At 39.0% G+C, this 57,609-nt stretch overlaps 10 protein-coding genes across 16 annotated transcripts; 6 read left to right on the top strand and 4 right to left on the bottom strand.

The window, feature by feature from the left end:
* Positions 1-7,093: 7,093 nt before the first annotated feature.
* On the top strand, positions 7,094-8,180 carry LOC135626724 (ethylene-responsive transcription factor 2-like). The gene has a single exon (XM_065132280.1). It carries the CDS (start codon positions 7,165-7,167, stop codon positions 8,065-8,067), a length of 903 nt encoding a protein of 300 aa, XP_064988352.1. The 5' UTR covers positions 7,094-7,164; the 3' UTR covers positions 8,068-8,180.
* Positions 8,181-10,764: 2,584 nt separating this feature from the next.
* On the top strand, positions 10,765-14,257 carry LOC103971999 (CBL-interacting protein kinase 1). Of its 2 annotated transcripts, XM_009386182.3 has the most exons (13): positions 10,765-11,097; positions 11,190-11,252; positions 11,982-12,053; positions 12,152-12,259; positions 12,343-12,423; positions 12,492-12,545; positions 12,641-12,766; positions 12,863-13,075; positions 13,155-13,253; positions 13,465-13,581; positions 13,665-13,721; positions 13,821-13,895; positions 13,996-14,257. In XM_009386182.3, exons 1-13 carry the CDS (start codon positions 10,918-10,920, stop codon positions 14,038-14,040), a joined length of 1,290 nt encoding a protein of 429 aa, XP_009384457.2. In that variant the 5' UTR covers positions 10,765-10,917; the 3' UTR covers positions 14,041-14,257. The 2 variants fall into 2 exon arrangements, with proteins under 2 accessions (XP_009384457.2, XP_009384456.2); XM_009386181.3 differs by having other exon boundaries at positions 10,773-11,097; positions 13,821-14,085.
* Positions 14,258-14,350: 93 nt separating this feature from the next.
* On the bottom strand, positions 14,351-18,310 carry LOC103971998 (pyruvate dehydrogenase (acetyl-transferring) kinase, mitochondrial). The gene is made up of 6 exons (XM_009386180.3): positions 17,923-18,310; positions 17,168-17,423; positions 16,852-17,032; positions 16,180-16,327; positions 15,657-15,867; positions 14,351-14,741 (listed from the first exon to the last, which is right to left on the bottom strand). Exons 1-6 carry the CDS (start codon positions 18,169-18,171, stop codon positions 14,683-14,685), a joined length of 1,104 nt encoding a protein of 367 aa, XP_009384455.2. The 5' UTR covers positions 18,172-18,310; the 3' UTR covers positions 14,351-14,682.
* A 913-nt stretch (positions 18,311-19,223) lies between these two features.
* On the top strand, positions 19,224-26,703 carry LOC103971997 (novel plant SNARE 13). Of its 2 annotated transcripts, XM_009386178.3 has the most exons (11): positions 19,224-19,373; positions 19,453-19,606; positions 22,083-22,175; positions 22,364-22,457; positions 22,542-22,579; positions 24,044-24,141; positions 25,262-25,341; positions 25,417-25,473; positions 25,624-25,716; positions 25,818-25,892; positions 26,330-26,703. In XM_009386178.3, exons 2-11 carry the CDS (start codon positions 19,530-19,532, stop codon positions 26,423-26,425), a joined length of 801 nt encoding a protein of 266 aa, XP_009384453.1. In that variant the 5' UTR covers positions 19,224-19,373; positions 19,453-19,529; the 3' UTR covers positions 26,426-26,703. The 2 variants fall into 2 exon arrangements, with proteins under 2 accessions (XP_009384453.1, XP_064988350.1); XM_065132278.1 differs by having other exon boundaries at positions 19,243-19,606.
* Positions 26,704-26,711: 8 nt separating this feature from the next.
* On the top strand, positions 26,712-28,470 carry LOC103971996 (1-Cys peroxiredoxin). Its single transcript, XM_065132279.1, has 6 exons — positions 26,712-26,850; positions 26,947-27,035; positions 27,176-27,488; positions 27,555-27,703; positions 27,783-27,929; positions 28,012-28,470. The coding sequence occupies exons 3-6, from the start codon at positions 27,371-27,373 to the stop codon at positions 28,255-28,257; spliced, it is 660 nt and encodes a 219-aa protein (XP_064988351.1). The 5' UTR covers positions 26,712-26,850; positions 26,947-27,035; positions 27,176-27,370; the 3' UTR covers positions 28,258-28,470.
* A 223-nt stretch (positions 28,471-28,693) lies between these two features.
* Positions 28,694-37,470, bottom strand: LOC103971995 (glycerol-3-phosphate acyltransferase 9). The gene is made up of 12 exons (XM_009386175.3): positions 37,278-37,470; positions 37,114-37,171; positions 36,382-36,500; positions 33,769-33,868; positions 33,384-33,479; positions 33,211-33,307; positions 33,024-33,111; positions 32,846-32,942; positions 31,833-31,918; positions 30,662-30,781; positions 30,474-30,572; positions 28,694-29,022 (listed from the first exon to the last, which is right to left on the bottom strand). The coding sequence occupies exons 1-12, from the start codon at positions 37,382-37,384 to the stop codon at positions 28,974-28,976; spliced, it is 1,116 nt and encodes a 371-aa protein (XP_009384450.2). The 5' UTR covers positions 37,385-37,470; the 3' UTR covers positions 28,694-28,973.
* Positions 37,471-38,652: 1,182 nt separating this feature from the next.
* Positions 38,653-43,562, top strand: LOC103971994 (shaggy-related protein kinase alpha). 4 transcript variants are annotated; one of them, XM_018820686.2, is made up of 13 exons: positions 38,653-38,954; positions 39,090-39,164; positions 40,399-40,589; positions 40,725-40,817; positions 41,053-41,112; positions 41,280-41,552; positions 41,811-41,885; positions 42,133-42,189; positions 42,278-42,418; positions 42,512-42,562; positions 42,648-42,743; positions 42,837-43,101; positions 43,202-43,562. In XM_018820686.2, exons 3-13 carry the CDS (start codon positions 40,476-40,478, stop codon positions 43,282-43,284), a joined length of 1,308 nt encoding a protein of 435 aa, XP_018676231.2. In that variant the 5' UTR covers positions 38,653-38,954; positions 39,090-39,164; positions 40,399-40,475; the 3' UTR covers positions 43,285-43,562. The 4 variants fall into 4 exon arrangements, with proteins under 4 accessions (XP_018676231.2, XP_018676233.2, XP_018676230.2 ...); XM_009386171.3 differs by lacking the exon at positions 39,090-39,164 and having other exon boundaries at positions 38,659-38,954; positions 42,837-42,920; positions 42,999-43,101; XM_018820688.2 differs by lacking the exon at positions 39,090-39,164 and having other exon boundaries at positions 38,654-38,915.
* A 553-nt stretch (positions 43,563-44,115) lies between these two features.
* LOC103971993 (uncharacterized) lies at positions 44,116-49,274 on the bottom strand. The gene is made up of 5 exons (XM_009386170.3): positions 49,020-49,274; positions 47,793-48,147; positions 47,107-47,211; positions 46,983-47,030; positions 44,116-44,617 (listed from the first exon to the last, which is right to left on the bottom strand). The coding sequence occupies exons 2-5, from the start codon at positions 48,057-48,059 to the stop codon at positions 44,378-44,380; spliced, it is 660 nt and encodes a 219-aa protein (XP_009384445.2). The 5' UTR covers positions 48,060-48,147; positions 49,020-49,274; the 3' UTR covers positions 44,116-44,377.
* A 1,019-nt stretch (positions 49,275-50,293) lies between these two features.
* Positions 50,294-50,716, bottom strand: LOC135627593 (galactinol synthase 1-like). Its single transcript, XM_065133718.1, has 2 exons — positions 50,552-50,716; positions 50,294-50,473 (listed from the first exon to the last, which is right to left on the bottom strand). Exons 1-2 carry the CDS (start codon positions 50,714-50,716, stop codon positions 50,294-50,296), a joined length of 345 nt encoding a protein of 114 aa, XP_064989790.1.
* Positions 50,717-51,371: 655 nt separating this feature from the next.
* On the top strand, positions 51,372-56,119 carry LOC135586511 (small ribosomal subunit protein bS1c-like). Of its 2 annotated transcripts, none has more exons than XM_065132277.1 (8): positions 51,372-51,753; positions 52,058-52,333; positions 53,108-53,188; positions 54,333-54,614; positions 54,689-54,799; positions 54,882-54,968; positions 55,303-55,409; positions 55,855-56,119. In XM_065132277.1, the coding sequence occupies exons 1-7, from the start codon at positions 51,439-51,441 to the stop codon at positions 55,402-55,404; spliced, it is 1,254 nt and encodes a 417-aa protein (XP_064988349.1). In that variant the 5' UTR covers positions 51,372-51,438; the 3' UTR covers positions 55,405-55,409; positions 55,855-56,119. The 2 variants fall into 2 exon arrangements, with proteins under 2 accessions (XP_064988349.1, XP_064988348.1); XM_065132276.1 differs by having other exon boundaries at positions 55,798-56,119.
* Positions 56,120-57,609: the final 1,490 nt, after the last annotated feature.

Below are 57,609 nucleotides of genomic sequence, written 5' to 3'. Positions count from 1 at the left end.
AACACTTCAGGGGCCCAATTGCCCTAGGATTAAGCTAATGGGATCACCTCCCATTCCTAACTTAATCAACGTGCTAACTATGATTAAATCTAAGATAATTTCTGCAGCTTTGCTTCGGTACGTCAATCGCTTCTTCCGGCGAGTTTCCGGCGAACTTCCGTCGATCATCCGATAAACCCTCGGTGATCCTTCTGCGCACATCCGGCATACTCCTGGACTTTGCGACGATCCACTTGGCGAGTTCCGACGAGCTTCGCTTGGCAAGCTTCTGGACTTCTCGGATCTGTTCTCGCTGAACCTCCGACGACCGTCCGAACTTCCGTCGAACTCTCGAACTCCCAACGTGATCATGATCTTGACTCCGGCGCAACACCTGCTGCTTGTCTTACTCTCATCGTAGTTAATCCTGCACACCAAAACTTCGATCGAGACAATTAATCCTAAGCAATTTAACCAAGTTGTCCGGCATGTCATTGGTCCCTCGACGCTTCGTCCGATTCTTCGGCGCATCGTCCTCTCCTGCAGCATATTGCCCAATCGGCCAGTTGACTCCGCAACTCCGATATCCTTGGCACAATACCCGCTCTTCTTGGCCCGATGCCCGAGTCCACGACCCGAAGCCTTCTGTCGATACGTCGACCGATCCACCGGCCCGACGTCCAATCTTCTGACATGTTCCTCCGGCACAACATGATGTTCCTGCTTTAATTGTCTCATCCTGATCGAAGCATCCTGCGTCACTCCAAACGCAGATTAAATCATAAACATATATCAAGTAGTTTCATCATCAAAATACGAGATTCAACAGAGGTAACTTCGACAACTCAACACCAAAGACCCTCTCTGCCTCGCAGACTAGATCTGAGCACTCCTCTCCGAGGAACTAACTTGATCGTCAGAGGGGTCGGGCCGAGCGACCGACCCGACCTGTGTGCAGGTCCTTGACTGAAGTTGACCAGACGGTGGTGATCCTCTCCGGCCAAATCCCCTGTAGTCGGCCGCCGCAAGAAGGTTGAGAGGAACTTCGTTTGATCCCCGCCATCCGGACCCCTAGACCAGCCGCGTCAACCCCAAGGTCACGGCTAAAGAAGTTGCTTACCGTAACAGTATCAGTGATTAAATCATTCAGTATAAGAACAACGATAGTTTAAGAGGCACTATCCGGTAAAAAAATTAATAATGAGAATTTTTTTTTGTAAAGTATCTTATACATAACTAAAACGATATAAATCACCAAATCCTTATATTTTAAAAAAGAAATTTTTTTGAGTAAAATATTTTTCAAACATGAAATTATTACATTTAAATCAACTTTATCCATGTAATTACTCAGTTAATATAGCTATTATCGATTAAGACTTTCTTAAAATACATGTCAAAACTAGAGGTCACCTAAAATGAATCCTTTACGCATACTTTTTCCCTTTAAATTATATCATATATTGTCACAAAATGTAATTATGTGTTCCTATTGGTTTTATTCTTTCCTAATATTTTATGAAATTTCACCTCGTGATCAAGTAATAGAAGCTACGGCGAAGGAGCCGTGAAGTCAAATCACACATCCTTATCCCCATTTGTCATCATTCGATATCATAATTCTAAAGCAATTGATTCAATAGTCAACGATCAACACCAAACTATACCATCAATAGTCAAGATGGACCTTCCCTTTTGACCCGCCACCCTCTCTCTCTCTCTTTTCTTTGAGATGAGCACTCGTTCTGATTCATTGGCAAGTATGACTTTGTATTTAATGGACATAAATGCATGCATGCATCACTAGAATTGTCTTCGATGACTACTAAATAGTCTTAGGATATTAGTGTTATGACTAGAGAAGGGCATCTCGTCTTGAATTGTCCATCGAAATGGACATTTAGGTGCGGGAGACTAAAATCTAAGATGCAATCTTTCACTAAATCTTGTCTTCTCTTTCACTAAAATATTCATTTAACTTTCTTAGATGTTGACATGCTAATTGACCACTCGATTCAAAGTTTTTATTTTTTGTCTTTATATATTTTCTTCTCAAAATGTGCTTGAGATTATCGTTGAGGCGAAGTCATTAATCCTATCAAATACATGATAAAATTTATGTTAAATGATATGATTACTATGAAACGAAGAAAGTTAACTAAGCGTATATCTTTCGCTAAATTTTGAAGAGAAAAAGATGCTTAAATTTATTTTAAAGATAAGTGATAGGTTTCGAGTTTTCAACACTTAATATATAAATTTGATATATTAATTTTTTTTAAAAAAATATTATTTAAAATTAAAAAATAATAAAATTAGTCTAATTCAAACTACACGCGACTAATATGATCGAAAAAGGAGAAAACCCTTAGGTTGTCATTCAAATCCAACACACTTCATTTGATTTTTATAGTCATCATAATATTTTATGTGATCAAATTAGGGGAAGGGGCCCACTTGCCATTGGTTGGGATTAGGGCAACCTCACCTTCACCCTCTAAGTAGGTGGCCAAATGGCCAAGCTAAGTTCCATCAACACCAACACTAATCCCTAAATATTGGGTTGTGACTTTTGAGCCTTACAATGACCACAAATACTTTTGATGTGTTCATATCATGACCTAATTCTACAACCTTTCGAATCGCTCGAGTGTAGGTAGGTTCATGAATCCGTTGACTTTTAGAGCACACACATGTATGATTTCAAACCCACCCAAGGTTGACCACCACGTGCAAATTAGGTCTTCAAACCTTTGACATATTCTCCTTGAGTGGATAACGTTGTGTTCTTGAGTCTTATCCCCTTTAAGTTTCTAGATCACTTGATTAAGTGGGATCGAGATCAATGACTTTTTATTTTTGGTCAATCGGAATGGAGAACGATCGATAGGATATATATCACGTCAGTTTTTATAGATCAATGCTACATCAACATTGTATGAAAAAGAAACATTTTTGTCATTAAACGATGATCATAACATACACTATACAAAACCAATATCTATAAATATATCCTTACTTTAAAGTTATAAAACAAATATAATTCTCTTTTTAGGTCTTTTTTCGTCTAGCGATTTGATTATGTTAATATTTTTTTATATCAACAGCTTGAGGTGAGATATAGATTACGAATATTTTTTTCTCTCAAATCATGACTCTTATATTTTTTATCTTTTAAATATAATATTTTTTATATTATATTATATTATAATATATATATATATATATATATATATATATATATATATATATATATATAAGAGAAAAAAACGGTTAGGAAACAAATCAAGATAAGCCACGTGGATCGATAAGAGGTGGGACCCACGATGCTGATGTGAATGCATGAAACATGCTTTGTCATCTGTAGATGACATGTCAGCTTTATAAATGATGATGAGATATGCTACATCTAATGAGAAAATATTTTCTTATTAAATGATGGTCATAAGATATATTCTCTAAATATATCCTTATTTTAAATTCATAAAATGAATATAATTCTCTTTGTGAGCATTTTATGCATGTAATGTATAGTGACTGGATTGGCAAAGGAATTTTTATATGAATAAATTGAAATTCCATATGAATTATGAATGTTTTCTGCATTGTATTCTCTAAATAATTTGGATTTCTTCTCACATCGGCTTGATGATCATAATCGATAATATCATGAATCTAATTTGACATGAGTATAAATTATTTTATTTAATTAAATATAAGTAGAATTATATATATATATATATATATATATATAGTAGAAATAGGAGGGGAGGGAGGAAAGAAGGAAAAGACGTCGCACGGACCACGGTTCCTAAACGAACCAAGCCAAGCCGCGTGGATCGGAGGAGGCGGGACCCACGACCACGACGGCGTCGACGCATGCACGAGACGAGGGGGCCCCACCGATTACGGGTGGGGAGGGTGGACCTTATCCTCGTCCAGGTACAACGCACGCCTCTTCCCTCGCCTTGCTCATCGCCGATTCCTCTGGTTCCACCCTTTCTGCTTTCTTGTTGCCTACACAAGTGCGGTGCACCTCCAAATGTGCAATACCTCCTCCTCTTCGTTCTTATATTCTTATTCCAAGCGATAAACTTCGTTCTTCCTCTTCTTCTTCTCCTTCGTCATCATCATCGTCATCCTCTGAATCTTCTATATTCGCTGGTTCCAGCGAAGCCTATTGAATTCACATTTCGTGCTTCACATGATACATCCTCTTTAGATAGGGTTGTCTATAAGATAAACAAAAAGAGTTTTGTTGTTTAAAGTATGTAATTTTTATATTTTAAAGTGATAAGAAAACTTAAAATTAGGGGTTTGAAATAAGTTGATGGCATGATGATAATTAATAGTTTTTAACTTTTTATAATATTTGATTGGAGAGTTGTTGGACAACCTTATAGTTACTGAATCAGCATAACTTGATACAATCTTAAGTGCATGGAATCGCGCATATGAATGTTTGAACTAGGATGGTCTGAGCTTCATCACCAGAATCGATTCAAAGTAGAGCAAGAAGTTTTTCTTTCTCTCATGTTGGGTTGTTGTTTTGTTATCGAGTTCCTACGCATAGGCCTAGATCAGAAAGAAGATTTCTAGACTCAACCCCTCTGAAGCTTAAGTCAATGTTGAGTGAAGTTAGAGGGAGTTGAGATATTCGAAATCCAACCCTTGATGCTGGTCAGAAGGTTGACTTTTATACCTACAAATGAAGGTTGGTTGTACATGATATGTTAATGGCTCTCGACTCCTCGAACGATCACTCATACATTATGTGTGGGCGTCGACCGACCTATATGGATCATCATCGTTTTGAGCTTTCCGGAGCGATCCTATACTATGCGGTATTATCTTGTATGAACGACACGGGAACAGGCGATCGTCCATCCATGTTCAAGATGTCATGTCGATGCAGTGCACCATGTCAATTCCGAGGCTCCGCATTAGTGTTGATGTGGCTGCTGATTGTTACTGTAAGGTAATACCAAAATATGTCCTATCAAAAAGATTTCTCATACGATTTTGAAAAAAAATGATGTGTAATATATTATAAAGAATGATATATGATGCTTAGAAAAGAGTACGGATTCTTGTAGATATGTGATAAATAATATCATGTTAAATTGTCAAAGTGTGATACATCATTTTCATTTACTGTTGGGTCACAGTGGATCTTTCTTTTTCTTGGACTAAAATTGTTGATTACGATATAAGAAATACCAATATGAATAAATATTATTATAAAATTAACATGATATATTTTCTCTCATATATAATAAATTATTTATTTATTATTAGGTCATAATGAATCATTCTCTTTTAATGGTTAGACATCAGAGATACTCGGCCGAAATTGTTAGACATCATAGATATCGAAATAAACAAATATTATTACAAAATTGACAAGATATATTTTCTCTCACACACACATATATATATATATATATATATATAATAAATTATTTATAAGCTAACTTGGATGTAGTAATGAGTTAGATATAGATAATCAATTAGCTTTTAATAGATTGAAAGTGCTAATTAGTAGTGTATTAATAACCAACCTACTAATGATCAACAACAACTCCTCCTTGTTAATTAGCTAAGTTCTTAGCCATTCACCACACTTCACATTGACATCAAGAAATGAAGTCTTTGTTTTGATCCATAGCTTCATGTTAGGATCAAAAATCTTTGTGAGTCACTTCATAAACGATCTACATCTTCATAGTCGTAGACAGCCACCAAAGTCCGTCACGTCATTCTCCTGCAAATCGATGAAACGTGTTCTTCACTCTATCTATGATGGCATGGCAATGCAACGCTCCCACCTCATGACAAACACAATATCTGGAAACAGGAATCATCCACAAAATGTGAACTTGGTGGGATCTTAGTTGCTCTATCGCATCAGCAAAATAGAACATGATAATACATTTCATGGACCCCAAAGTTTGGCGAGTGGGACTGTTCCGATCAGTATCGATAGCTTCAACTCTTTGATTGATGTCGATTTAGTGGAGAGAGAATGAGAGCCAAAGTGAGAATGAACGATACTTAATGATAGCAAACATGATTACGATCACTGCAACATTATTGCTGATTCCTTCATCATATGATAGATAACCTTTGGCCTCTCTTCACCAAAAGTGAAACACTTGGAATGCATGCTTTATATCAAATAATAATATGTACAAGTAATTTTTTTTTTTTTTTTGTTGTTGTGGAAAATATGTTCTATCAATTTAAAATAATATATACAAGTACATACTGATTTTTAAGATAATATAACAGTGAAATGGAAATTACAAGACCCCAAATAATTGGGAACAAATCATTCATTCTCTTGCATTATGTTAATATCATAAATAAATAAATAACAGTCGCATTACATTTGAAAATAAAAATCTGGATTTTTAATGGAAAATTTTGATTTTTTTTTTTGCTCAAATAAAAAATCTCTCACCTTTCGTATTTTAAATAAAAAAGCTTTGGAAGTACCTAAATCAAATCATCATCATTTTCTATTCTTATCAAATTAGACTAATTATATTTTTATCTCATATAATTAGTTACATTTAATATATTAAAATTTATATTTTTTTAAAAATTTTAATTTTATAAAACTATTTTTTAATAATATCTATAGATTTTAAAATTTTACTTTCATAAATATAATGATTTTAATATAATTTTTAAAAATATAAGGATGTTAAAGATAATTAATTACAGTGTTAATATGTAATTACACCGATCAAATTATAATAGCCGAAAACCATTAATGCAGCAGCGTATTCTTGCCAATCACCATCCGCACAATTAAATCGGCGAGTAATTGAGCGGCCCAGGATTCGCCAGGACCACCCGTGACGTCCGACCACCTCACCTGTGACGCCATCGCTCTTGACCTACCGGTTTTATGACGTCACCCGGTTCGAGTCGTAATTCTTTACATTTTATCGTGGCCTTCAAAAAACCAGATAATTCAAATAATAATAAAAAGAAAAAGGAAAGAGAAGGTTTCTGTCACGTGCTAAAACCCGGAAGCTTCAAGGAAGCACGAGGCCCTCTTTTCCTTCCACCCCGCTATATGAGCCTCCCACCTTCGCCTTCTTCCACTTCGCAAGCCGCTAAAGCTCACCGGTCGCCTCGTGATCAATCTCACTGAGCGGTCACCGCAAACGTAGCATGTCTCGCGCGGAGGAATTCGCCCTCCTCGAGGCGGTCCGCCACCACCTCCTCGTCGACGTCGACGACTCGAACCCCGACCCGAAGGTGTCCTCCTCGGCGAGGGCCTACTGCCGGAGTTCCAGCTTCGGGAGCCTCGTCGCCGACTTGTGGTCCGACGGGCTCCCCTTCCGCCTCGACGACTCCGACGACATGGTGGTCTACGGCGCCCTCCGCGACGCGTTCCACCACGGATGGCTCCCCTCCGGCGTCAAGCCGGAGCCCCCCGCCGAGGAGGAGGGGGTGCTGCCGCTGCCGCTGCCGCCGCCGCCGCCGCTGGCGGTCCAGGTGGGCCAGCAGCAGAAGCAGGCGCCGTTGAGGGCCGCGCCGGCGAAGGGGAAGCACTACCGGGGGGTGCGGCAGCGGCCGTGGGGGAAGTACGCGGCGGAGATCAGGGACCCGGCGAGGAACGGGGCGAGGGTGTGGCTGGGCACGTTCGAGACGGCGGAGGACGCGGCCCTCGCCTACGACCGCGCCGCCTACCGGATGCGGGGCTCCCGGGCCCTGCTCAACTTCCCGCTCCGGATCGGCTCCGAGGAGGCTGCGGCCAGGGCCACTTCCCCTGTGCCGTCCCCTTCGAAGCGAGCCTCTCCGGAGCCCAGCTCCTCCTACTCTTCCTCGACCTCGTCATCTTCCTACAGCTCCTCCGCCTCCTCCTCCTCCTCCTCCTCACCGAAGAGGAGGAAACGGGGGGAGGCCACGGACGCAGCCGCCCCCACTTCTCCTTCTACGGCGCCGGTTCTTTGTCCGGTTCCCGTGGCGGTTCAGGGACAGACCGGCCTGGGTTTCAGCAACAGGCCAGAAATCTTCCCGGCTGGTCCGGTCGCCCAACTGCCACATGCCGGTCAGCTCTTAGTTACCTGAAGGCACCACAGTAAAAGAAGACAGTGAGTGGGAGAAGTGCTCAAACCAGAGCTTTCAGTGCCTCAGAAGAAACTTTGGAGTGATCGATGCAAAATTTCTCGAGGTAAGAAAAATGCGATCATATGCACAAAGTTAGATGAGTAGGATAGAGAGACTAGTGGAAGAAGAGCTGCTTTTAAGCAGGCAGAGAGTCTAGTGGGTTGTGCGAGTGCGAATTGAGGGGTTTGTGGTGTGTGATTTGCTCTTCAATGTTGTCTACTGTGTATGTACAAAAGAATTCTAAGCAGTCAATCATCTTTATTCTTTCTAATGTTGTTTTTGCCTTGAATTGTAATGTCAAATGATCTGTCATCTGAGGATCTGATGTTTCTGAGTCTGAAAAGGAAAGCTGAACACAGATTAAGTTCTTTTGTATTTGGTGATCAACATATATTAAACAGAGGTAGTGCTTTATGCAGATCAAAAGCTATGGTGGAAGCCAACAGTATCAGCACTCATCCCACCTTGTCCTCGTTATCATCACCTCTACCTACTAATTCTTGGTTACAGATAATATATTGGCCTCATCCACTGACTCTCTGTTGGAGGAACAATAAATGCACCTCACATCCTTATCCTGCTAACCAAATCCAGTGTTAGAACACGTCTGCCACAGTCTAAGGGTGACCAGGTTCCATGTCCACAGATGGCATCGCAATTCTATAACACCAAGTTGGATGACACATCCATAGATCTTTAGAATCAGCAGAAGCCATCCTTCTGGAAGCACGGGAAGGATCAATGGCTTTCAACGGCACATTGACAGCACCACAGTCATGGCCACCTCTGTCAACAGATGGAAGTTTTGAGATATGAACACACGCAGCGACGAGAAGTCAACAACATTTCAGAAAAGAAAGATCAGTCGACGACAATTAACGCAGAACATAGTGTGACGCCAACGCCATGGGAGATGCTGTCAGACAAGTTCGTGCTCCATTGACGAAGACCACCTCAGGCGCACGAGGGAGAAAAGTATGAGACATACGTGAAGGTTCTTCTGACTTCTCGAACGAGCATTACGTCTCTGCACTAAAATATTCAAACAGAGATGACTGCTCTTTCACATCTGTCATGTTATGTCTGTTTGCCAACACCATGGACAGGGCAGGAGGAGGCAGGAAGCTTCCTCCTGAGACGAGGAATGGTTGCCGCTGCAACATCATTTGAGGTCAGCCATTGACCATCTAGAACAAGAGTTTCCTGAGTCAACAAGTCATGGTGGAACCTGCAAAGGTAGCTCGAAAGAAGCGTGCACCTGAAGTCAAAGAAGGTCTATTCTTCACCGGAAAGAAACTGAGCTCCATTCACACGAGACTTTTAGCTCGCTCACCAAGAAAAGAATCACAAACTATCTATTTATTCTTCCTTTTATAATTTCATCAAAAAAAAAATAAATAAAATAATTATGAGACTAATAATATATAATTTACATTATAGAGATGAAAATACTAAGATTTTAATTGATATGGATAGCAAAAAAAAAAATTTATTTATGAATAATTATATATTGCTTTGATATAGGATAAAACAAGAGAGAATCGTTTAGGATGAAATGGTATGAATACGTGCTTGTGCTTAGGATACGAAGACCTAAATTTTATTAATAAAAATAATTGATTTAAATTTAAATAATCTAAACTTAAATAAATATACGTAGCTAACCTCGAATAATTAAAAATTATGATTTTATTTTTATTATTGTATCAAAATAAAAAAAAGTTTGTGATTATAAATAGTAACCTGATTTAATTCTTACCCCATGTATTGCCTCATATAAGAGAAACTTCACTATCAACGCTTTGTTGTATCGTATCACTGAAATGAATGATAGGAAAGCTACTTGCAACTACAAACCATATGATCTCAGGGAACTTATAACCTGGAGATTTTAGATGGAGATATGAGATGGGTCAAGTTTTCTTTGTTGCCATCTATGTAGAGGAAGGTAAAATGACATTAACTGGTAAATATTTTGATCGAATTATAAATGATGATTATAAAATTATTTATATAGCTGTAGGGTTTCAATTATCTCATGTTGTATGAGAACGACATCCTCCTTGGAACACCATTTTTGGAACGAGAATCTTCCTCTTGCTAGCTAAGATTTGATCCACTTCCCAAATTAGGCCAATTCAATCATCCGTATCTTTGGAATTATTACAAATCTCTTCATATGTGCTTTCTATCTTTACATATAATCTACTTATATTACTTTCATGTTGATATGAATTCTACGTGTCAGATTTGATAGATACGACATGTACGTGAGAGGAAAGTTATTATTACGTGTATGTGAGAATATCCCATCTCCTTTCTCCTTCTCTCTTTGGTCCTCCTCGTCTCTACGTGCAAGCCGCAGCCAGTAACGAGCTCCACCCGAAGGACATGGTGGCAACACAGCCTTGCCAATAGTTACATGCTAAGTTTACATATATATGCCAAGATAAGAATAACGTTGACAGCAACACGCCCTTCTTCTTCTTCTTCTTCTTCTTCTTACATGCCTCGAGACAGGAGGCCATTGCGGTAAAAGCACACCCCCGTGATTGGTGCAACCTGCACCCTAATTACTCCATTTTTGCCTTCCTTGCAGGGTGAATAAATGCAGGTATTATTGAAGCTGCGAGGGGAAGGAAGGCCGTCTCCTCACCTCCCTTCCTCTCCTGTCCTCATGTATAACGAAGGGCCGCATCTCCAGCTCTGACCCCGTTCGCCTCCTTCTCCTCCGAGCTCCTTCTCCACAGCAAGAGAGGCACAAAGGAGGAGGGCCGCTGCCTGGGTGCGTGGAACAAGAAATATAAATAGATGGTGAGGGAAGGAGGAGAAGAGGGGGTGCGAGTGCTCGGGAAGTACGAGCTAGGGAGGACGCTGGGCGAGGGCAACTTCGGCAAGGTGAGGTACGCCAGGCACGTCGACTCCGGGCTGGCCTTCGCCGTCAAGATCCTCGACCGCAAGCGCATCCAGTCGCTCAAGATCGACGACCAGGTTGTTGCCTAAACATGCTTCTTCTGATGACCTCTCCTTCCGTTCTGTAGGCATACATGTGAAGTGAATTAACCATGCAAGAGATGCCACAGATCAAGAGGGAGATCGGCACGTTGAAGCTGTTGAAGCACCCCAACGTCGTCCGGTTACATGAGGTTGGTCGTCGTCGTCTTATTCTTCTTCTTCTTCCTCGCTCTCTCCTTCCATCTGACCATTGAGATTAATCCTCTCCGCGAGGAATTATTGCGCAAGATTATGTGATCCGTGCATTGGTTCGGCATTAGATGCCTCCATTCCTTCACAGACAATAACGCGCACGTCCTCATTCGTATCCATCCCGAGGTGGGTGGTCGACTCTCTTCCCGGAGCGGATTAACCGCGCGACGTGGGGCCCTTTTGGCCGACGGCTGACATGTCGTCCTGAACACCAGCCGCGCCCAATTATTTGTGGGTCTCACCGGCAGAGTGTTCCAATTTAATGAAATATTAAATTATATAATAATAGTATTTGTTCGTTATTTAACGTAATAAAAATTAGAAATAAGGAAAAAAGAACGATCGAGAATCCAATGCATGCCGATCATCCCCAGTGGGGCCCTCTCCAACTGACGACTCAACGCAAGATTCTGTCGGGTCCGTCCGTTCTGAACATGGAGTCCGGTGAGGCGACCTTCCTTCGGGAACTGCGACCACGTGAATCTTTGTCGTTAATGTTGTTGGATCGAATGACAGCAGTCTCAGTCTCCTTTCTTCAGAAAGAAGAAGGTGATGATGATGCAGAACAGGGCAATGGCACCTGGAAAAGGGATTGATATCTATGTCAAGATGAAGACTTCAAGTTGTTGATCGATGGTTCAACCCCTATGGATTGTGTTGTGTGGCAGGTATCAGCTAGCAAAACCAAGATTTACATGGTCCTCGAATACGTGAACGGCGGCGAACTGTTCGACAAAATTGTGAGGATCATGGACTTGACAAATCTTTTACATGTTGGTCGAATCGCTTTTGCATCAGCTCCTGTATGAGTTCTTGTTTTTGTTGTTTGATGTCGAAGGCATCAAAAGGTAAGCTTTCAGAAGGCGAAGGAAGGAAGCTCTTCCAGCAGTTGATCGATGGTGTTAGCCATTGTCATGATAAGGGAGTCTACCACAGAGATCTGAAGGTGATTAATCCCACTGTACTCGAGAAGTTTCATCGCTGATTCTTCTTTTGAGGTTTCTCGTTTCTTTTTTGCTTTGATTACAGCCGGAAAATGTGCTTGTGGATGCAAAAGGAAACATAAAGATATCTGATTTCGGCCTCAGTGCTCTACCTCAGCATCTCGGGGTATGTGATTCGAATCTCTCGATGACATCCTTCTTATTTTTGGCTCACCTGCGGATTCTGTGCATCAGAATGATGGATTGCTACACACAACATGTGGAAGCCCAAATTACATTGCTCCTGAGGTAACATAATGAATCTGCATCACTGTCTTCTACATACTCATGTTTCTTCTGCTGCTGGTTAGCTTGACAAGCTACTAATGGCAATGCTACCAAAGGTTCTCTGCAACCGAGGTTACGACGGTGCAAGGTCGGATATCTGGTCCTGCGGTGTCATTCTGTACGTGATTCTTACAGGGTGTCTTCCTTTCGATGACAGAAACTTCGCTGTTCTTTGCCAGAAGGTGCATAACTCTAATCTCGCAAGCATGGAATGAGATGCTATGATCAGTTCATGACCAGTTTGGTTCTTCACTGAGCTCGTCTCTGGTTTGGTGTAGATCTGTAGGGGAGATACCAAGATCCCCAGGTGGCTCTCTCCTGGAGCTCAAAACATGTTGAGGAGAATTCTTGATCCAAATCCTGTAACCCGGATCAATGTGGCTGGAATCAGAGCAGATGACTGGTTCAAGAAAGACTATTCTCCGGCTGTGCCATTCGACTACGACGACAACGATGATTCGAGCCTATATGGCTCTCTTCCGATTAAGGAGGTGGTGGTGAAGTTTGTGGGTACTTAAATTTGATGAATTCGGATATTAAAGATGGAACTGATCACTTGGTTTGTTGCAGCATAATGTGTTGGATGGAAATGGCACTTCACCTGTCAATGCATTTCAGCTGATTGGAATGTCTGCATCTCTTGATCTTTCTGGCTTCTTTGAGAACGAGGTAGAAGTGTCGGATGTTTTCCTCAGTCTCATACTCACTGCTCGACTAAATTTTACTCTGAGACTTGATGAACATGACAAGATCAACTTTCTGCATGCTAAAGTGGCCTTCATCTCATGTGTGATTGAAGTTCCACATATCAAACTTGTGCTCCATTGAGCTGTTATCATCTTGTGTAGAAGTGAGCACTGAAAAGATTTGGCATTTGCAGGATGTTTCCGAAAGGAAAATTAGGTTCACCTCGACGCATTCGCCAAAAGATTTGTCAGACAAGATTGTGGACATTGTCACAGAAATGGGGTTGGAGGCTCAGAAGGGACATGGCAAAGTGAGTAGACACAGATTTCTCTGATACATTCCATATCCAGATTGACACCCAAAAGATAAACCTACTTTGGTTTCTATTGACAGTTGAAAGTAGGAACAAAGTCCAAGGATTCAAAGAGTTCACTCTCTGCTGCTGCAGAGGTGATTTCCTTTTTCCTGTTCAATCTTTCTTTCCCATGTTCTTGATGAGTCTGTGCTAAGAATTCCTTCAGGCATTGATCTCATGTTTGTGGCATGCAGATCTTGAAGCTCAGCCCATCTCTGCATGTTGTGGAACTGAGAAGATTGGAAGGTGATTCTTCCTTGTATAGAAAGGTATCATGTCATGTCTCACTGAGGATTAAAGACCTCAAAGCTAAGCTGCTGTAGAATCCATCACTGGCATCTCAACATTTTTCTGCATTCATCCATGCAGATGTGTGCCAAGCTATCGGAAGAGCTGGGAGACGACTCTTGTTGAATTGTGGCACGGCATTAGGTGTAGGAATGATGTACAATGGGAATAAGGTGAAGTAATGTATAAATGGAATAAGGTTAAGTGTTGTACATAACGAGCATCCTTGGGAAAGAGCTGTTAAGCACATGTCGACAGGTTTTCCTGTTGATTTGGACCCCTTCTTGCAATGCCACAAATATAAATCATTTGAATGGAAATGAGAAGCTTCAGTTTCATTCAACTAGCACAGAATTCAAAGTGTTTTTCTTTTGCAATGATCAATGCTGACTTTGAGGTATGGAAATCATCTGCAATGCCACAAATATGAATCATCTGAATGCAAATGAGAAGCTTCAGTTTCATTCAACTAGCATAGAATTCACAGTTTTTTTCGTTTGCAATGTTCAATGCTGACTTTGAAGTACCGAAATAATCTGCAATGCCACAAATATGAATCATCTGAATGGATATGAGAAGCTTCAGTTTCATTCAACTAGCATAGATTTCAAAGTTTCTTTCCATATTTTTTTTTCTGCAATGATCGACGCTGACTTTGACGTGTGGAAATCATCTGCAAAATTCAAGCTTAAAGCACAGATCTACAGCCTTAGCTCTGCACAAGAGAGAATTGTAGCTTCTTATCAAGCATGAAAAATATTTAAGAACTTATGGCAGGGGTTCTTGTGAGTCGCCCAGTCGAGACAAATGAAGGTAGGCATCGGTTCCTGGAAACGCCAGTGCAAAAAATGACAAAAATGCATCAGAAAAATCCTAATTGTATTACAGGTTGTATGCGTCTAGCATATGAAGTGATACAGGGCTGAGAAAAATAGAAATGGTGCTATTGAATATGTTCGACAATGGAAAGGCTTCTTGCATCATTGATATTGGAAATTCCCAGCTCAATGTTCTATGTATAGGCAACACAAAAACCATCTCTTGAACATAAGAATAATATAATAAAAAGACAGGAGAAGAGAAAACAAAGAGGCTCAGTACATAAGACTATTCTAATCATTCGAGTATATCCACAACTTCCTTTTCCTTGCTTGATCAAGTGGCTATCAAATTGCAGAAAACCTATCAAATTGCAGCATAGCCTAAGTCACATTGGCTAAATTTCATAAAATTTCCCATTATTTTGTTCCTTGCATAAATCTTTTGTAACAAATACATCAAATATGTTTCCAGGTGATGCAATTAACTACACTAGTTTGACATTATTTTCAATTGTACAGTCTTATATTTTTCCAATCACATAGTTCAAGCTAACTGCCACAAACTCAATTTTGTTAGTTTTATCCAAATAATAAAGATGTAAAAAAGAAATCTGTATACTTTGATGGTTTTTATAGCAAAAAATGTGCATCATACATAAACCTACCAAATATGGTGCAGAAGTAACTTACTTTACAAGTCTCAAATAGAGAATCTTTTTTATGCAATACAATATCTGCTTAAGCTATATTTCTGTCATGAGGATTGATATAGTTTTGCATGAGATGACATGGAATTTGTGAGGTATATGCATGTATGCCAAGCAACATCTGGAAAAGAACATAGACATAATCATGGTGGACTACAAACAATGTCAAAGGAACTTGAATCAAGTATCAAGTCAAAACAAGAGTTGGACTTACCATATCCTTCCATGGAGATAATTTGCAGATCACCACCAAAATAACGAGCATAGAGACGACTAATTGGAAGTCCATAACCATAACCAGCCATGGTTACCCCATCTGAGATTCCTTCATAGTTCTCATCTAGTGGATTCTTTGCAGTACTATAGAGATATGTGAAGATCTTTGGAAGGCCACTTCTAGCTATACCACCCCCTTCATCTGATATCTGCCACAAATGATGAAAGATCATGATTCAAATTACAGTAGCGTTTATAGTTCAAACAATCCATTTCTTTAATCTAGGTAAACTCATATGACTACTTTCCTATATAAAAAATTCTGGAATCTGGAATACAGCTATATAAACATAGAATCATTACCTTGAAAAGAAAGAAAGACAAAGAATGTGGGGTAAGTAAATGAAAAATAATGGACAATTTTACTCAACTAGTTTTCTCCTGCCAGAAATTTCCTCGATATCAAGTTTGAACAAATAATCAACACTAATTACAGATATAAGCAACTATTAAAGGCAAACCTTTATTGTAACATCCTCTATCCCATCAGCAACAATAATTCTAACAGGAGGGACATCTTTGTCGGAATCCATGAAACGCTCTTGAACTGCACGCAAAGAGTTCTTTACCAGCTCAAAGACCATAAGGTGCAAATGTGATGGAACATACCTGTTTCAGAAAGAGAATCAGAAGAAAGAGAGCAATACTCGTAAGAACATAGAAAAGGTAAACATCACATGAAAAGAATATCAATTTTGCTTCATAAAACATAAAGATAAATGTGCTTCCACCTCTTTAAGGACAGTTCAAATGCTATTACAACACTGGGAATTGCACTTATGAAATTAGAACAACTTGCTTAGAAACTTCTGCAGCTTCTGTTTGTAGAAAGACAGAACAGGCAATTTAAGGATCCATATATCAAGGGAAGAGGCACGAAGATAGGAAGGAAAGAAGGGTGACAATGACAAGCAAAAGAAATGCAAGGGTAAGTAAAACAGGAAACAGGAAAACACCATTTAATTGTATAGATCTCTATCTTGATCCTGATCTTGGGGTCCTACATTCAACAGAAAATTCAAAAGCCAAGAATAAAAGAAGTCAATCATTTGAATTTGTTGCTTACCAATAAGCATATCACAAACAAGATACATTTATTGATCACATACAACAAATGTAAGAGAAACACTCACGGGAAGGTGAAATTTGGATCTCCATATATGTTAACGTCAGGAGCACTCCCATATTCTCGAAAGCAGAGACTGCGGGCGTCTTCACTAGCAGTTCGGGCAACTTGCATCGGAGAAAGTCTAGTGTTTATCTGACCAATACAACCTGGTTCTGGATCAGGATCATGCAAGGCCACATGCTGTCCTGAATTCCACAGAAATCAGAGGTATCATGCCACAAAACTTTGTCCTGAGTTTTTCTTTTGGCTGTATAAACAGAGCATAGTGGAATAATAAAGACTTGTGTCACTGAGAAAGTTAGAGAAGAATTTCCTCTGACCTATAAGCATGCGGATCCCAATTCTTGACATGTAAAAACGGCCAAGAAATCGATGGATCTCCTCCAGCTCTGACACGACCTTGCAGTTTATGTCTCTCTTTAGCTGCTGTACACCTAAAGCCATGGCTGGAACCACGTTGTTATGCCTCACCTTGATCATCTTTATCATTTGAGTGAAAGCTAATTCATCGTTGCTGTCCTTAACATCTGGAAAGGATCGGATATCGCGAAAAGATTCCAGATACCAATCTCTGACCTTTAAAAGGATAATTGAAATGTCAGCCTTCATGACTCTCCTACATCATGTTCAGTAGGAAACATACATTGTTGTTGATGGATTTGGTATTTGTATTATAGGAACTAAAAGGAAAAAAAAAAGAAAATATTAAATAAAAGATCAAATATTTACGATTGTGGAAATATTTTACTCCCAAAATCTATGAGAAGATAAATCTTGAGATGTCGAACCTAAAGAAAAAATGCGATGAAAATAGCCGAAAAAGGGGCAAAAGTCAAGATCAGGAGTGAGATTTTGGTTGATTTACTGTAAGTCTGCTACCTGCAAAAAAAAATCTGTCTTTTTAGGACCAAGTCTAAAGAAAGGGCAGATTCCCGACCACCGATACGTATTATGTCCGGAATTTCCATCAGAGATACCAGCTTTTTATTAGCCGATGGTGACACCAGATTGGGGATCGAGACCAGTAAACACATCTGCAGCCAGAATGGACACCGTACCAAGCACACGGAAGTACCTTCAAGACGGCGGGTTTCTGGGACAGGCCAAAGGGCAGTGACTCCAGCTCAATGGCCCTCCGGGCGATCCTCACGGGGAGCTCCTTGTGGAGGAACTGAGCGGAAAGGAGGAGGTTCTTCTCGGTGGGGCGAGCACCGAACTCCATCATGTACCGCAGGCTCACCCCGTTCTGCTTCATGGCTCCCCAGCGCTGCACCTCCTCGGCCAGCGCCTTGGAGGAGCACTCGGCCGCCTTCTTCACCGCCATGGCCACCAAGCTCAGGATCGACCCGAAGAGGAGGCGGCGGCAGGCGAAGCCATCGGCGAGTGGTACACAGGGAGAGCGAAAGCGAGAAAGCGATATTGGATTTATCTACGATATTGGCGCACGACTCCTAAACGGTCGCAACAACGCCCTCTCGGACGCGCTGAGTCATAACCATCATTCTGTGGACTCAATTGGTATTTCCTTTTCACACTCGATTCATTGAACCCTTCAGCTAATATTATTTATTATTATACGTCTCCTACATATAATACACATTATTTATCCCCACAAATAATCTGTCACGTTAACTGACAGTCAATTGGTCAACGCCAGACGGAAGAAGAGTTGTGTCGTCGTATTTACTTCTCTCCCACTCCAATTAGCATCAAATATATAAATATATAAATATATAAATAAATATATTTATATCTTCCTATAAATGTCCTTCAAAATATCTGATTTAATTAAAACAATATGTTGATATTTAATGTTTATTTAAAGCTGATAGGCGGTTGAGATAAAAAGGAGATGTAACGGAGGTAAGACGATGCTTTTAATCTCAACCGTTGGTCTTTCTTTCTTCCCTTCCTTTTTGCCGTGGAAGAAAAAGGTAGCCGCTCATTTCGAGCGACGGTAGGCAGCGGAGTCCCGTAATCGTGTCCAACTTCTCTAATCTCGACCGCCCACGTGTAGAAATATAAGGGCGGTCGAGATTTAAAGAACCTGTCAGATGGACGGTTTTAAAAGGTACTTTATAATTTCTATATACAATATATGTTTTACAGGATCTTCACTACTCGGGTCCCACTGCCATCACATGATCGTCCGGTGGAGCGGGGCCCATAGCGAACAGCGCATCCCACCTAAATCCACTCTGTCAACACAAACAAACTCGCTTTTCGTTCGTCCTGTTGTAGCCCTCGTAACAGCACCTTGATTACATACACTCAGCACATTTTAGAACGTCTGATTTCCATCAGACGATCCATCGCTGCTGGTAGGTTTCTTGGGTCGGATTATAAACGTCTGTCTTTAAAAACAAAAAGGGATGAGAAAGAGAGCGAGAGAGAGAGAGAGAGAGAGAGAGAGAGAGAACTATTCGTTGCCACGATGCGAAGAATTTGATTTGATTTGGGGGTTCGAAGACAGCGAGAGCCCTCGAAAACAGCCTTTCTCTCTGGTGGAGTAGGGATTTGGATCTGGTATGCTGAATTCGAACCCTTTCTTCTGATCCTTCTCTCGATGTGGGTGGTTCGGTGGGTTTGATCCCAGGAAGCGCAGCGCTCTGTGGTGGTGACTGGAGGAGTCGGAATCTAGGGGAAGTTTCTGCTGCTGAGTTTTGGTTTCTTGCGTGAGGAATGGCGAGCGATCTGCCCATCAGCCCGGAGCTGGAGGAGATCGATGGCAAGATCCAGGACATCTTCCGAGCCCTTCAGTAAGATCGTTCGCCTCTTCCATCCTTCAGTCGTTGTTTTGATAGCCCTGTTTCGCTTAGTTCATGCACGTGCTTCTTTAATCTGTACAGATTCATGTTTTGAGGGGCGTATGCAATCTTCATGGGGGAACCAGAATCCTGCTTTTTAGTTTTCTGAACTGCATAAGATTACAGAAATTTAGATGGATCTTTGTTGTCTAAAACTTATGTTGGTTGAAATGTAATGTGCATCGAGATATTAGTTGTATCTTTGCTGGACAGCAATCTTTCTTGAATATCTTGACTTTGACTGTCGGTGATTTTATATCATTTGACAAAAGAAAAAAGAGGAACAAGGGGAACTCGATAATCACTATGAACATACTGGTTTAGTTTATCTGAAGCTTCTGAGATCATAATCAGATTATAAATTAGGGAAAATGGAAACTAAGAGTATTTCCTGTCTGTAGTGTAGGATAGATCTACATGGTGTATGGGGAATATAAAGGTGAAGCTTTGAAACATAAAATAATAATAATAATAATAACAATAACTTGTGCTCGATTGCGACACTAGCTTTGTGAAGGAGATACTAGAACTGCAGTGGATTTTAGCACTGTGAAATCTCCAAATACGCTGCAAAAACTAGTAAGTTTATAAAAAAGTGTGTACGCTTTATGATTTTCCAATAGTTTGACATCATAATTTGAATTAGTGATTAGGAAAGTTTTTGGGTTTTTAGAAATTGTTAGAGGAAAATAAGCTTTTTTGTCATGAATGTTTATCATAGATAATATTTCTTAGAGAGAGTGACTTGAAAGAGAAATTGGAGAACACCTATAGGTATAGCTACAAGGAAACAATTCTAAATGCTTAGAAAGCATCAAAAAATAGGCAGAAAGCAAAATGCATAGCTTGGAAAAGTTTAGCTATCTATGACATGCAATGTAGTGGAGCTTATATTTAAAGCAACCTTTATAAGAATTTAAACTACAGGTAATTAGATTAAAAAAAAGGAAAAAAAGAAATAATGAACTTCATCTATCCATTTTTTAAATTTTCTATTCAGGTTATAATGGCTCTTCCAAGTCAGGAGGAGGAACTTATCACCTGTCATATTAAAGGAAAAGCTGATGTTGCATCTGTGGATCTTTTTTGGTGGCAAAGCAAAAATTGATTTTAATTGATTATATATTGGTATTGCTAATGAAGTGCATGACATGCGGAGAGATTAGGAGAGTTGTCTGCTAGTTGCAGTATTTTCCATGAAGGATCAGCATCAGTTTTCTAGATGTTTACATTAGCGAGGGCAAACATGAAATTAGCATGACAGAATATCTTTCGGAGTCTTCTTTTCTAAATGCCAGGAAAGAACTGTTTTCTTTTTTTCCATAGTTCTGTATGTCTTTTTATTTACGATTGAAGTTCAGATTCTCTAAATTCTGTTGGTCCTTTTGTCCTCAGTAGTTATTTTCTTGAAGTGACATAGTCCAACTTGCTTCTAATTACATGGTTAGAAATGTCATTCACTGGATGATGTCCCCTTACAACGATTATACATCTGATCTAATATATTTTTTATCATGTTGGTCAAAGCACTATCTGCCGGGGGATTGGATCTTTGGTACTTATCTCTTATAGTTGGTCTTTCAGATTGAGGCATGTCAGTATGTTCTAATTATTGTAGTATATCACTGAAAATGAAATTAATCTATCTAATAGGTAATGGCTGTATATCATTGATGACCTGTATGTAATTGTTGATAGTTCTGCATCATAGTGGAAGAATTTTGTTTCATAATATGAATCTAAAGAACAACTGATGAATTTTGTTCTCAGATGCTCAAGGACTTCCGTTTCTTACAGGATGTGCTTAGGGAAGTCATGATGCTATCTTTGATTTCTGACTATGTGTGTATCAGATCAGAATTTCAAATACAACGATAGCACAAGGAAATGAGACTTCCTTTTAGTTAGGAAATAGTTGAATATGGAATTGATATCATTAGAGGAGAGCTATATTCTATTTGCTCGGTAAGTTTTATAGTTAATTTTGTAAGAAGCCTTTCGGGTAATTCTATGATCCAAATTGAGATTTGCCATGCTTGGAAGTAGTAAATTTCTTGTATAAGTTATCTTTACATCTTGTATGTTATTGTGCATGTTTGTCAATCATTGGTTTAATGTTTAAAGTTTACAGGATGATGCTTTTAATTGTTATTGTATCTTTCTGTACTTTAAGAATTCTCTTTGTTAATCTTATTCATTTGGATTATATTATTTTGTTACATGATGCTTTAATCCACGTAATCGTCATTTTATTTGTTCATATTTTGGTATTTCTTCTTCAATTTTCATGCTTAATTCAATACAGGAAATTTGTTGAATTTATTGCCGTAATTGGTTTATCTAACCGTTCAATATTGCAGCAGAACCTTGGAAGCCAAATTGATTAATATTGACAATTGTTTTTCCTGTGATTATCTGCACTCTGCAGGAATGGATTCCAAAAATTAGATAAGATTAAAGACCCTAGTAGACAGACTAAACAGTTGGAGGAGCTTACAGGGAAGATGAGGGAATGTAAGCGGTAGGTGAATTGACCTTGCTTTTACTGTATAATATTATACAAAAAGATCCGCCTGGGTTTATACAAGTGGATACAAGTTATTCATGTTTATCACTTGCTTTTACAGTACAAAACATTAAGGTATTCTGTTTTTATCACCACAGTGAACCTTTTTTTTTTATATATTAGTGGCATGTTAATCTTTGCAGGTTGATTAAAGAGTTTGATCATGAACTTAAAGATCAGGAGAGTCGAATTCAACCAGAGCATAATAAGCAGCTCAATGAGAAGAAGCAATCGATGGTTGGTAATTTGTTCCCTAATTCTTGCCTTTTTTCTAATCTTCTTTTTGATAATTGTAACTAATCTCCTTTTCTGTTATTGCAGATTAAGGAGCTAAACTCATATGTGGCTTTGAGAAAGACGTATGTTTTAAACTGCTGTCAATCTTCCTCCTCCTAGTTCTGTCTTCTGCAATAGTATTTTACATCCTGTGACCAAGGCCACAAACATCTTTCTTAACTTTCATAAATTAGAACTTATCATTACTTGTTATTAGCGTAAAGTGTAATGCTCACTTTGTGGATTCTTTATGTGATATAGGTTGTGTCCCCACCATATATGTTTTGCTAACTAAGCTCTGACTCTATTTGACGATGAAATTCATGCAATTTATGTTCTTTCTCTTGGGACCAACTGAGCTACTTTATCATGTATGTACTATCACTTTAAGTTTTGGTTATCTAAAGACAATAATGGTTGTATGAGACCTTGCAAAAGATAAACGGACTGCTGAAACAATCAAAGCATGCATATATGTTTAAGGATTGTCCATTTTTATGCCTGTTAAAATACATGTATTTGCCTATATAATTCTCAATTTTGGTATTTGCTTCAATGTCGTTCAAAACAAGTTGTATTTGTGTCTATTCCCCTCTACAATTTATGTGAATAATCATCAAGCTATTCTTTGTTAAATTGCAGGAGGTTTATGTTCAATTAATTAGAGTTCTAGAATGATTAAAACACCCACGTTTAGTTCCTGAACTGCATTTGCAACAATCCCTCTCAAATCTTTTTGATTGTTTAGTTTATTGCTATGTAGACTTTAATCGGTTGCAAAAATGTTCAAGGATACATGTATTTTTCTTTTCTCTCTTCATTACTGATAACCTTTAGTGTCTACTCAGAAGATATAACAGGGGCATATGTGTAAATATTATGTATTATAAGCAGCATGCATTCTTCTGAAATAAAAGGGCAATATACTCGAATACTTTTATGTCGAGGGGTCTAGTTCTTATTTCCTGTATGACATCCATGTTTGAAGTTACGATTGCAGCATCATAGTGCAGGTGATGCAGCACTTGCTGTTCTTTTTGTTAGTGGTTGTTATTCCTCATCAACACAAATTGTTTTCTTTATGTTTTCTAATGTTTTACTATTTTTTATAATCTTTTAATCTTTAAGTTATTTCTCTGCTGATTTCAATTCCACCAATCCTTCTAATTATAACATTCATAAGTGAACTTTATTCTGATATCAATTCTGCAAACTGTCCAAAATATTTGTTGTTGTCTACAATTCCTGATGTTTGACTTCGAATTTACTGGTCCTAGGGTTTGTTGATCATTAGCTGCATCTATTATGTGGTTGAATTTTGTCTGTCTATTTATCTATATTCAACCAATCTATTTGTAGTATCCTCGGTATTTCTTCTTGTAACATGCATCTCTTTTTTATACAGTTTCTTTTCTTTGTGCAAGATCTAATGCAATTTTGCTTGCTAATTTCTAATGCATCTGTCCTCTGGTGAACAAATCCCACTATATCTTTGTGCATCTCTTTTGTTAGTTGATAAGATTGCCTTTTCAATTAATTGCTTTCAGGTACCAAAGTAACCTTGGAAATAAAAGAGTTGAGCTCTTTGATATGGGTGCTGGAACTAGTGATCCTGTAACCCAGGAGAATGTTAAGATGGCATCAGGTATTAATTGATCTCTTACACCAAAGTATCATTTACAATGGTACACTAACTTAGTATTTGTATATTTTGCTTTTCAATGTCTTGAAGTTCCTGAGTGGTTTCTCAAGAAAAGAAAATGGTTCAGTTACATTTAGGATTTTTGGGTCAGAAGATGGCCAGGACCACCTGAAGAAATGGAGGGGTTTTGGCTTGATATTCCTGAGAAATCTTGGATAGTGACAAGCATGGGAAAAATGCTATAATTAATAGAATATACAGTCCATGGTAGATGCTCTATTTTGCTTTTTAATGTTTTGAAATTCCTGAGTGCTTTTTGAAGACAAGAAAATGGTTCAGCTATAATTAGCATTTTTGGGTCAGAAGATGGCTAAGAGCACCTGAGGAAATTGAGGATTCTGGCTTGATGTTATTCATAAATATTGGATAGTGAAAAGCATAAGAAAAAAAAAGCTATAATTTATAGAATATTCAGTGCATGAGGAAATGGAAAAGGACTTGGATGGATCTAAGCAATTTTTTCAAGGACATGCGTAACTTCTAAGCAATTTTGTTGAGTTCTTTCATAAAACTATCATGTTTGGAGCCTTGGACTTCAAGCTAAATTTCAATCATTGCATGCAGATGATTCTATGCATCTACTTGTGAAAAACATGTGTATGAGAATATTGATAAGTTAGATCTTCTCTTCTTTGATTTAGGTGGAGTGAAAAATTTGTGATCCCCATTTACAGTGATAGGAAATAGTTGATAAATCAGAAATTTTGTTTTGTTTTTTTGTTAGTGAACAATGGGAGAGGATCACCCACCATGAGTTTTGAAATGGATTTTTATTTTTTCTCAGTCAAGTTTTGTCTAGAGAGGAACTTGCATAAGACCTAGTGTCTTAGTGTTTTGATAGGTGTTATTAGTCAGGGGCATGCAAACAACATACAATTTTAGCATGTGACACTCTTTGGATGAATGGACCAATATAGAGGTGCTATGAAACACATTGATTGAAAGTTTATTCATGCTCAAGCTTGCTGTCTGATTGTGATATCTCAACTGTTTTCTGAGAAACTTGCCATTTACCATTTAGTCTGCATGCTTATTATGTCGTTAATATTGTGTCATCTTGTAGATATGTCTAATCAAGAGCTGATAGACAATGGAAGGAAGCAGATGGATGAGACTGATCAAGCCATTGAGCGTTCAAAAATGGTGAATTCTTATCTTCATGGAACCTCTGGGTTATCGTTTGCTTTCGTATCTTCACATATAACTTTGAACTTATAGGTCGTTGAGCAAACCATTGAAGTAGGAACTCAAACTGCTGCAAATCTTAAAGGCCAAGTAAGTTACCAAGCACTTTCGTAAGCAGATCACAATTGACTGTGATTGACTTTTTTTAATTCCTCCTACTTATATTTTTCTTCTTCTTGTAAAATGTCTTCTTTACAAACAAATTTTCTGTTAAAAGAGTAAAATTCTGTGATTTTGCAGACAGAACAAATGGGTCGAATTGTTAATGAACTGGACACCATTCATTTTTCCATCAAGAAGGCTTCTCAGTTGGTGAAAGAGATTGGTAGGCAGGTTGTCCTTTGGTCTCTGTTCTCGATGTTCTTTCCTCTTTATTCCAGTCTTCCATGTATTCTCCACTTAATCTACTCTAATGACCAAAACTCTTCTTTCAGGTTGCCACCGACAAGTGCATCATGTTTTTCTTATTTCTTATAGTTTGTGGTGTCATTGCAATCATTATTGTGAAGGTACTCTCCCACTTCTTCTTGTGTCAATCACAGCCATTTCATCTCTTTCTTTTACTTCGAGACTGGAACTTCTGTAAGCATATTAGTATGTTTTTTCCAAATTAAGTCATCATACTTGCATGAAGTATTATTGTTATCTGCTAGTAGACTTGGCTACCAACTTTTAGGTTAACATCCAGCCATTGAGAACTTGCATATGGTAAGTTCTAATTGTCATGTAAGTTTTGTTGGTCAACAACACATTTTACTGAATAAATGGATCTACAAACAACTATTTCAATCCATTTAACTTTGACAATAACATCACAGAGTCGTAAATAGTTTTGTCGCATAGGCGTGTTCCTGCACATACAGAGCTTCCACAAAGTCACTGTATAACCCAGATGGCGATGATTCTAATTACTATCATCTAACCTTTTTTGTTTCCCAATTGGCAGATTGTGCACCCGAACGACAAGAACATCAGAGACATACCGGGGTTGGCGCCTCCAGCTGGAAGGAAATTGTTGTCATTAGAAGCTCTTGGAAATTGACAATTTGCTTTCATGTTTGACGGAGGAACTGCTCCAGTGCCGTGTGTGTGAGGAACATGTCAGAAGTCACAGAGTTTAAAGCGCCTCATTTGGGGATGAGTATGTCACTTGCTTCCCTTGGGCAGGATTTCCAACGCCCTTCCCGTGTACATTTGGCATAGAGTGAAAACATTACATGGATCAATCAATTTATGCTGTGGATATGTGAGAATGCCTTCGAAACATTTGTAATTTCGGACTTTCGTCTATTGTTTCTTTCCCAGATTGTGGATGCCAAACTTGTACCTTCTGTCTAGATTTGCAAGTCCTAGTGTTGATTAGTGTATAGAGACCCTCCAATTTTTCTTACTGGTGTAAGCGGTACTCGCGGATGGATCTACACCGTCAACTGCACGGTTGCATCAGAACCTTCAGGAAGACGTCCTGTAAGTATTCCCTAAGATTGAGAAGTATTTAAGTACATCATTCATCTTTAGTGAAATGTCTACACTAAAGCTCTTTTTTACCTGATGGATGAACAGGTCGCTCAGCGTCATGTCACCGAACGCCATCAACGCTACGAGCAGGGAAGGGAACGCCTACATCGGTTTCCTTCCGGGAGCCTCCAAGGGTAAGTCGTGTCTCATGGCTCGCTTCCCTTACGTTGCGCCCGTCGTCTCCTACCGACACGTGGAGCATCCTCTTCGCATCCGAAGACTAACAAGGTGTTTCTTCCCGCTGAACGAATTCGTGTTGACGTGACGTCGACAGCGCCGCTCCCGTTCGTCTCCGTCCGAACATTCACGAGGGAGGCAGGACACGTCGCCACGACTGCTGCCACGACCCCGACACGTGCGCTGCATGCGGCCGAGACGGGGTTCTTCTTAACCGAGGCTCGGCGGCTCGCCTTCAAGGCATCGCCGGTGGGAAGGGTTCGAATTCCGAGGAGAGCGTCACCATCGAAAGATGCCGGGGCTGACGATCGGAGACACCGTAGCTGACCTGGAGCTGGAGACCACCCAGGGGAAGATACGGATCCACGACTACGTCGGCGATGGCTATTGCATCGTCTTCTCCCACCCCGGTAAGCCATCTCAGCCCTCCCTCCCTCCCTAGGCGGTGTTTGACTGATTGCTTGCACGCGCTGCAGCTGACTTCACGCCGGTGTGCACCACGGAGCTGGGGATGATGGCGAAGTACGCGCCGGAGTTCGAGAAGAGAGGGGTGAAACTGCTCGGCTTATCGTGCGACGACGTAGAGTCCCACAAGGAATGGATCAAGGACGTGGAGGCTTACACGGTGTGCTCTCCCCGCGCGTTACGATACCTCCATCGTTACAGCAGCATCGGTGTTGATGACTGGTGTTTGATTACGGCAGCCGGGGAGCCTCGTGACGTATCCGATTGCGGCGGACCCAAAGAGGGAGGTGATCAAGCAGCTTAACATGGTGGATCCCGACGAGGAGGACGCCAGTGGAAACCAGCTTCCGTCGAGGGCACTGCATGTTGTCGGACCAGATAAGAAGGTAGCGTGACAGTGACAAATTGATTGTGCGTGGTTTTGTAGGTGCGACGGTGTTTGTTGTGGTGGTGGTGGTGGTGGTGCAGGTGAAGCTGAGCATGCTGTACCCGGCGTCGACGGGGCGGAACATGGACGAGGTGTTGAGGGTGGTGGACTCACTGCAGACGGCGGCGAAGCACAAGGTGGCGACGCCGGTGAACTGGAAGCCGGGGGACCCGGTGGTGATCTCGCCCAGCGTGTCGAACGAGGAGGCCAAACAGATGTTCCCGCAGGGGTTCGAGACCACGGATCTGCCGTCCAAGAAGGAGTACCTCCGCTTCACCCAAGCTTGATGCATGTGGTCATGGTCATGGTCATCGCTGTTACGCTATTGTGGTGAGCAGTAGTGTATATGATGAGCGGTGTCGGATTGTTGTGTCGCTGTGTCTGTGGGTTGTCAGTCTCTCTTCCTAATACTCTCTCTCTTTCTCTCTCTCTCTCTCTCTCTCTGTGTCGCTCATGTTTTTTGCAGAGTTCAATAATCAAAAAGCGTTACGTTAACTATAGATTTTGGTGCGACGAATTGCGAGTCGTTCATTTTATACGAGAGGTGGTTTGAGGTAGAAACATTGGAAGAAAAATGATCATTTTAGCCAACCAAGTTGACGCGATTGGCGAACGGAGCGAAGATCCACGGCGAGTAATACCCTCTTAACGCTTCACCATAATATCTTGTATTATGAACGCAATCATGAATTAGATTTGACCTCAACAATTGGGTAAGAAACAGGAAAGGAAACGGGGCTCCGCCAAAAACCCCCGATTTGACGCATGATCATGATGGCTGAAATGTACAACAATTACATTGGCCGTGATTCATTCACCTTACACAAGCTGAGACTCAACCTTTACGTAAGAAACAGGGCACGGCAAGCCCCATACTTGACACACCTGAATGATCGTGATTGCTTAACTGTACAATAATATAATATTGGACAAGATTCACCTTATACACATGCTGGTCCTCACTAATGGATCCGTTTCCAACACTAATCTTTTTATTATCTGTTCATTTCTCCTCCAATCGCTGTAAGACTGACTCCGCAAAGATCTGCTGCCTGCAAATTAGGCAAGTAATTTACAAAAAGATGCAAAAAAGAAAAAAGAAAAAAAAAAGAGAACAGAGGCAGTATGCACCTACAAAAAAACCATCACTCGATTGAAATAAAACTGCATCTACATATACTTTCTAACTTTCTATCACTTCTCACATTGCTAAAGGTATCATGAACCAAGAAGCTTAGAAAATATCAAATCACTTGTAGATTAACGTGTAGGTGTTCTCATATGCTCTTCATGTGGCAACATATGCAAATGCAGCCATATGATTTATGCAATATGTCATGCGCTGTGGCTGGAAGAGGCTGATATCACCGCAACTACATAATGATATTGCATAGATGAACTTTGGCTTCATATGTATAATGTTCTTCCTATTCACTTCTTGTTATTTGAGGACTAATAGGCTTCAAAGTAGTATAAATATCACCCTTTAACTAAAATGAACCATACAAACCCTTTTAGATTTACTTCCTCTGATTGATTCCTTTGTAGCACTATAACGTAGCATGATAATAGTTTTTCTCAAAATTCTCAGATTTCTTCTAAAAATACAGCTAGTTTTATTTTATTTTTAAATGCTTTACTCAACTAGAGACTCCAGTTGTAAGGAAAGGAACAATATGGTTTTATAACAACAAGATGAAGCCAAAAATCCAAATTGTTTCCGATCAGCAACATAAAATTTTACCCATCACTCCATTATTAGTAATGTTCCTGGTAAAGTTACCAGACAAACATAAATTGAATCACCTAACATGATTTAATTCATTCATTAGCTTCCTTTGTACACGTTCAAACCACCCAAAATGGTTTTTTTTCTCAATTTTAGTCCTTAATTAAAACTATTCCTAAATGTCAACAAATGCAAACTTTTATTTATTTGTTATTTATATAACACTAAGAATCAATAGGTTAACCTTTTCGTTTTGGAAAAAAAAAATCAAAGCATGCCTAATCCTTTTTTAAATATCATTCCTTAATTGCTCAACATTTCAATTCATATAGCATTGCTAGTCATAATTGTCTTATAATTTTTTGTTCTTTCAACCAATGGGTTAGACAACATACTAAACTACGACACTTAGAATGACCCTCTTGCTTTAACCATCCTAATTTAAGTATATGACCAATATGTCTAATCTCCTCTTCACATCGAACAATAGAAGCAAGATAGTGATTACTTCTGCTTCTTCAAACTTCTGTTCATTATATAAGTTGTACCTTGGACTGTTGATGTTGCTATTATATATGTCAACCCTGATTGTAGTAGCTCAAATTAATATTTGCCTCAATAATATAACAAAAAATAATACAATAGAACTTACACCTAATTATGTGAACACATAATCCAAGCACTAGGAAATGTAAGATGCTGTAAGCATTTACACAAAAATAAAATGCATTCTGTATTTTGCAAGAAAAATAGAAAGGTTGACATATGTCATACTTGCGCTCTATGAGCTTGGGACTGGGGCGGAAGTACTTTAGATAGCCATCCCATGGGACCTTTTTGAGACCAGCTCGAACAGAGATCATGTCTTGGACCCTACATGGCATGACCATATAGACAGGATCAGTGAAATGACTGTTTCTGCTTACAATGTTGTATATCATGAAGCTCTAAAACAATTTCACCTTTCAGCAAATTCAATAGGAGTCTCTTCAGGCCTTATATACTGAGGCTCCAGGTACCAAACATCACAAACAACAGCCCATGATGTCATAAGCTGTACTAAGTGCATCGTGAAAGATTGCCTGCCAAACAATGAGATGCTGCATATAAATGAAGCGTGCAACTATCTTACATGACTTTACAAGCCAATAAGCATCCAAGCCCTTTAATTGTAAAAAGAAGAGAAAATATTCATGAAAAATAACAGCCTCCCGTAGTCATCATGGACCTTATATATAATCAAAGTGCCCATAATTCTCGTAAACACCACGTTATAAGGGTTGATCAACATGAGCTGTCATTATCTCCTAAAAAAAAAATACTGACTTCAAAGAGAGAGTGCTCAATAGAAAAAAAATCTACTAGTTTGGCTCACCCAAGTCAAGTTAGAGAGTTGTCATCCACCAGAGATGTAAGCAGGATATCATTTTAAGGCTTCTGCTGAGGTGGTCTTATTTTGCTTGCTGTGAAAAAGATGCAACATCATGCACCCTCCTTTTGCCACACATGACCAAACATGAAAAATATAATCATTATATGGAGATAATCGTCATGTTATCCACATGGTACTGGGCCATAAAAACAAGGCATCATATATGTTCTACAATCCTCATAGTATACAACACAGTGGAGATTCAACACTTGGTTGCCTACAAACTTCCCTCTAGAACAGCAGTCATATAGACAACCCTCTTAGTCTAGAATTTTATTTTGCTAAGACACTCTGTCAAATCACATGACATGATGAACATATTTACCATTGTGATAAAATCTTGATTGACAGTATTACATAAGTTGATACTTCTGTCTTGGATAAGTTAAACTATCAAGAAAATAGTTAAAATACTTGTATAGTTCAAGCTTAGTTTGATAATGCAGGCATGATCTATCACACAAAATCATGCATTCTTTTACTTTGGTGAATGAAAACTCTTTGCTCTCAATAAAAGTTAAAATGAGGTCAAACACCTAACCTATTGGAGAGTGGAGACTGTTACAATCTTATGCTTAACATTTGTAACTTAATTGATGCACTATCATCTCACATACTTTTGTGCTTTTGATTCCATGTTAAATCATGAAATTATAAAAATCAAGTTTTCATCTAAGCCTAGTCACAATTAAGGCACCTACTTTTTGCTGTTCCAGAAAGCATCCACAAAAATCTTGTTGTACTTGATTGCTACAGGACAAACAGCACAACCAAGTTCAAAAGCACCCTGCACATGGATCACAAAAGAAGGTGAACTTTTCTAAAGTTAAAATTTTATAGTAACTAATTAAGATTGAAGGGACAACCAAAAATGCAGGAGACGTAACACGAAAGTGTTTAAGAAACAAAAATAATCTTAAATGCTAGAAGTACACCTGCAACAACAAGCCAGTGGATTCCAACAACATCGCACGGATACAGAAGCAATCAGTATTAACAAGTACTTTTCATATTGATCCAAACAATAATTCAAATGCAAAGAAACATTTCATAATGATGAATACTTTTGTTCAAATCTACTGCTTACGAACACAATTTTATAATGTTAACCATTTTGGAGAGATTATCAGTTGGATTAGAGAAGGCTACAATCTACAACTGATTCATTTTAAGTATCAAGTACAATCTCTCTTGAACAAGATGAGATTGCTGAAGTTCTGATGATAATACAGATAACATGATATTTCTCACACGGTAGGAGATGTAATATGATGAGTCGACCATCTGTATCTGCACAAGCAACTGATCCAAGGCATCCTCGCTGCCTCTTTATTCTATCTAAAAACAACAAAGTTCTTGTTTTGTGCCGTTTGTGCATCCAACTAATAAGTACATTGGTCCATAGAAAAGATAATGAAAAACCATGTCGATCTTGCAGCATGATGGATTCAGGAATGAGATGTGAGAGCTAACATGAAATTGGCTCGTCGTCTTGATCTGATATTTCAGTACATGCTGCATAGACCTGAGCTTGTAAGCAAATATGGGTGTTTTGACTACTCATCAAAGTCTAATATGAACATGCAAAAAAGATTGGAGTGCACCTCGAAACTTATGTTTTGCTTACTGTGAATCTAAACTTATCCAGTGTGAGTATCTCAGCAAAAGCATCATATACATCTAAGTACAGTGACTTTGGAAATATTGGGCAAACCTTCTTGAACATAACAGTATAATGGTTGTTAACGCAAGTTCCCTCAGGAAATATCAGAAGAGGGTTGTTGTCAACTCCTTGAATGTGTTCTCTCAACCTAGATATCCAGAAAGTAAACATCAAGACTATAAACAGAAAAGAACAATTACACTTTGTAGCAAAAGAAGGCAACTCTTACTTTCTAGCAACAATTTCACGGTCCTTAGCCTCTGTACGGTTGAACCATATACAACCTAAACTTTCTACGATGGTCTTCTGGATAAATCCTATGGCAGAAAAATCAAGCATTAATGTTACTTTACTCAGATAAATAGCTAGAAAAACAAAAGAATAAGGCTCAAAATCGAGTAAATGTAGGCTCTTACCAACCCAACCAGGATGCTTTTGCATAATGACAGCAAATGCTGTCATCTGTTCTAAGATGATGAAATCAATCATAGAAGTGTGGTTCGCAACAAAGACCTATTAAATGAAGTTTGCTTAATCTCAGAGAAAAACAAGATCTATCATATCTGAGTTCTGTATGAATATTAAGAACCTGTTGAGGGCGCATGCTGGGACGAGGTCCATGGTATTTAATCACTGCCGTCCATGAAGCAACAAATACGCTGCATATCATCTCAACCAGTTTCCTCTGCATACAAATGGACAAAGCAAAAAAAAGACACCTAGAATATATCTTAATTACCGATATAAGCACAGATCTGAGAAAGCAAAGATAATTAGTCCTTTAAACAAAAAGAACCATACATTTCAAGATTGAAAATTTTGTTATTTAACTATTTAGCTTTAAGGAGCATCATCAAGAACAGAACAAAAACCAATCATCAACATGAAGAACTTCATGGATGAAATTAAAAGAAAAAACTGCAATAGCTGGCTAGAAGATCAAACAAGTAGGTTACTTGCAACAAGAAATCTACCTCTATTTCACGCTTCCACTTATTATGTTCTCCTAAAAGGAAATGCACCAGTGAAAAGGCTGCAAAGAATACTATCCATCCTGCAACCAAGATTATAACTCTACGACAACACATAAGAGATCTTAGTTTGACATGAATATAAAGAATGAGATAAAACAAGTTACTGATAGGAGATTCTAAATGTATACAAGAACAGAAAATAACACTAAAGAAGACAAATATTTTTCTGCAACATATGAAAGTAAAATGAGCCCTAAGTTGTGGCAACATAAATACTTCACGCCATAGGTTGTCATAATTGATAAAAATAAACAAATATAGTGAATTTCTACATATATAAACCAAAATTAACTACCAAGGAGAATTGATGAAATAAAAACCATACAAACCTCGTTCCAGACACAAAAGGCAAATAAATATGTAACTCATCAACCCAAACCAAGATATATAACAAGTTGCATAAGATAAAGTCTACCCTATTGAATGTTATTGAGAGCTAATTCCTTCAAGAAAAAGAAAAAGGTGGTAATCACAGTGCAACTTGTCTAGTGTCAATTTAGACAAAAAGCATTTCCTCAGTTTATTGGCTTTTTATTTCAATATTAGGTCCTCAAAACAGAAGTTCTGGCTGGCACAGCAGATGTAACAACTTAATTAATCTTCATTATGATCACTTGCTGTTGCAGAATGAGCTAGTGAACCTAAATATAGGTAAACTCTGCATCATTTTGATAGGGGTTTCATATCTTCCTATCATGCAAGATAAGTGATGGCATTAGCTATGCCCGATCAAACACCAGCCTGATATCATTTGAAACTAAATAAGACTATCTAAAACACAGTGTTCAAATGGTCCAAGTGGCTGCAGGCAATGAGTGGACCAACAATACTATCCCAATCAATCTCCTTCTTGGCTTCTTGCATCAAATTCTCTTCTTTTCATTCTTAGCATAATCCCTCTTATTTCTTTACATGAACAAAAAGATAAACACACATGTAACAGACCATGAAAATATGTTACAGCATCATGACCAGGCCTGATGGGATACTAACCCAAAAACCGCATCCATCATATCACTTCCTATGTGAGACTAATGTGTCTACAGTAAGGATTGTAATTTCGTACCATACTAGAGTTTCAATCTCAGCTCAATACAGTACGATACGAGCATACCGTATGCTTTGATGTATCGCTCAGTACATATATATATATATATATATATATATATATATATATATATATATATATATATATATATATATATATATATATATATATATATATATATATATATATATATATATATATAATAATAATAATAATAATAATAATAATAATAATAATAAGTTAAAAAATAATAGAAAAGGCGACGTCGCCTCGTTTCTTCTCCCCATGCAGGGAGAAGAAACCGAGTAGAAGAATTGGGGTGTGTGTGTGTGTATATATATATATATATATATAATGTTAAAAGATAATAAAAAGGGCGATGTTGCCTCGTTTCTTCTCCCCGCGCAGATGAGGAGAAGTCGCCGATGATGCTGAGGCCTCGTCACCACAAACGAGGAGGCGACATCTCATCTGTGGCGTCCGACGAGGGAGGGTGGCGATGGATCGGGATCATCGAGAGAGAGCAGCGTTGGATCTTCAGGTTCTCCCTCCCTTTTCTTCTCCCTCTTCTTACTTCTTACTCAGCTAATACAGCCCAGTAGCGGGCGGCAACGATCGAAATCGACCTTTACTAACTGATTTGGGTGATAACAAGGTGAAAACAGCCCCAATCGATCGTATCGCTCGATAGCGGGCGGTTTCATTCGAAATTAAAATCCTTGATCTACAGTAGCTTCAATGGATAGTGATTTCATACCTAAGCCTCTTAGCATATGCGTAGTATAGGTACCATATGTCATGATTTATTCCAATTCAAAAATTGACCCACTAACTTGATAAGCCTAGAATTAATGAAAATAGATCAAGCCTTATATACAAGTATATCCATCCTTCTACTTCCAGGCCATTAGTCTTGGACATTATTTTCATTTTATTATTATGAAACAATTTCCAGGCCTAAATTTTTTAGTCTTGGGCATTACCAATTGATTCTCATTAATTATCTTTTTATCTTATCCATAAATTGATATGCTCTACCACTCTAGTGTTATAATTTTCAATTTTCTATCAATGATATAGTGTATCATGGATGGCCAATGTGATACTGTGATGCTTTTGATGTTTTAAATGGTATAGATTGTGGATGATCATGTTACCCTTTGCGTTTTGCTATTGTATAGCACATCCACTTTACATGAAACTTGTGGCAAACAGTGTATGATATTTTACATGCAGTGCTTAAGTAAATTAATTGATTACTTTGATAATATAGACTATGATCTTATACAAGTGGCCACTTACATTCTATTTATAGCATTTTTAAGAATATTAAGTTTAACAAAAAGAACTTCTCAAGTAAATAACAAAGCCAATCTTCATGTAATGCAAAGGAATAGATGAAATCCATCATAAACTAAAAAAAGAAAATCTCTTAGATCATTTAAATTAATAATATCTGCCTATATTGACAACTATTCTACTAATAAAGAGAAAGTAATTCATACCTGAATGGAAAAAGAATCCCATATCTAATAACTACTCCCAAGCACCATAAAGGGAACAAATAGATATTCCAATTCCAGGGTTCTGAAGGATTCGACTTAAAGCAACGAGTGAAGGAGTCCTGTACTCACAGAAAACAAATGTAGTTATAGGGCATAAAGTATAAGATGGATTAAGTAATACCTGAAACATTAGCTATGAGCTAATCCATCCAACCAGATTCCATAGGAAAATAATACAACAGAAAATGACTAAATAACAGAATTGCATTTGTGAAACTTCAGAGACAAGATTAACTTGTGCAAATTAACGACCGAATGAAAGAGACAGCATTAGCTCTTGAGAATGACACATGGTTGATGATTCTCTTCCCCCATTAGTTTATACTCTTGAGAATGGCCCCTTGTCCGCATGATATTACACATAAAAAGTGGATTTCAATGTAAGAAACCGACGACATAAGCAAGTCAAGAAATAAAGGTTTCAACAAAAACACTTTCTCCAATCAAATCAAGGCTATACTTCATCTAATTCTCTAACTCCATCCCCAAAATATACAGAACTAGCCAAGGTCTGAGAACACTCATTCATTCGAGACAAATACATCACTAACTAAAGCCACCATGACCAGCAAACCTCATCGACGAAATAAATAAAAAAACAATTGCCCCCACCATTCCCAACCCTCGAATTAATACAGAGAGAGAGAGAGAGAGAGAGAGAGAGGAACTCACGTCCATGATGGCGCCGGCAGCTTCTTTGAGAGTAGGAGAAATGTCGAGGAGGTCCCTCCTGAACCAAAGAACAATTAAGGCTCCATCAAGAAACCTAGCTCGTGAAGAATTCCCCAAAAGAAAACGTGAAAAAGAACAAAACAAGGTGACCCAAGAATACACACAGGTGGAGCTTCTTGGAGGCCTCCCGGATCGACTCCACGGTGAGGTACTCGTCGATGTTGGGGCGGTCGAGATCGATCTCCGCGCTCGAGGTAGCCAACCCAGCCATGGCGAAACCGCTTCTGCCAGCAACCGAACTCCTCAGTCTTCTTGACCTCGCTTATACTTCCATCTCCGTTTCCTCCCCCCCCGTCCTTTTCAGTTTGGCGTAACGAACAAAGATATTTACGATTTTAATTTCTCTTCCCATCACATTCATCCAAAATACTCAGATTAATTAATTCCTGTGATTAATATTGACGTATTTGTATCTAAAAACATATAAATACACAAATATGTAAAAGACTTAAAATATTCAAAAAATGTTTCATAATAAACAGTTTAACTAAGCGATTTAGTGACAAGCAGAAATAAGATAGAATAAACAAGTGCTCATCGATAAACTCTATGGTATTTTTCCCAAATGACACGAGAAGAAAAAGAGTTAAATATTTTTATTTTTATAAATATTTAAAATCTTAAAATATTTTTTTAAAATATCGAAACTAAAAATATAATTAATTAGTCCCTAAAACTAAACCGTCGATCTCTTTCACGCGAGCCGAGGCAATTGTCTCCGGTAACCCCACTGATCTCACCGGGGGGAGCCGCGATCGGCCTCGCAACACCGCAGCTTTTGCGCAGTCAAACCGGCACGCAAACCGTGGGTTGACCGGCCCCCCATCTTGTTATTCGAGGAAACCTTCTTCCCTCCCGGTCTAATTAAGATTCGGTAACTCGACCGCGAGGTAACATGACTCGTAAGTCACGGTATATTTATCCGAACCCCTTGTTCGCCCTACTCATCAACGTTACCTGCCTTTTGGATGGTGGTCTCCATCGGACCCACCTTAGGACCAACCCTACGTAGTTTTCCAGATTCGACACGTGGGGGTCCGCCAGAGAGCAGCCACAGCCGGTTTGAGAGCCCCTGCGGTTGCCACCAATCATTGCGCCATATCCCTAAACTAATTTGCCGAAACAACCCTCGACTTGGTGATTCCCGCGGTCATCGCTTTAGGCTAATCTCCAGCCGTCCGATCCTCCATCGACGACACCCGTGACGCGAAGCCGCTCTCTAAGACTGTTTTTAACCGTCTAATGTCGATCGAGCGACAGGGGCAATTTCACTATTCTATATTTCTATTTCTAGGACGAGATGTAATTAAGTGAAAGGACAAAAGCAACTTAGTCATTTAAAATATTCAATATTTATTAGCAGAAGAAGTTAGCATTAAAATAATATTAAAACACGTGAAAATAATAATAATAATAATAATAATAATAATAATGTGGTTAGGAGGTGGTTGGAATCAAGTCTGAACGGTCAAAGAAAGAGTACGTTTGAGCACTCCGAAGAGGCTTTGCCTTTGACTGTCATCGGGAGAAGAGAAATCCATATACTACCCAAAAGCGGGACACGGGATGCGATTAAAGCCCTCGATTTCTGATCTCAATCTGGAGCCGTAGCAGAGGGAAGAGAGGAGAGCCAGAAGACCAGGCGCGGCGAGGAGGGAGGGCGATCGTTCGCCGTGCTTTGGGTTTCTCGGATCCGCTTTTGATGGTCATCGCGGTCGATTGGAGCGGCGGGCCTGCATGTCGTGAGCATTTTAGTTCTCTGCTGGAGAATTCGTAGATCGGTTGGTTTTTAGAAACGAATTGTTGGTTGTTTTAGTTCGATTCGTGTGTCTGTTGATCAAATCTGGACACTATTTGCCTAAACGTCTGATTTTTAATCGATTTTGAAGGCATTGTTGTTGTGTCTATCATTTTAGGAGCAATAGGTCGGGGGTTCTTCTCGCTTCTGGTTGGATTTCGAAGGACGAAATTGGTTTACACGCGTTTGTTTGGTTCGTGCCCTGAAAATTATTTTTTGCGCTGATCTTTGGATTTACTTGACGGGACAAGAAAAAAAACAACTTTTGACTATTCGGGAGCCTTTTATTCGCAATTTGGAACATTTTTGCTTCATAAATGCATGTTTTATCGTTGTACGTATTGATGTTATTCCTTTTAAATCGGTGATGTTCTTAGTCTTTCATCAAAATCTTCCTTTTTTAACAGGTATGTAGTTTCTGTGAAGATTTTAAAGAAAATGTCGCTGTAGTCTTCCTGAAAACCTGAAAAATCGTGAGATTAAAATAAAATTGTTGATGCAGTCTTCCCGAAAAAAAATGGTGATGGTTGAGGATTAGTTTAGAATGCTTTAGCGTGTCTTTGTGCTACATTTCTTGACAATTTGTAGTGCACTAGGCATGGTGAGGTTCGGCGATTTACTTTGGAGAGCGAAATTAGCATTTTTTATGGGTCATTTGGCTTTCCATTTCTTTTCTGCTACAAAGAAGTCGATTCTGATGTAGTACCAATGGCTCTCACTGACGAGCGAGTTACACCACGAACATCAAGGATGATTTCTATGAAATACCCCTTTCTATCTTGTTCTTCATGCATGCATTTATCGTACATTGGGTGTATGCGATTGAGATCTTGTCGTGGATGATGTGCTTGAGACGGAAGCTCAATCGAATATTGAACGTTTTCTTTTTTATCAAGATAAATCTGTGATTTTTTATGACATTTTGAACAATATTTAGGATTACTTGCTAAATCTCTTTCAGTAGGCTGGAAAGTGCATGTCTGTTGTTTAGTCATGGGACTTGCTAGTTTCGTGATTCGTCTAACTATGCTACTATTGGTAATCTTGGATGCAGCTTCTTGGCTGATTAATGTAGATAATACTAATGGCATACTCTCATTTGCTCTATGATGCACTGATGATCATGCCTTACTGAGCAACTAGAGGATTCGAGGACCAAATTTCAGTATAGCTGTGTTGTGAATGATGACATGATATTAATTATTCCTTTCATGTATATTATTTGTTCCTAATTTTATTGTTTCTAGGCTGCATTCTTACTCGAGCTTTCTTCTGCAGACTGATTTTTTTTTTTTACGAACCTTTAATAATTGGACTTGGTTTGTCTTACATGTTTTGCTGTAAGTTTCATCTGTCAAATGAGATAGTTGAGATATTTTTCACATTTTTATTATGCCTGTTGATATTTTTCATATGTTTGAAAACAGGTAGATGTTATCTTATTCTGAGAAAGGTGCTTAGGGTAGGTTGTAATTGGATCCAGCTCTGTTTCTGTTGCAAATAGATGGCTTCAGTGAACATGGTGCCCTCATCAGGGTTGAAAAACACCAGTGGCACTAGTCTTGGTATGGACAAATTGCCACAAGAGATGAGTGATATGAAGATAAGGGATGATAAGGTAGATGATCAGCACCTGTTGTGCCTTTGACATGTGATGTCTTTTCACTGTGGCAATTATTTGAATAAAGTTGCCTATATGACAAATGAGACGAGCCACATGAATTTTTATGACTGATTTGATGAACTACTGCAGGAAGTGGAAGCAACAGTGATTAGTGGGAAAGGGACAGAAGCAGGTCATATAATTGTTACTACTATCAATGGGAAAAATGGTCAACCAAAGCAGGTAAACATAATTAATGAACACAAAAGAAGTTGAGGACATAGATGTTGTCTTTTTTTATACAAAAAGATATTTTGAGTTTCAAGGAGTTATGAAGGAGTAGGCTATCTATGCTGGCCTTTTAGTAAAATGGATTACAATATTTAAATATCTCTATTTGTTTTGTTGTGTTTATGTTTGCTAAATTTTTTACATATTCTGCAAACATACTCTTAGAAACTCTTGATTTTGATTGCAGACTGTAAGCTACATGGCTGAGCGTGCTGTAGGTCATGGATCATTTGGGGTTGTTTTTCAGGTTGGTCTTGTGATATATTGGTCAACCAAATTTCTCATCAAGTTCATTATAAGACTTGAAAATTCTAATTACAGACCTTTGTTGGTTGTACCGGAAGCATGATGAGAAATTTTGTATGAGATTTATTTGATTATTTTCTCATCTTTCTGTTTTTTTCTTCTTTGTAGGCCAAATGTCTAGAGACAGGTGAATCTGTAGCTATAAAAAAGGTTCTTCAAGATAAGAGGTACAAGAACCGTGAGCTACAAACCATGCGCCTTCTTGACCATCCAAATGTTATCTATTTGAAGCATTGCTTCTTTTCAACAACTGAGAAGGATGAGCTGTATCTTAATCTGGTACTTGAATATGTACCAGAGACAGTTCATCGTGTTATTAAACACTACAACAAGATGAACCAACGTATGCCGTTAATATATGTGAAGCTGTACATGTACCAGGTGGGTTTAGCTTGTAATGTTATTATTTTTAGCTTTTCATCAAGAGTATGTTTTGATCTTTTACATGTTATACTTTGTTGTCATAAAATGGTCTGTAATAATTATATGGATTTGGCTTTGTCCTCAGTTTAGTAAGTTTGTCATATGCTAGCAAGACTAGTGCCAATTTTCCAGTTATTGTCTAGATAATATTGTTAAACTGTAGTTTTAGTGTACTTGAAGATCTGTTGATACAGTTTATTATTCTATTTGTAACAGATATGTAGAGCACTGGCATACATCCATGGCTGCATTGGGGTGTGCCACCGTGACATTAAGCCCCAAAATCTTCTGGTATATACTAATCTGATTCTTTTTCTTAACTTACTGCGATTCATATTTTATTTTAAACCACCTGTTTCACATGAAAGTAATAAGAGGAGTTATATTTTTCTTGCATTGCAAATTTTATAATGCAGTTTTGTTGTTTCTTTACCTATATAGAAGCAATAATAAATACTTAATTTCTGTTGTGCTTTTGGAACCAGTGATATACAAAGTAGTGGTGTTCTTTACTAATTGTTCCCTCATTTTGGATCAGGTCAATCCACATACTCATCAATTGAAAATATGCGACTTTGGGAGTGCAAAAGTGTTGGTAATATGCTTCATCCCCATAATTGTGGTCAATATTTAGACTAATCTTTTTGCAACTTCAATGCTGAAAATTTTTCCTGCTTTGGTAGGTAAAAGGGGAACCAAATATATCATACATATGTTCCAGGTACTATAGAGCTCCTGAGCTTATTTTTGGGGCAATTGTATATAAGACAGCAATTGATATCTGGTCTGCTGGTTGTGTTCTTGCTGAACTACTTCTTGGGCAGGTAGCTAAGATCTTTTTTTTTAATGTGTCTAGGATACCTTGCATATTATTTATGTCATTTATTACCGATTAAATTGATTTGTTGTCCAAACAGCCTCTTTTTCCTGGCGAAAGTGGAGTTGACCAGCTGGTCGAAATAATTAAGGTGTGTGACTGTTTTGTGTTCATGATTTGGTATCAATTGCTAATCCTCTCGATTGCCCTTCTCATATGTAATCTTGATTTTGCAGGTTTTAGGTACGCCCACAAGAGAAGAAATTAAATGCATGAACCCAAATTATACCGAGTTCAAATTTCCACAAATTAAAGGTCATCCTTGGCACAAGGTACACATCGGATGAATTACTATATATACTCACATTACCTTTACTTATCTTTTATCTGTAGTGAAATCTATTTGCATTATCTGTTTTAATCAGATCTTTCACAAGCGAATGCCTCCAGAGGCTGTTGATCTGGTATCTAGGCTTTTGCAGTACTCTCCAAACCTTCGATGCACTGCTGTGAGTACAGAATGCCTTTATCTGAATAGACAATTGTGGCATGTTTATCTGATCCACTTTTCCTTTCCTTTGATACAGTTAGAAGCACTAATTCATCCATTCTTTGATGAGCTTCGAGATCCAACTACTCGCTTACCAAATGGCCGTTTTCTGCCCCCTCTTTTCAATTTTAAGCCTTACGGTGAGTCTTTGTTTAAATAGTAATAATTGTGAAAAGAATGCTTTTCAGTAATCATCTGTTCGAATCAGCAGATATTAATTTGCTTCCTTTTGTCAATTAGAGTTGAAAGGAGTACCATCGGAGATTGTCACGAAGTTGATACCTGAGCATGCTAGAAAGCAATGTGCCTTCCTAGGATTATAAGGTTGGTTCTACATTCCTTATATAGTAAAGAGGTGTGCTTCCAATGAGACTAGTGAGCTGATGGAGCTTGTGATCTACCGGTATGGTGAGATCGATCGGTAAGTTGGAGCATGTGACATAAAAAAACCTCGTAGTCTCCCCTCTTTGCAGATTAAGGAGTGGTCGGCCTGTCTCGGAAAGACCTCAATGGTTCTGTACTAACTACGCTTTTTCTGACAGATTGTAACATAAATATTGCTATGTTTTAGCTTGTGAATTATGGACCAAAATTGCTCTTCCGGACTCTGGTGCATCATGGCTTTAATAACCGTGGTAATGTTTGCTATCTAACTCTTGCATCCATGCATCTTGTAAACCATCTTAAATGCTTTTGTTCTATTCCAACCTTGACAAAAGAGCAAAACTTTCTTGTGGTCTTTGAGCTATGTTTTTTTTCAGTGAAAATTTAAGAAGAGGTGGGAAGAAATTGGTCATGATATAATTTGACTAAAATGAATTTTTCTTGACGGCAAAAATACTTGTACCTAAGTTTGTGTTCATCCTTTCTTTGGCCATTGAACTCATATCAGGCTCTTTATCTTTTTCTGTTTCCTGGCTGGTATCATCATTGTGCAAGAAAAACAACAAATTTGAAGGGATGTCATGATGATGTATTATATTCTATATTTAGTCGACTCTATTATTGTTGCAGGAATCTTAATTCTACTAACGTGAAATTAAGTAAAGATAAGCATCTGCACTATGATGATATAAATGAGTTGGTATGATTTGGATTGGCTGATGAGGACTTTTGCGACAAGATCGGGTTTGAGGCTTACTGCAGTCGCTCTATGGTGAATTTTCATGAGCAAGATATAATCATCAAATACACACACAAACAATCATCTCCTTACACCTATGAAGGGAAGACCAACTTAATCTGCCGTCTTCATGGACATGGATGAACACAACACGGAGGAGTCTCTCCGGTTGGATTATGTTTGTTTGCCATCACCCAGCTCAGGATGCCATAATTATCATTCAAGACATACACTGTTTGAATCAACATTGCATGCCGAAAGGTCCAAATCCGGGAGACACTTTGGATACGATACTAGTGCAGCGACACGAGCACTTTCAAAAGGGAAGCCACAAAGTCCATCTGTGTTTCCTCATCGATCGTCAAGAACATGGGAACGTGTACAAAGAGTGACTTGATTCCGTTTTGTTCCGCGAACAGGAGAGAGTGGTAGTATACAAAGTTGCACACGAATCGACCAGCGTCATCCGAGGGTGTTATGTTGTATCCCATCTTTGACAAGGCCTTCACAATTTCTTTGACGGGAAGGGAAGTCTGCAACAGTACAGAAGGAAAAGACATTAAAATACAGAATGAGATAACAGAAGGATAATGAAATGAAAATTTCTCAAAAGATAATTGTGCTATCACTCATGCCTGCAAAATTCTACAAATTTGGCCATTAAGAAAAAAATAAAATAAGACAAAGTTTATGGAATTATGTCTAATGCAAGATAGCAAATTGTTGTAAGAATAATTTAAGTCAACACTTAGCCTGAAGAGCAGATATATGCAACATAAAGTCATGAAACAACTCAGATCAGCTGAAGTTTTCATGTGACATCTAAGAATTGTGTGATCCAGATGCAATAATCCGCTAGAGGATGCATTCCTCATATTTATGATTATTATCAAATAAAGGAACTGTGAATTTTAATGAAGTGTCTTTCAATAACATAATTGTTTACCAGACATCTTAGGTACAACAAAGTGCATTCAACAACATGATTGTAAAGGTAACACCTTAAGCTGTGATCTACTTCTGTCAAGTGTCAAGAAAATTAACCTTCATAACTAATCAGAATCTCAAACCAAAACAGTAATTCGAATACATATAACATCATCAACATTCTAAAATTCATGGTTCGATGATCTACATATTTGTTGACTCATGTCCAGGGCACTGAATGGTACAATCCTTACTGAGGTCACCAACCTGCTCAAATAAAGTGGATTCAGGTTGGTAAAGGATGGTAAATATGGTAACCTCCACCATGTATGGCCATCACTCTAGCTGCCAACTTGAGACCCAAAAATTGTCTCAAAGAATCCGAGTTCCCCTCTCCTCCCAAATGAAAATGGAAAAGAACAGGTAATTTCTTTTAAAAGGATCTCATATCTGATGGTGCATGCCCAAGAGAAATTTTCAATTTTCTTATCCAAAAAATTCAACCCCTTTTCTCCGCATGATAAAGAAAAGTAAAAGAAAGGAACTCATATTTGATGGAGGAAAGGCTTAACTGGGTGTAGATTGCCTACTTTGGAGCCCGATATACCAATTATAAACACTTATGGCTATTTAGTAATTTCATTTGGCATGTTGAGAAAGTTAAAAAGGATTCCAGGATATATTATACAGGGTGAAGCCTCAGGATAACTGTGAACTTTCTATATTTGAGGATTGTAGTAATAAGAACGTATCTATGGCATCTCTGATATACCATAATTATGGTATAAGGATGGGTCAAACCTTCAGTTTGACTAACTTGTAGATGCTGCCATGATTGATGCTCTGGTGATTTATTAACGTGGAACTGAATCACATAGCAATCTAGATGTATTACCTCATTTCACCTGAGCTATGTGGAACCTCTCACCTTGCAACTGCCCCTTAAGGAGTATTCATCAGATAGGTATGCCCATCCCCTTGTGGCCGAGTCATTTCTCTCCCTCTGTTCTCTCTCTTTCCCCCTATCAGGGCTCCTTGTGCTATTTGACCTTGCTGCCCAGCCTGATAAATGCCACCAGCCCCTTCCCTTCCTCTCTCTCCAGTTACAGCCCTCTTTCTTCCTTTCTCTCCCCCCCATCCTTCCACAATTCCTCATGCAAGCCCCTCCTCTTCCTTGCTCCTTGCTAGACCAAATCGAAGATCTAAATTGGAGCTCCAAATCTCAACTGGACCAGATATAAATTAACATTTCACCTTGGCCGATTCAGTTGGGAGTGGAATTGGACATGGGTTGGTTCAATCTTAATCTGGAATCAATTGATTTATAATTATAGCCTTAAATGTCAAAACCTAATTACTAGAATAGACCAATTACCTTTTACAATGAACATCAACTAGCAATGTGGGACTAGCCAGGTATCACCAGTGCAATTTTACCTCAAACAAAGAGAACATTGATATCTATGAACTATTTTAAAGAGCTAAGAAGAAAATCAACAAATGTAGAAGAAGCTGTTTGAAACAAGAGTGAACAGATCCACTTGTTTGTGTCCTCCATTAGTAAACACACATTTAAATTACACAAAATTGTGTGCAAATACAAATGGGGGAAAACAGCTTGATTTGATGTAGGTACATACATGGGAGAAGCAACAGAACTAACTCTAGTTGTAAACAAGAATGGTTCTTTGGAAACTTATAGTGAAAGATACTTTCATTGATTGCACGTCCCTCATAATATTCATTTGTTGTTCAATAATTGTAAGTATTACTTAACACCCACCCTTGTATCTTATCATGATAAGTTGATAACTAGTATTAAATCTGATATGCTCTTGATTAAAGTAACTCCTAAAGATCCAAATGATGTGAAGATGTTTCTAACAGAGTGCCCGCAACCTGAAACAAAATACTAAAACAAAAACTTGTCAATTCAGAAAGTCATACAAAGAACCATTATGGTCAGCATACCTCTCGGACCCGTGCAATGCTTCCATCAGAATATACAACTGGGACTCTCTGCAAGAAGAATCCTACTGTAAAAGTATTATGTAAAAATAAATGATAACTTGCACAATGAAGAAGAGCATTAAACCTGAGGCTTCCATCCCATCTCATCTGGACATCGAAAAGTAGCCTCATTGACTGCTTGATTCTCTACAGCAAACCTCGTAGCACCACTATTTACTCCAAGATGCAGCTGATGGACCATAAAAAAAGAGAACAACTGTGTGAAAAATACAAATTTGAAATAGAAACCAGGTTAAAATAGAGAGTCAAAATGACATGTCAAAATATCCTCTGAAGTCCAAATACATAATTAGAAGAGAGAGAGAGAGAGAGAGAGAGAGAGAGAGACTGCCGATCAAGATGCTAAAGATAGTATTGGATGCTAAATGATTGAAAGACAAAGCAATCAAGTCATGTAGTCATCAAACAATGAATAGCTAATATCATTTTCATCAAGTTCAAATAGATCTTATAATTTAATAGAAATATCACAGTGTTCAAATCTGGATCCATTTAATTTGCTTCATCATAGTCATTATATGGATGGTAAGTTAGTTACTGAAAGTTGAAAAGGCGTTCCCAGTTCAGAAAGCTCCCAACATTGCGAGGTGACTCTCAATGTACACCGACTTACCTCTAAATATCGAGAGCTACTTTAAATATTATACATAGCCAGACCAAAGATATAACTATTAAATATGTTCCAATAAATACATTATCACTATTCCTGTTTTAAAAAATTAGCAGACAACGAATGAGTGAGTGATTTACCCAGATAATTTGCCCTCCGTTTGAAGTTTCATTTCTTTGCCCAGCCACAGCAAGCTGAAGTGTTTCATAAAGTTGAGTAAGTGCCCCCTCTCCAGCTGTCTCAAGAACATTGCAACTGCCAAGAACAAGCCCTTCAGGTAATCCTTTCTTTTGCATGAACCCCTTCAGATTTCTGACAATTATTTCTGTTGGATTCTCAGATACCCCATGAAATTTCTTAAATCCAGTAATATGAACAGTAACCACTGATGGCCCTTCAGAACCCATTCTTCTTGATATTTTAGATATAATCGACTGACTAAGTCTTTATTTGTGTATCAATAAGTTAATGCTTCGTCGAATTGACCAAATGTACCTACAAGAAGAAGCCCAACAGCTATGTTCAGAGACATTTCATAAAAACTGCAACCAGAGGTCAGGAAAAAAGCCAACATACAAAAACACGAGAAAAGTCCGGTGGTGAATTGTGCCACTAAAGCCAATAATAGAACATGTAAATAGTCTAAAGGATAAAAAATGAAATTAAGGTAACATCCTCTAAAACAAACAATCCTTAAAATGAAATTAACTGGCTCCAACTAGCAAAAGAGATCAAGTTCAACATATCAGTCAACCAAAAAAAGCCCCACTTCATTTACTAATCTATGATAAAAGTTCCTCTTTTTCGAAAACAGAGATCATCAACTTGGCCACAAAGTTGATTTGCCAACTAAAAAAAGGGCAGAACAAATCATTACTCACTTGTGGTGCTACATTCGCCAAACAGTCAGACCACTCGTAACTTTGGGGACAACTTTTTTCCGGCTATGCTATCATAAGAATCAGAGGAGTAAAATCAACCAAACAACCATCAAGAAAGAAACTTTCACACCAAACCTACGAAACAAGCACTCTCATATTTCTTCCTTGTGGTAAATTGATCCAAAAAAGGAAACCCCAGCCTACTAGAATCCGCTGAGATAGCGACCAGTATCCATAAAAGAATCATAATAGACGTCAAAAACTAATTAACCAATAGATCAACCATAGAACTAAATCTCTCACAAACACTACTTAACTCCGGCGCACTACAATCCACGTAGACAGCGACCAAATTCCAGAGGAAAAGAATCATAAAGACAAGCAAGTAGAACGATTCACACAAAGAATAAACATGATACGCAGCGATGGTATCCTACTCCAACTCAACACCAATCAATCGATCAGTCAGTCGTAGACAGTTCTAACCTTTGACCCTCTGATGATCGAAGAAATGGGGGATGCGAAAAATCCGATCTTTTTATGCACTAGACGAAACTGAGCTTCTTGCGGTGGTGATGACGCAGATCAGAGCCACTATCAAACGGAGTGACGGCCTTTTTCTCAGAAGACAAAGAACGGCATAGGGATTGGGGAAGGGATCAAAGGGATGAGATGAGATTAGATGGGGATGAGGATGGAAGAGATAGAAGCGGAAGGGTACAAACACGCCCTTCTCAAGTCAAGTCAATCGCTGACGTGGTGATTCGTTGCCTTCTTATCTCAGTTTGTTCCGCTGCCTTGTACTTAATTATTTCTTTCTAATCAATTATCTCAATTAGTGCTGCATTGACTGCTTATATATATATATATATATATATATATATATATATATATATGATACATTTTAATATATATATATATATATATATATATATAATCATGTAGATATGGTATGCAAATATAATAATAATAATAGATTTGTTCCTATTTGTTCAATTATATTGATTGGTAGTGTCCATGTGGATGGCATGAAAATGGTGGCAACGGAATGGGACAGTTTCGATAGCAACCCGCTGCATTACCTCGCAGCGCTCACCGTTCATTTCGTGGTCCCCACGCGCTGGTCATATATCCACCGACCGGATTGGTTGGTTGACTGAGTGCATGCTGTGGCCACCCTGCGTCGTCTCCACAGTTTAATGCACGTAAACAGAGAACACTAACCATCGAGGCCTCACTCATGTCTTCCTGGCGCACCTCCGTTGAGACATCGCCCGCACTCGACGTGCTACCCGAGTCCCACATGCTTCAGGAGCAGGTGAGATGGAAGACGAGTTGGCTTTTCTATGACGACGGCCTGAAGCTATCCGATAAGCCTCGATCGTTTTTATCCATGCGGTGCTGGTCATTCTCCGGGTGCCTCCACAGCATGGCCAAGACCAGGTTATAGATCAACGAGATCGGCTTGTAGATATCCTTAAAGAACATGTTCAAGAAGTCCTATAACGATAGCACAAGAGAACATACACATCACTTCAGTCTCTGCAAGACGCCAGACTTGAACACTGACTAGGGAAACATATTATACTGCAGAGTGGAGAGTAGTAGCAGAGGCCTGCTCAGCGAAGGGGGTAACGGGGGTGCTCTTGAGGGTGGCGAGGAGGGACTCGCAGGTGGCGATGCTGGGCTCATGGACAAACATGCCGGCGTTGAAGTAGAGAGATGGCGGCGGGCCGAGCTCGTCCGTGGGCCACGCCACCCTATCCGGGCATTGCTGGCATTAGCCGAATCTTGGACTGCGGCGTGTGGCTCCACTTCTTCTCACAGAAGCGGTCCATCACCGCGTAGAACTGCCCGTCCGGCAGGTCGAACAGGTGGTCGATGTTCTCGTGCACCTGTATGTCCGCATCCAGGAACACCATCTTCTGGTGCTCCATGAACTGTAAGCAAGCCGGTTCACTCTGTAAAGTGATCGTACAAAAATAAAGGCGCGATTGAGAGAGAGAGAGATGGGTTGCCTCCCAGATCCGGAGCTTGGAGTAGTTGATGACGTAGTAGTCCATGGCAAACTGGGTCTGGCTCTCCGGCGGGTAGACGGGCTCGATCTCGCGGATGATGCAGCCCTGGGAGGCGAGGAGGCGGCGGCGGCTCTCCGGTACGTCTGGGAGGACCGCCACCACCATGGGGTAGGCGGATCCCACCTTCCGCAGTCCCTTCGCCAAACCCACCGCTCCCTTCACGTAATCGCCATCACCCGCCAGGAACGTCACGTAGGCCCTAGATGGCTCCCCTTCCCGGCCGCCTTCGCAGCCGCCCTTGCCACCATCTCCGGCGCCATGAAACCCGATTTAAGACGAGCAAGAGAAAGAACAATCCAACGAAGGGGAGAGCTACGAACACACAGAACCGACGCACCTTGAGATGGGTCGTAGAAAGGTGGGGTTGGGGTTGATTAAGTAAGCAACGAGAACATGGGTCCCATCGCAGACATGACAGGTGACCCGGCGTTCGTTCTCGAACTATACACGGAAGCAACAGAGGGCGCCACGCATATGCCTATACGTCGGCCCCACTATTCCAGCAATCCTTGGTACATTTCCCACCTGAATCAAGAACCGTTGTTTTACACTTTAAGATTGTTATCCATCAATTGACGGCTCAGATTTCTGTGACTGTATTGATTTCCATTCGTAATGCGCGACGAAACGGGCGACGCTGTGTTGTGGCGACGCATTGGGCGGCTGCCGTAAGCCCAAATGGGTTTTGTTTGGGCCTCCAGTCGAGGGTTTGTATCGGGCTTCTGCTCACCGGTTGCAGAAAGAACCGGAGCATATAGAATCGGCCATGGCGATGATGAGATGACAGACGAATAGAGAGAGAGAGACTAGGTAGCAAGCGAAAGGAAATGGCGGCCTTGGCGCCGCATAGCTTCTCCGCCGGACTCCGGTGGCCGCTGGTCTCCTCCTCCCCACTCTCTCGGCCTTCCTCCGCGGCCGTCCCCTCGAAGCCGCCGGTGAGGCGCTCCTACTGCCACGCCGCGGTTGTCGCCGGCACGTACGCGCTCACCCCCGCCCAGAAGGAGCGGCAGAAGCTGAGGGAACTCTTCGAGGAGGCCTCCGATAGGTGCCGCACCGCCCCCATGGAGGGCGTCGCCTTCACCATCGAGGACTTCCACGCCGCCCTCGACAAGTACGATTTCGACTCCGAGATCGGCGCCAAGGTCTCTCATCTCTCTCCCTCGCCCCCTACCTACTGGCCTTAACTTATCATGATTAACGGTGAGGCTTGTGCCTATACTTTTGTACATGATTCAATGCAGAGGTTATTGTTTTGGGAGTTCATCGCGGGAGTATTTGATACAAATTAAAGGGAAATAAAGATAATAATTTGATATTGCTAACCTCAATTACCAATTATCTTTAGTTTAGCTGCTGTAATTCCGCGCATGAAGCTTTAGGCATGTGGTTGCAGATCTTCGTAGTCCATCCAGGTCCAGTTGATTGATCAATTGTTCTATTTTCCAGGTTAAAGGAACTGTCTTATTGACAGATGCAAATGGCGCATTGGTTGATATCACTGCAAAATCTTCTGCCTACTTACCTCTTCAAGAAGCATGCATTCACAAAATTAAGCATGTGGCTGAAGCGGGCATATATCCAGGATTAGTTGAAGAGTTTGTCATAATTGGTGAGAAAACTGCGGATGATAGCCTGGTTCTGAGCCTGCGGTCTATTCAGTATGGTCTTGCATGGGAAAGGTGTAGGCAGCTTCAGGCCGAAGATGTTGTTGTCAAGGGTCAGGTGAGAATCTTGCACACTGCACCGTGTTATTTCCTTTTGACAAACTACGAGGCTGCAGCTAATATAACTTAGTCCCTAATTTTTCTATGTTATGAATAGTTTCAGTTATATTTATGGCTGCAGCAAATTGGTGATCTCTAGATTCTCCTAGAGAATTATTGTATATTATTATTATTATTATATTTACATGCTGTTATAATTGATCACTGCTGCACTGGATGTTTCTGGTTCAGCCATTTTGTTTGCCTATTATGGTATTTTCTGTCTACCTTGTTCTTTTGTGGAACTTATTTTTAGTCACATACATATTTCTATGGAAATGGTTGGTTCTCTCAGCATTTCTCTTAACAGCTGATGTACATGATAACAAATGCAAATAACTGATGGAAAGGGTAATTAATTTTCTTAATCTGTAGTTCATGAATTCTTTGGATTCTTTAGTTCAAACAATGATGTTCCATCGATTTGAAACCAGTTGTTTTTTCTTTTTGTTGATTGAGTAAAGGCTTACCTCTATAATGCTATGTAGAAGCATGGGAAAAGCACCACACAGAATCTGGATAATTGACAAAGATTAGAGATTTTTTCTTGGAGAAGACATGGTACTCCGTTTAAGCTAGTTAATGCATCAATGCCCATGGTTTCAACTAAATTTATGAACTATCAGCAGATGACAATCTATACAGAGTCCTTATCTGATAAGAATAAACTTAGTTTCCTATTTACTATATTGATTTCAGTTTACCCTTCTGATACTGATTTTCATAACTGTAGGTTGTTGGTGGAAATAAAGGCGGTGTTGTAGCCATTGTAGAGGGCCTTCGTGGTTTTGTTCCATTTTCACACATATCAACAGTTAGTTCCCTTACTTTCATTTTTTCTTGTTTTAATCTATTATTGCTATTTACAGGGACCTTAAAGTTTGACCACTATGACTATTGCAACGCTAATCAACTTTCTGCTTACAAACTGGTCTTTAAGTGAATCATCATTTTCTTTTGCTATCTGGTGGTATTCCCTCATCATAATTATTTTTCTCTTTTTGCCCTATCACACACTTGATCTTACCTGATAATACATGTCATAACATTGTGCCTAACATTGTACTTCAGAATATGTGCACATATGTTTTCTTTTGTAATTTTATGATACTAAAAATATTAAAGTAAAAGAAGATAAAAGTCAAATTATTAGCTTGAGAAAGTGTTTTAGTTTTTTGCCATGATAAAAGAGCAATTAAATATGTGATAACAACTTCTTGATGTTCCATTGAGACATACTATGTGGATGAGATTTCAGACATGCTTCAAGTATCTTTTGCAACAATGCAAAGATACACCACGGAAGAGAAGAATAATATTGTCATATTAAATGAACAATTAGAAAAAAGTTGTCAAGAAGTCTCACATGTGAAAATATTAACCTTTAATATCATCATATCAATTGTTATTTAATATCTGTAATAAAAAGGCTTGAGAATCATCTGAGCCATATCCAATATGCTAATATGGATCTGACAAGATACTTGGGGTGCACCTGGTGTACTCATTTTTTATTTTATCTACTGATAAGTATGAAGAAGAATCAAAGTGCAAGATATTAAAGAACAATTCAAGAGTTAACTGTTAACAAAGAAGTGTTGAAAACATATGCAGACCCCAAAACATGCCCACAGCCCGGGCACAAATAGTCACCCAGTGTGCAGCTTAGTTATTCCACGTCATACAGCTTTATGCATATGTGACTATATTTCATGGATTTTAGCACCATGCCTTCAACTTCTGAGTGCAGGAGGGGCTTTTCTGCTATTTTCAACAATGTTGATTACTAACCTCTTAGAGCTGATCCATTGGTTTCGTCTTTTCTTTTATTCTGCCTAATTTTTCAAGTTCAGCCATTTTGATTTGAGACTAGTAGTTTTATGCCTTCTAATAGACCTGACAAGTAATGTTAGTGTAACTAGTTGCTTGTTGATCAATGTGTCCTGTAAATAAATCAGAAATCAACAGCAGAAGAACTCATTGGTAAGGAGCTACCCCTAAAATTTGTGGAGGTTGATGAGGAGCAATCTAGGCTTGTTCTCAGCAACCGCAAGGCCATGGCAGAAAGTCAGGTTCAACTTGGTATTGGCTCGGTGGTCTTAGGAAGTGTCCAAAGCCTTAAACCTTATGGTGCCTTTGTCGATATTGGTGGAATCAGTGGTCTACTCCATGTTAGCCAGATTAGTCATGATCGTATCACAGACATCTCAACAGTCCTGCAACCTGGTGACTTCCTTAAGGTACTTTATTTTACTTATTTCCATTCATTTTTTCAGCTTTGTTATCCTCAAACATTTTTTTTCAATGTTACAAGGTAATGATACTGAGCCATGATCGTGAAAGAGGCCGAGTAAGCCTTTCTACTAAAAAGCTGGAATCCACCCCTGGTGATATGATCCGGAATCCTAAGCTTGTCTTTGAGAAGGTAGAACTAGCTCTAGGTTTTCTTTTGTACTTGCTATTTAGAAATTGGCAGATGCTGACTCTTTTGTTGTGGGTTGCATCAGGCCGATGAGATGGCTCAAGCATTCCGGCAGAGGATTGCCCAAGCCGAGGCCATGGCTCGTGCCGACATTCTAAGATTCCAGCCTGAGGTACTCATCGGGTGTTGATCATTTCTCATCTACTTAAGACTAAATGAACGAGAACCTGTTTGTGCCAAACAATTTTACTTATATATACTATGTTTATGTAAGAGCATTTAAAATGAAGCTTCTTTTCATAACACAATTATGATTTCTTTTTTCATCTAATCACCTTTTTGGTTTTCACAAGAATAATAAGCTTTTCTTGGATCTAGGGTTACTTGTTATCAGTTTGGAGCAGTGTTCTTATAATTCTTACAGATGCCTCCCTCGTGTCTGTACATAGTATATCGTCTCAAAATATTCATTTGACTTATTATTGTTTCTTCGTTCTATTTGGCAGAGTGGTTTGACTCTCAACTCTGAAGGAATTTTGAGCACCCTCACATCGGACTTGCCTGCGGAGGGTTTGGACCTTAGTGACATACCTGCGTCAGAAGTGTAAACAAGGTATGGTTTCAAAATAAGGTTTTATACGGCTTCATGTTTCATATGGAAGCCGGTGAACGTCCATTATGGTTTCTTTTCAGGAGTTTTTACTACATATTAGAGACACTATTGTTTGCACGAGTCAAATGAGAGTTTCTTGGCAAGAGAGAAAAAAAAAGGAGAGAAAATGTTGTTTATCTGCACTCTCCCGTTGAAGTGTTGTGAGTTCATCCTATTTTCTACTGATAAACGTGTTCTTAGTGTGAAAAGATGGAGAGGACAATATTTTTATTTTATTTTGGTGGAGAGAATAAAAAGGAGTGAGGGGTTTTCTGGGCGATTCAGACAGGAAAAATATGACGAAAAATAATCTGAAGAATCTACTCATAGATTTGGAATTTTTGTGCAGCCATTGCGACATGCGTATGTACTCCACAGGTGATGTTGGCATTGATGCCACTTGCAGATCTTAACAGGGCGGCGATCAAATATAAGCACGGATCTCTACACTTAATGGATGCAGATCATGCCTTGAAAGTTCGCTGCCTTGTCCGTGGCCATCGGCGGATTTCCTGGACACAAACCGGAGCGGGGTTCTTCTGGCACCGGCACGGCTCTTAAAGGTTTTTCCCAATCTAATATTTTTCATGCATCTCCAAGCTTGATGGATCAATGTATACATTGGGTAAAAACTTCAACAAGTAATCTAAAGATTTTGAGTTTGTAGGAAAGTATATGCTAAACTATATATATATATGGGTGAATTTTCTAAAAAGGTGAAAAAAATATAAAGTTTTTTTTTTTTTAAATGATCATTCCTCGTCGATGATCGCAATGGTGAGAGCATGCCCCTCCTTTCTCATGGATGGTTGGTGACAAGGAGGGTGCACGAGAGGCTAGGTAGCCCCTCCATGGCTAATGACAAAGGTTACGGGCAAGGGTGTGTCACTCCCCTCCTTCCTTATGGCGGCCAACGACGAGGGCATGCCCTCTCCTTCCTCGTCAATGATCGACGGTGAGTAGGGTGCGTGAGGAGGTCACACGACCCCTCCCCCTCTTTTCGTTGTTTGTGATCAACAATAATAAAATTTTGAAACTTAGAGATTGTTTTTGAGAATTCATCACCAATTTTTGGTGGGAGATATTACTACTGTTTTGTTAATTATTATTAATTATTTTCCAGCCATGCATCTACTATTGTTCACATAGTATGGATCAGCCCATAAAATGCCCGAAAGCCCATATAGTCTCATCTCCTCTCTAATATATGCTTCATATATTAGAAATGCTTTGGTGTATATTTGATCTGTCCATATTAAATCTTTTTAACAAATTTAAAGTATATTTTGTATGACTAAAAAATATACCATTACTTAGTTGTTTGATTTATAAGCTCAAAAAGAAAGTTCATTCCCCTGTCAAACTCATATCAAATTCAAGATTCATACTTTTAGCAAATGACTCACATAGAGTTTCGTTTGTAGAACCGAAAATAATATCATTAATATAAATGTGAATAATAATAAAATTATTTTTAAATTTTTTGATAAACAATGTAGTATTAATTTTGCCTTTAGAAAAATTATTTTCGATAAAAAATGAGCTAAGTCTCTCGTACCAAGCCCTTGGGGCTTGTTTCAATCCATAGAGAGCTTTAGTCAATTTAAACACATAATTAGGGAGATTATCATTATCAAATCTGGGAGGTTGTTCAACATAAACTTCTTCGGAAATAAAACCATTAAGAAAAGCACTTTTAACGTCCATTTGAAATAACTTAAAATTATTACTACTAGCATAGGTAAGGAGGATCCTTATTGCTTCTAGTACCATAGGAGTGAATGTCTTTTCGTTTAACACCCAAATAGAAATGACTCTTTACGGCTTTCAAGAGGGTTACTCTTTCATTTGTCCTCCCTTTTTCAATGGGACGGACTACACTTATTGGAAAACTCGAATGAGAGTTTTCTTACTTTCTTTGGATTTGAATTTATGACACATAGTCGAAAATGGATTTGAAATATCTTCTCTTCCAATGAACCAATTGAATGATTTGGAGAATAAGATGTTTTTTTTAAACGCAAAGACTATGAATGCCTTATTTTGCGCTTTGGACAAAAATGAGTTCAATCGGGTTTCTTTATGCGAAACGGCTTTCAACATATGGCACACTCTTGAAATCACACACGAATGCACTTCTAGATTTAAAGATTCGAAAATT

Source organism: Musa acuminata, chromosome BXJ2-11 (assembly GCF_036884655.1).
Source record: "Musa acuminata AAA Group cultivar baxijiao chromosome BXJ2-11, Cavendish_Baxijiao_AAA, whole genome shotgun sequence".
In the NCBI taxonomy this organism is placed as follows: Eukaryota; Viridiplantae; Streptophyta; class Magnoliopsida; order Zingiberales; family Musaceae; genus Musa; species Musa acuminata.
Note: the sequence above shows the minus strand (reverse complement) of the source record. Positions and strands in the feature narration are given on the sequence as shown.

What these genes read in the sequence shown, in the direction of transcription:
- LOC135626724 (XM_065132280.1), top strand. Translation starts at nt 7,165, where the DNA reads ATGTCTCGCGCGGAGGAATTCGCCCTCCTCGAGGCGGTCCGCCACCAC.
- LOC103971999 (XM_009386181.3), top strand. Translation starts at nt 10,918, where the DNA reads ATGGTGAGGGAAGGAGGAGAAGAGGGGGTGCGAGTGCTCGGGAAGTAC. An exon ending in TCTACCACAGAGATCTGAAG is followed by an intron (nt 12,260 to 12,342) that starts GTGATTAATCCC and finishes CTTTGATTACAG; the next exon opens with CCGGAAAATGTGCTTGTGGA. An exon ending in GCTCTCTTCCGATTAAGGAG is followed by an intron (nt 13,076 to 13,154) that starts GTGGTGGTGAAG and finishes GGTTTGTTGCAG; the next exon opens with CATAATGTGTTGGATGGAAA.
- LOC103971998 (XM_009386180.3), bottom strand. Translation starts at nt 18,171, where the DNA reads ATGGCGGTGAAGAAGGCGGCCGAGTGCTCCTCCAAGGCGCTGGCCGAG. An exon ending in TGGGATCCGCATGCTTATAG is followed by an intron (nt 17,033 to 17,167) that starts GTCAGAGGAAAT and finishes TGTGGAATTCAG; the next exon opens with GACAGCATGTGGCCTTGCAT. An exon ending in GATCCAAATTTCACCTTCCC is followed by an intron (nt 16,328 to 16,851) that starts GTGAGTGTTTCT and finishes TTTCTGAAACAG; the next exon opens with GTATGTTCCATCACATTTGC.
- LOC103971997 (XM_009386178.3), top strand. Translation starts at nt 19,530, where the DNA reads ATGGCGAGCGATCTGCCCATCAGCCCGGAGCTGGAGGAGATCGATGGC. An exon ending in TGAAAGAGATTGGTAGGCAG is followed by an intron (nt 25,717 to 25,817) that starts GTTGTCCTTTGG and finishes CTCTTCTTTCAG; the next exon opens with GTTGCCACCGACAAGTGCAT. An exon ending in TTGCAATCATTATTGTGAAG is followed by an intron (nt 25,893 to 26,329) that starts GTACTCTCCCAC and finishes CCCAATTGGCAG; the next exon opens with ATTGTGCACCCGAACGACAA.
- LOC103971996 (XM_065132279.1), top strand. Translation starts at nt 27,371, where the DNA reads ATGCCGGGGCTGACGATCGGAGACACCGTAGCTGACCTGGAGCTGGAG. An exon ending in CATCGTCTTCTCCCACCCCG is followed by an intron (nt 27,489 to 27,554) that starts GTAAGCCATCTC and finishes CACGCGCTGCAG; the next exon opens with CTGACTTCACGCCGGTGTGC. An exon ending in TTGTCGGACCAGATAAGAAG is followed by an intron (nt 27,930 to 28,011) that starts GTAGCGTGACAG and finishes GTGGTGGTGCAG; the next exon opens with GTGAAGCTGAGCATGCTGTA.
- LOC103971995 (XM_009386175.3), bottom strand. Translation starts at nt 37,384, where the DNA reads ATGGCTGGGTTGGCTACCTCGAGCGCGGAGATCGATCTCGACCGCCCC. An exon ending in GCCTCCAAGAAGCTCCACCT is followed by an intron (nt 37,172 to 37,277) that starts GTGTGTATTCTT and finishes TCTTTGGTTCAG; the next exon opens with GAGGGACCTCCTCGACATTT. An exon ending in CTGCCGGCGCCATCATGGAC is followed by an intron (nt 36,501 to 37,113) that starts GTGAGTTCCTCT and finishes CTGTGAGTACAG; the next exon opens with GACTCCTTCACTCGTTGCTT.
- LOC103971994 (XM_018820686.2), top strand. Translation starts at nt 40,476, where the DNA reads ATGGCTTCAGTGAACATGGTGCCCTCATCAGGGTTGAAAAACACCAGT. An exon ending in TTGGGAGTGCAAAAGTGTTG is followed by an intron (nt 42,190 to 42,277) that starts GTAATATGCTTC and finishes CTGCTTTGGTAG; the next exon opens with GTAAAAGGGGAACCAAATAT. An exon ending in CTGAACTACTTCTTGGGCAG is followed by an intron (nt 42,419 to 42,511) that starts GTAGCTAAGATC and finishes TTGTCCAAACAG; the next exon opens with CCTCTTTTTCCTGGCGAAAG.
- LOC103971993 (XM_009386170.3), bottom strand. Translation starts at nt 48,059, where the DNA reads ATGGGTTCTGAAGGGCCATCAGTGGTTACTGTTCATATTACTGGATTT. An exon ending in ACGGAGGGCAAATTATCTGG is followed by an intron (nt 47,212 to 47,792) that starts GTAAATCACTCA and finishes ATGGTCCATCAG; the next exon opens with CTGCATCTTGGAGTAAATAG. An exon ending in GCATTGCACGGGTCCGAGAG is followed by an intron (nt 44,618 to 46,982) that starts GTATGCTGACCA and finishes GTACTGTTGCAG; the next exon opens with ACTTCCCTTCCCGTCAAAGA.
- LOC135627593 (XM_065133718.1), bottom strand. Translation starts at nt 50,716, where the DNA reads ATGGTGGTGGCGGTCCTCCCAGACGTACCGGAGAGCCGCCGCCGCCTC. An exon ending in CCAAGCTCCGGATCTGGGAG is followed by an intron (nt 50,474 to 50,551) that starts GCAACCCATCTC and finishes GCTTGCTTACAG; the next exon opens with TTCATGGAGCACCAGAAGAT.
- LOC135586511 (XM_065132277.1), top strand. Translation starts at nt 51,439, where the DNA reads ATGGCGGCCTTGGCGCCGCATAGCTTCTCCGCCGGACTCCGGTGGCCG. An exon ending in ATGTTGTTGTCAAGGGTCAG is followed by an intron (nt 52,334 to 53,107) that starts GTGAGAATCTTG and finishes TCATAACTGTAG; the next exon opens with GTTGTTGGTGGAAATAAAGG. An exon ending in AACCTGGTGACTTCCTTAAG is followed by an intron (nt 54,615 to 54,688) that starts GTACTTTATTTT and finishes CAATGTTACAAG; the next exon opens with GTAATGATACTGAGCCATGA.